Genomic DNA, 72,089 nt, shown 5'->3' on the forward strand with positions numbered 1-72,089 from the left:
TTTTTTTCATTCTGTGGATAGATTAGAGATGCTGAGGCTGTTCTCCTTGGATCTGAGGATGCTGTGAGATCTAATAGAGGATTTAAGGTCATGAAAGGCGACAGACAGAGTAGATTGAGTGAAGCTGTTCCCATTGACACAGAGGTCAAGGACCAGGGGAAATGTATGAAAGCAATTGTCAAAAGCACCATAAGTAACACGAGGGAAATCTTATGTCGTAAAGAGCTCAGCTTCAATTGAAAAGGAAATCAGATATCAATAGGACAGCAAAGGAATGGCAGTGCCTTGGGAAGAGGGTGGGGAAGTGGGACAATCAGAATTGGAGCCGGTAAGAAGCCAAATGTCTTCCCTCTAGGCTGTAATTGCTCTGTGAGACAGCAGCCTGAATTACCTCGTTGAAAATAAAATAATTAATTGGGTAGTTTATATGTCTGATGTACTATTAGCAGGGTACATTAAGGCGTATTGGACCCAGCAATGAACGTTACATTTGGAAACTTTTCATTCTTAAAATGATTAAACCCAGTGCTGCCTGGAACACTTTATAGTTTCAGTGGTAAATGCAAAGTGGATCAGATTAAACAATTAGTTAATGAGTTCAGCAACTTGTTTAAACTATGGATAGAGTTACATGAATCTTAAATTGCAACTTATGGAAGTCCTTTAACAGATGTGAAAGAAGCAGGCATGCAACATAAAAGCATAGTCCCTGCAGTTTGCTTATTCTGCTTGTGCTCCCTTAGAAATATTACCAGCATCCTGAATGTAGTGATGAGTGATAATTAATTTCCTGCAGCCTGTTTAGGGAGAAAAAAGGAGAAACATTTATCAATTGTCACATTGCTCCACTCAGGCAGCTCATGCTAAATATCTTGTGTTGTTTTACATGTGATTTTAAATTAAGGTCTCCATCTGTTCTCACAGCATTATTCAAAGAAGATCATGTGAGTTCCCTCAGTGTTCTGGCCAATATCCATCCCTCTTCCAAAATCTCCGGAAAGCTGATTACTTACGCAAGTTGAAAGCATTTTATCGCGATGCATCACAGCGTGGTTTGGGAACAGCTCCACCCAAAACCGAAATAACTTGCGGAGAATTATGGACGCAGGCAGCCCAGACCATCACACAAACCATCCTCCCTTCCATTGACTCCATTTACACCTCACGCAGCCTCGGCAAGGCCAGCAGCATAATCAAGGATGAGTTACACCCTGGGTACTCCCTCTTCTCATCTACTGCATCCTGTGCTCCTGATGAGACCTCCTTTACATCGGCAAGCATGGACTAGGTGATCATTTTGTCGAGCACTTGCGCTTGGTCCGCCATAGCCAGCTAGATCTCCCGGTTGCTAACAATTTTCATTCTCCCTCACATTCCCATATTGACATTTTATCCCGGGCCTTCTCCATTGCCAGAGTGAGGCCACGTGCAGACTGGAGGAACAGCATGTCATTTATTGCTTGGAGAGCTTACTGTACAATTGTACACACATTGAATTCTCCCCATTTCGCCCCCTATACCACCCTCCCCCTTATCCCCTTCACTCCGTTCCCTTCCACCTATATCCCTCTCCTTGGCTTCACCTATTATTCCCCTTCTTTCCTTGTCTTACATCTATTTGTCTCTTTACATCTCTAGCCTGTGTCCACCCATTTGCCAATCAGACTCCTCTCAGCTGTACCCACCTGTCACTTGGTACACAAAAATGCTGGAGAAACTCAGTGGGTGCAGCAGCATCTATGGAGCGAAGGAAATATGCAACGTTTCGGGAAAATGCAGGAAAAATGTTCCCAATGTTGAGAGAGTCCAGAATCAGGGGTCACAGTTTAAGAATAAGGGGTAGGCCATTTAGGGCTGTGATGCGGAAAAACCTTTTCACTCAGAGAGTTGTGAATCTGTGGAATTCTCTGCCACAGAAGGCAGTGGAGACCAATTCACTCGATGTTTTCAAGTGAGAGTTAGATTTAGCTCTTAGGGCTAATGGAATCAGGGGATATGCAGAAAAAGCAGGAACGGGGTACAGATTTTAGATGATCATCCATCTGGTGCTGGCTTGAAGGGCCGAATGGCCTACTCCTGCACCTATTTTCTATGTTTCTATGTCTATATTTCTATGTTACAAGGCATCAGTCAGATGTTTTGTTTGGTTTAGAGATACAGTGCGGAAACAGGCCCTTCGGCCCACCGAGTCCGCACCGGGCCAGCGATCCCCGCACATTATCCTACACACACTAGGGCCAATTTACATTTATACTAAGCCAATTAACCTACAAACATGAACATCTTTGTAGTGTGGGAGGAAACCGAAGATCGCAAAGATAACCCACGCAGGTCACGGGGAGAATGTACAAACTCCATACAGACAAGCACCCGTAGTCAGGTTCGAACCTGGGTCTCTGGCGCTGTAAGGCAGCGACTCTACTGCCGCGCTACTGTGCCGCCCCTAGTGTGCGATGAAATATTTTCCATTTGCCACCCAAAAGATTCATTCCCTCCTGCACTGGCACAGAGAGGCCAAAGTGTGTCCCATCTACAAAATTCATTGTATTTAGTCGCCCAGATTTATTTAAGATATCACCTCCCAAGCTTGTGATTTCCATTATTGAGAAGGAAAGTGACAGCAGGCATAGGGAAACAGCTCCACCTACGGATTCCCCTCCAAGTTACTTAGCATTCTAACCTGAAAACATATTGCCATTCCTCCTTCATCATTGTCTCAATCTGGACCACTCCCTGCCACAATGTGCAAGTACCTTCAGCAGAAGGCCCACAGCAGTTCAAGATTTATTGAAGGTTGTTTGGGTGGGCAATAAAAATTGACCCTTTTGTTCGTCTTTCCTGTCATCAATCTTCTCCTGCTTACACCCCCTCCAGACAGATCAGCTGTGACTAATGCACCTTCCCTGCCCTCTTTCACCAGGCACCACCTCCACTTGTATTTCTTGGTCTCCACACAATCGCAAACATTTCCTCAGTTCCTCTCAATCCCCCCACCTTCTCTGCAATTTAAAATGTGTTCCAATTTCTAACTTTTTTTCTCAGTTCTGATGGAAAACTGTGAACTGGAAATGATAACTGTATTTCTGTTTCCTCTATTATGCCAGACGTGCTAAGGGTTTCCAGCATTCTATGCCATGCTACAAGCTTTATCCATCAGATGAGGTCAGTTGGACACTTACAATTGAAAGGCTTGTCGATGATGTGGACAAATGTTCTTCACTTGTTTTATTTACTATGTGAAGTAAATTGCCTGGTAAATCTAACAGTACTTGAAGGAACAATGCAATCCTAAATATTATCTAAATAGCAACAAAAACTGTACACTGAAGCATGTAGAAAATCTTACAAATTAATGAACACTGTAGGGCATGGGTGTTTAAGCCCTCCCTCAAAATGGTAGTGTGTTGAATAGTTCTTGGTTGGAGCAGTGCAAGCAGTAAATGACCCCATGCAGAGTAATCTGACATTCCACTGCTCTCCCCAGCATGGCCGTTGGTTATCTTCAGTCACCTTGACCTTTACAAGCTTAGACATTTAGCAGCAAGAAACCTCGTAAGGAAATTCTTAAGTTACACTGGGGGGGAGGGGGGGGGGGGGGGGGAAACAAAAGCATTTCTCAGTGAGACATTCATCTGACTGTTTGCCAAAGATGCAAATCCCTCCACGCTGCTAATTATTGATAGTGAAAATAAACACGAAAAAACTGGAATAACTCAACGGGCACAGACAGCAACTCTGGACAAAAGGAATAGGTGATGTTTCGGGTCGAGACCCTTCTTCAGACTGAGAGTCAGGGGAACGCTGAATGCTGAAATAGTGAAATGCTGGCACTGTCTACACATACCTGCCAAACTTCAATTTTACAAACATTGGAAGGCTCCCGCTCCCATCGTTCACATGAGCCAAGTCATTCCATACTAATATTAAGTGTTTCTGGAAACTTGTTTCCTTAGTGATGACCTGAATTCACTCCTGAGGCAGATCAGCACTTGTGTTTTGGGATTGTAAATCTGGATCCTGCAGATCTGGAGAGGGTGAGTTACTTTTTTGTGATGGTTTGTTGTTCCTTAAATGCTCAACACCCTCAAAGCAGGTAGTAAAGGCCTGAGTGCATCGATTAAACCTGTAAAACTCGTTGTTAAATCAAAAAAAAGTTTAAAAGCAACTGTTTGAATGTGGTTACAGAGATGAAAGCCTGATTATTGTTGAGTCTGCGTGAAATTCTTCCAGTAACAAAAAGAAAATGGTAGCAGATGTATCCTGAATGTCTACCAAAGATAGACACAAAAAGCTGGAGTAACTCAGCAGGACAGGCAGCATCTCCAGAGAGAAGGAATGGGTGGCGTTTCGGGCCGAGGCCCTTCTTCAGACTGAATGTATGCTCTAGTAGGAATTTTTACTTAAGTTCGATGGTTCAACTTTGCCAATTGAGGCAATTCGCTGGTAATGTAAGGGCTCTGTTCTTGAGAACTGTCTGAAAACTGATTTTCCCTGCAGTCAGAAATCAATGAGGCTGATTAGCACGAAAATTGATTTATTGTCTTCCCCTATGTAGCGACATTGGTGTAGAATTAGAATATCCCACATTGAGTGGCCAGTCTGGATGGTCTTAAAGTATCATTGGACTTAAAGTATCATTTTAATTAAAATATTTTACAATTGCCAAGAGAATAAAATTGCCGTGTTAGTTTCCAAAGCAAATCTCTTTTCTCAAAGATGGTCTGCCTTTTAAATTAACTAGCTGATATCCCTACTTCATAGCTAATGAAGTTGATTGCATTTTGCAACCAACTTTCCTGTCTTAAAAACCGTTATTGGAAAATTTGCGTCAAGTTGGATTTCCATAAATTGTGTCTCCAGTACCACTGGAAGTCCCCTGAGTATCCACTTCTATAACTAAAATAGCAAAGGTCAGTGGAGTATGGAGCATTGATTCTAATCATAACTGTCACTAGCTTCGACTTTTTCCAATATCCTTCCTTCTGTCTATTTTCAACCCCATTGCCTGGCACTATTGGGAAGAAAATGACCAAAGTGGGATCAGTATCATTAACTTTGAACTTTATAAATTAATTCATGAGATACATGAGATACTGGTAAGGGCAGTATTTATTGCCCATTCCCAGCTTTGGTTAGACGGCCGGATAATGATGGAGCTTCACTTATCCAGGTAGGTGAATAGTATTCTGTCACACTTCTGGCTTGTGCTTTATGGAAGGGCTTTGGGGAGATAATACCATATAACCATATAACCATATAACAATTACAGCACGGAAACAGGCCATCTCGGCCCTACAAGTCCGCGCCGAACAATTTTTTTTCCCTTAGTCCCACCTGCCTGCACTCATACCATAACCCTCCATTCCCTTCTCATCCATATGCCTATCCAATTTATTCTTAAATGATACCAACGAACCTGCCGCCACCACTTCCACTGGAAGCTCATTCCACACCGCTACCACTCTCTGAGTAAAGAAGTTCCCCCTCATGTTACCCCTAAACTTCTGTCCCTTAATTCTGAAGTCACGTCCTCTTGTTTGAATCTTCCCTATTCTCAAAGGGAAAAGCTTGATCACATCAACTCTGTCTATCCCTCTCATCATTTTAAAGACCTCTATCAAGTCCCCCCTTAACCTTCTGCGCTCCAGAGAATAAAGACCTAACTTATTCAACCTATCTCTGTAACTTAGTTGTTGAAACCCAGGCAACATTCTAGTAAATCTCCTCTGTACTCTCTCTATTTTATTGACATCCTTCCTATAATTGGGCGACCAAAATTGTACACCATACTCCAGATTTGGTCTCACCAATGCCTTGTACAATTTTAACATTACATCCCAGCTTCTATACTCAATGCTCTGATTTATAAAGGCTAGCATACCAAAAGCTTTCTTTACCACCCTATCTATATGAGATTCCACCTTCAAGGAACTATGCACGGTTATTCCCAGATCCCTCTGTTCAACTGTATTCTTCAATTCCCTACCATTTATCATGTACGTCCTATTTTGATTTGTCCTGCCAAGGTGTAACACCTCACATTTATCAGCATTAAACTCCATCTGCCATCTTTCAGCCCATTTTTCCAAATGGCCTAAATCACTCTGTAGACTTTGGAAATCCTCTTCATTATCCACAACACCCCCTATCTTGGTATCATCTGCATACTTACTAATCCAATTTACCACCCCTTCATCCAGATCATTGATGTACATGACAAACAACAAAGGACCCAACACAGATCCCTGAGGCACCCCACTAGTCACCTGCCTCCAACCCGACAAACAGCCATCCACCATTACCCTCTGGCTTCTCCCATTCAGCCACTGCTGAATCCATCTTGCTATTCCTGCATTTATACCCAACAGTTTAACCTTCTTAACCAACCTTCCATGAGGAACCTTGTCAAAGGCCTTACTAAAGTCCATATAGACAACATCCACTGCTTTACCCTCGTCAATTTCCCTAGTAACCTCTTCAAAAAATTCAAGAAGATTAGTCAAACATGACCTTCCAGGCACAAATCCATGTTGACTGTTCCTAATCAGACCCTGTTTATCCAGATGCTTATATATATTATCTCTAAGTATCTTTTCCACTAATTTGCCCACCACTGAAGTCAAACTAACAGGTCTATAATTGCTAGGTTTACTCTTAGAACCCTTTTTAAACAATGGAACAACATGCGCAGTACGCCAATCCTTGGGGACTATTCCCGTTTCTAATGACATTTGAAATATTTCTGTCATAGCCCCGGCTATTTCTACACTAACTTCTCTCAATGTCCTAGGGAATATCCTGTCAGGACCTGGGGACTTATCCACTTTTATATTTTTCAAAAGTGTCAGTACTTCTTTTACTTTGAAACTCATAGTATCCATAACTACTCTACTCGTTTCCCTTACCTCACATAATTCAATATCCTTCTCCTTGGTGAATACCGAAGAAAATAAATTGTTCAATATCTCCCCCATCTCTTTTGGCTCTGCAGATAGCTGCCCACTCTGTTTCTCCAATGGACCAATTTTATCCCTCGTTATCCTTTTGCTATTAATATAGCTGTAGAAACCCTTTGGATTTACTTTCACCTTACTTGCCAAAGCAACCTCATATCTTCTTTTAGCTTTTCTAATTTCTTTCTTAAGATTCTTTTTACATTCCTTATACTCCACAAGCACCTCATTTACTTCATGCTGCCTATAATTATTGTAGATCTCCCTCTTTTTCCGAACAAGATGTCCAATTTCCCTTGAAAACCAGGGCTCTTTCCAGTTTTTACTGTTTCCTTTCAACCGAACAGGAACATAAAGATTCTGTACTCTTAAAATTTCCCCTTTAAATGTCCACCATTTCTCTTCTACATCTTTCCCATAAAACAGAATGTCCCAGTCCACTCCTTTTAAATCATCTCGCATCTCATCAAAGTTAGCCTTTCTCCAATCAAAAATCTCAACCCTAGGTCCAGTTCTGACCTTCTCCATAATTATATTGAAACTAATGGTATTGTGATCACTGGACCCGAAGTGCTCCCCAAAGCATACCTCCGCCACCTGTCCCGTCTCATTTCCTAACAGGAGGTCCAGCACTGCCCCTCCTCTAGTAGGTACCTCTATGTATTGCTGCAAAAAACTATCCTGCACACATTTTACAAACTCCAAACCATCCAGCCCATTTACAGAATGTGTTTCCCAGTCTATGTGTGGAAAGTTGAAATCTCCCACAATCACTACCTTGTGCTTACTACTAATATCTGCTATCTCCTTACATATTTGCTCTTCCAATTCTCGTTCCCCATTTGGCGGTCTATAATACACCCCTATAAGTGTTGCTACACCTTTCCCACTTCTCAGTTCCACCCAAATAGCCTCCCTAGATGAGCCCTCCAATCTATCCTGCCAAAGCACTGCTGTAATATCTTCCCTGACTAGCAATGCAACACCACCACCTCTTGCCCCTCCAATTCTATCACACCTGAAGCAACGAAATCCTGGAATATTTAGTTTCCAATCACAGCCCTCCTGCAACCATGTTTCACTGATCGCCACAACATCATACTTCCAGGTGTCTATCCAGACTCTAAGCTCATCCACCTTTCTTACAATGCTCCTAGCATTAAAATATGCACATTTAAGAAACCCCCCGTCTCTTCTTCTCTGTTTATTTCCTTTTTTTTCTTTCTCCTCTTGTGTCCGAGTGCTTCCCTTTTCTGCTTCCTGCCTCCCATTCTGTCTACTAGCTTTCTCTATTTGAGTCCCTCGCCCCAACCATTCTAGTTTAAAGTCTCCCCAGTGACCTTTGCAAATTTCCCCACCAGGATGTTGGTCCCCCTCGGGTTCAAGTGCAACCCATCCTATCTGTACAGGTCCCACCTTCGCCAAAAGAAGTCCCAATGATCCAGAAACTTGAATCCCTGCCCTCTGCACCAGTCTTTCAGCCACGCATTTATCCTCCACTTCGCTCCATTCCTACTCTCACTGTCGCGTGGTACAGGCAGTAATCCTGAGATTGTTACCTTTTTGGTCCTTTTCCTTAACTCTCCTCCCAACACCCTAAATCCTCCCTTCAAGACCTCTTCACTTTTTTTACCTATGTCATTTGTACCAATATGTACCACGACCTCAGGCTCCTCTCCCTCTGATTTCAGGATATCTTGGATGCGTTGAGACACGTCCGAGACCTTGGCACCAGGGAGGCAGACCACCATCCTGGTCTCCTGACTGCGTCCACAGAAACGCCTATCCGACCCCCTAACAATAGAGTCCCCAATTACTATTGCCCTCTTCTTTTTTTCCCTACCTTTCGGAGCAACAGGGCCGGTCTCTGTGCTGGAGGCCCGTCCGCTGTTGCTACCCCCGGGCAGGCTGTCATCCTCATCCGTACTCAAACAGGAGTACTTATTTGCAAGGTGTACCGACATTGGAGTACTCCCTCGTTCCTGCCTCTGCCCCTTGCCCTTCCTTAGCGTGACCCACATGTCTCTCTCCCATGGTTTTGGAGTGACCACCTCCCTATAACTCCCCTCTATGACCTCGTCACTCTCCCTGACCAGACAGAGGTCATCGAGCTGCTGCTCCAGGAACCTAATACGGTCCCTTAGGAGCCCCATCTCTCTGCACCTGGTGCAGATGTGGACGTCTGGAGGGCCATCCACCACCATGACCTCCCACATCTGACATCCAGAACAGTACACTGCTCTGACTGTCATTCTCTCGCCTTACCCTGGATCCGATACCAGTATAATACAATAGAAACTGCTGGGAGAAATCAGCAGGTATCTGACTCACAAACAGCTGCTCCCTCTTGCCCTTTAAACTGCACCTGAGGTTGCACCCAATCAGCTGCTTCCTCTAGTCTGCTTCCACCAATCAGCGGCTTCCACCAGAAACCCTCCCTATGGAGTGTGGAACGTTACGGGATTTGGTAAAAGCCCTGACCCTCCTCCGCTGCCTCCAACGGTCCCGGGCCTCTGTGAAAACAAGCCCCGTGCCCGATTTAAGTACTCACCGCCCTGACCCTCCTCCACTGTCTCCAGCGGTCCCGGGCCTCTGTGAAAATACAAACTGTGGGAAGCAAGAGCGGAGATTGACAATGGTTGAGATGTATGAGATCATTAAATGCTGGTGGGTGCTGAAGGGCTGGACGGTGGCAAATGTTGTGCCTCTATTTCAGAAGGGCTACAAGGAAAAGCCTGGGAACTATAGGTCAATGAGTATAACATATGTGGCCGCAAAGTTACTAGAGAGTATTCTGAAGGATAAGATATACATGCATTTAGATGGACAAGGGCTGATTAGGGATAGTCAGCTTGGTTTTGTATATGGGGAATTTTGTCTCATGCATTTTTTGAAGATGTAATCAAATAGGTGGATGAGGGCAGAGGTATAGATGTTACATATATGGGTTTCAACAAGGCATTTCTGTTGTACATGAGATGTTTTTGCATACTATCCCCCAACAAATGTAAATTGAAAATCCCTCCAAATATTAAAAAATATAGCAGATAATTTGTTAGGACCCATTTCCATTGCATCCTGATAGAGAGTCCAGGGAAGGATACACACTTCCTGAATAGAGAGACTGGTTACACTTCATGTGTAGTCCTTCATCTGGTCAATTGAATGGATTTGATGGTAGGCTGTTCTGGAAGGTTAGATCACAGCATCCAAGGAGGGCTAGCCGACTGGACAGAAAATTAGCTTCATGGAAGGAAACAGAGGGTGATGGTGGAAGGCTGTTTTTCGGACTGGTGGCATTGTAGATAGTGAGGATGATTGTCAAAAATTGCAGCAGGATCTTGACCGTTGGCAGGTGGGCTGAGGAATGGTTGAAGGAGTTTAATACAGTTTTCAGACAATAGCATGGAGCTGAGATACAAAAAGTCGTACGTTTCTTTGTTTAAAAAAGTAAGTACATGAACTTCTGACCTAACCACCATGATCTACTTAATTTTGGTGCTCAAGGGTTATGAGGCCAATGCTTTTTGTTTACAATTCATTTTCTGTAGGCAGTATTTCAGTAGGAGGACAATTTCACAAAGAGGTCAACAAAGCAACACTGCTCCTTGCTAAACACACTCTGATAGCTTGCTGATTTCACTGTTAATTTTTGTGTTACTTTTTTATTGGCTCACCATGTGGTGTATTCACATTTACCTCAGACTTGCTGGTGATTGTTTAATGATGCAGTATAAAGGTCAAAGGATTGTGATTTCCTTTAAGGTGGTAAAGTAGACTTCTCGAATGCTGTATCACTGTACTCATTTTGTGTTTCGGTAAAGTGAATCCTAAAATAATGTTTATTGGATAACGATCATTGAAAGAAGTTGTTTAATTAATTGACCAAAGTTAATGTTATTAATATAGATTGTTTTCACTTTCATGAAAATGCAGTTCAGTGTTTGACCAATGCCAAATGAAACGTTTTAAAAATTAAAGATAGACACAAAATGCCGGAGTAACTCAGTGGGACAGGCAGCATCTCTGGAGAGAAGGAATGGGTGATGTTTCGGGTCAAGACCCTTCTTTCAGACTGATGTCAGAGGAGAGGGAGATACATAGATAAGGAAGTCCATGGTGTGAAAACAGGACAAAGGGAATAGAGATCAAGGAAAATGTAGAAAAGATCATTGTTAGCTGGGAGAGGGTAACAACAAAGCAAACAGGGATAAAATGTATTCGGAGACAGTAAGACTGGTCGGAGAACTGGGAAGGGGAAGGGGAGGAGAGAGAGGGAAAGCAAGAGTTACTTGAAGTTAGAGAAGTCAATGTTCATACCGCTGGGGTGTAATCTGCCCAAGCGAAATATGAGGTGCTGTTCCTCCAATTTGTGTTGTGCCTCACTCTGACAATGGAGGGGGCCCAGGACAGAAAGGTCAGTGTGGGAATGGGAGGGGGAGTTAAAGTGTTTAGCAACCGGTCAGAGGTTGCTTTTGTGACCAGAATGCACTGGAGAGGGCGCAGAGGACATTTGAGAGGATGCTGCTCCAGATGTAATGCTTCAGTTCCAATGAGAGTCTAGATGGTTAGTTTCCCCTGGAGTGGGGGAGGCTGAGTGACCTGATGGAGGGGTACAAACATTCGATAGGGTGAATTTCGTTGTCTCTGTACTGTGCACTGCACAATGACAATTAAAGTTGAATCTGAATCTGAATCTGAACTTTTCTCCATCAGAGAGACATCAAAAAACAGAGATCATCACTATAAGATGAGGAGAAAGAGGGTTCAATGGTTCAAAAGGTCTGTTTATTGTCACGTGTACCAATTAAGGTACAGTGAAACCCGAATTAGAGATGATGGGAAGATTTTTAATTTTACTCAGAGAGTGGCTGCAATCTGGAACACCTTGCCTGAGAAAATGGTAAAGGCAGATGATCTCACAATGTCCCGAATGTTCACAATGAGCACCTGAATCACCAGGGCAAACAGAAGGCTACGCTCCATGTGCTGGTAAATTGATAAGAAGGAACTGCAGATGCTGGTTTAAACTGAAGACAGACACAAAAAGCTGGAGTAACTCAGCAGGACAGGCAGCATCTCTGGAGAGAAGGAATGGGTGACGTTTTGGGTCGAGACCCTTCTTCAGACTGGTTAGGAATAAGGGAAAGGAGAGATATAGACGGTGATGTGGAGAGATAAAGAACAATGAATTAAATAATAATGCTGGTATATGGGATTATTGTCGGTGAGTATTTTATGGTCAGCATGGACATGGTGATTTTACGGACTAATTCTGTATTGTATGATTCACTGACTCTAAATACGTAAGAAACTGATATAAAATTGAAAATAGGGTTCCATTTGCACTCAGCAAAGTCCTTCATGTGGGGTCTTCAAATGAGACCATATTGATAGAGTTTAAACAAAAAGGGACAATGACATTGCGAGGGATATTCTACAGGCCTACCATCTTTTTCTTCCTCGTGTCTGGCCATCTTAAATATCACGTCTTTCCGGTCGGTCAGTGACGGTTGACGGTCGGTGGTTGCAGAATTGGCTACTTCAGTCAGTCAGTCACTGTGGTACAGTTTCTGTCGTCAGCATTGCCCGGGATGCGCCACGTGGAGGCTTCTGTGTGCATCCCAGGCCTACCATTAGCCAGTGGGAGATGGATACACAGAAATGTTGGCCAATCACAGAAAGGTGCAAGAACAATAGGGTTACAATACATACTTGTATCAATATTTATTACTCCCGTTTTGCTCTCCTTGTCATTCTCTGATTGCTTCCTTGCCAGAAAGAAATAATTGAAAGAAGCAGTGAAGTAGTAAATCTTTGAATGAGAACTGTGGTGGATTCAAAGAGGGGTCAGGGGAAGAAGTTGAGTTTAGATCAATGTTCCCAATATTATGACTATGAAGTATCAGTCATTCGCAGTAATCTTGTTTGAGTGATAAATATTGTAAGGAACATCAGGAAGAACTTTTCATTGAGTGGCATTCTGAAATCTTTCATTGCAGCGGCAGAGTTGCTTTCGAGTGCTTACAGTGCCTTAGACCCGGGATCGATCCCGACTACGGGTGCTGCCTGTACGAAGTTTGTACGTTCTCCCCGTACTGCTGGGATTTTCTCCAAGATCTTCGGTTTGTTCCCACAATCCACAGGTTTGTGGATTAATTGGCTTGGGTTTGTATACTAGGTATAAGTATAAAATAAAATTGTCCCTAGTGTGCGTAGGCTTGTGTTAATGTGCGGGGATCGCTGGTCGGTGCTAGAAAAGCCAATCTGAGTAGCCGGCTGTAATTCTCAGCCTGATTTGTCTATAATGGAGTAAAACACAACATGCTGGAGTAACGGTGGGTCAGGCAGCATTTCTGGAGGACATGGATTGGTGAATCTCCAGGTCTGGAGCCTTCTTCAGACTCTATAATGGATTGAGTTGAAAACAAAACACACACACAAATTCACAAAGGCATAATCGAGTAAACCATAGAAATTGAGGAACACGATCAAAGCGAAATTGAGAAGGTGACTATTAAGGAACGTTGAAAATGGAAAGTATAGGCAGATTGCTTCAAAGAAAACATTGTTAGGAAAGTGCACATACTTTTGTATTGTGTTGACCAAAGAAGTCTAATCTAATCCATGGATTGCACAATTGTCTGGAAATGTCTTGGAGTGAGAAAGTGGCAACAAAATGTGTTGTTATCACATGCTATGTGCAATGCTTGTGTGCATTGAGGAGGTGCAACCTGTTTATATGTTTCTTTCAGATTGCACACATGGAAAAGGAGTTTGAAATGAAAAGGCTGATATCTTTAGATGATGGCGATTATCAGGTTTCATGATGTAATATAACCTGAAGTAGGTCAAGACCTTGAAAACCAAAAAGCTATAAATGTTAATGGTCATTAACTAACACCCTTCTAGTGTTCTCTTAATGAAAATATGTGCAACCTTTGAACACTGATTTGCAGCAAGAATTTATAATGATACAAATAGAATTCAGAGCAGGTCTGGAGAAAATAAGGACAAAAATTCAGGCTAGCTTTATTTTTGTTTTATCACTGTTATTTTATGATTTACCTGTTATCAGTGAAACCCAGAAACATAATTTCAATTTAAGAGAGGATTCATAATGCTTTGTGGATTAATATTAAATGAAACACTCAGAAAATTAAACTTCATGAATAGTACATATGAACATATGAATTAGAAAGCTACTTCATTCTTGAGCTGACTGGTATTTTAAAAAATCATGGCCGAACTTACTGTACTCTAAATATTCTGGTCTATCTGAGCAACCTTTTTCTCTGTTATTTATCAGGGATTTATCTACCTGGAACTTAATATGTAAAAACTTTGCTTCCACAAACTATTGAAAGAAAAATTTGGCCTCAACTCTGAATTCAAGTTCAAGTGAGTTTATTGTCATGTGTCCCTGATAGGACAATGAAATTCTTGCTTTGCTTCAGCACAACAGAACATAGTAGGCATGTGTTTACTACAAAACACATGAATAAATAAACTGATAAAGTGCAAATAACAGATAATGAGTTATTAATGTTCAGAGTTTGTCCGAGCCAGGTTTAATAGCCGGATGGCTGTGGGGAAGTAGCTATTCCTGAACCAGGTCGTTGCAGTCTTCAGGCTCCTGTATCTTCTACCTGAAGATAGCAGGGAGATGAGTGTGTGGCCAGGATGGTGTGGGTCTTTGATGATACTGCCAGCCTTTTTGAGGCAGCGACTGCGATAAATCCCCTCGATGGAAGGAAGGTCAGAGCCGATGATGGACTGGGCAGTGTTTACTACTTTTTGTAGTCTCTTCCTCTCCAGGGCGCTCAAGTTGCTGAACCAAGCCACGAATTAAATGGGTGCCCCCTTATTTTTCAACTGTGAAGTCCTAGTTCTGGAGTTACCTATAAAAGAAAACATCATCTATGCTCATTTGTCGAGACTCCTCAGGATAGGTATTGCTTTGATAATTGTTCCTCCCATTATATTATGCGGCAATATATCTAATGAATTCTATTTATTTACCCTTGCAATAAATTGTAATATTCTGTTAGCTTTCTTAATAGTTTACTGTCCCTGCATAACAGCCTTTTGCAAAACATGCACTTGGATGCCCTGATCCCCCTTCATCTCTGTGCTTTGCAGTCTCCCACCTATCACTGCAGATGATGCAAAAGATGGTAGTGTTCTGGGTTGAGAGGAAAAATGTCTCAGGCTACTACAGCATATAGATAGAAGGGAAAGTTGGGAGTAGAATTGACAGATGCAATTTAATTCCAATAAGATGCATTTGGAAAGTTGCACAGGAAGGGTGGTCAGGAATGTAGATGAACAAGAGACCTGGGGGTTGAAGTCCATAGTTCCCCAAAAGTGGCCGGTTTCTGTGTTGTACTTCATTGACGGGACGCTGGTGGAGGGAGTCAAAAGCCACAATTTCCTGGGCATGCATATCTCTGAAGATCTGTCCTGGAACCAGCACATTGATGCAATCATTAAAGAAAGCCCCCTATCAATGCTTTTACTTCGTTAGAAGCTTGAGGAGATTTGGTATGTTAATGAACATTCTCTTCAACTTCCACAGGCGTATAGTAGAGAGCATATTGATTGGTTGCATCATGCCTGGTTCGGCAACTCTAACATCCAGGAATGATGAAGATTGCAAAACGTGGTGAACTCTGTCCTGTCCATCACGGGCACTGACCTCCCCACCATCGAAGGGATCTACAAGAGTCGCTGCCTTGGAAAGAATTCCAGCAACATCAGAGACCCACACCAAACTGGCCAGGCTCTCATTTCACTCCTGCCATCAATGAGAAGATATAGGAGCCTGAAACTACAAACTGTTCAGGTTTTACGAACAGCTTCTTCCCTGCGCCCATCAGGCTATTAAAAACCACAATCCCCAAATAGGCTCCAAACTGTATCAACCTAAAGGCATTATACTTGACTTTCCACTATTATTATTTATTTGTCTCATTTTTTAAATATATATTGAACTTTTTAGTTGTTGTTTATTATGGGTTTTACAGGGTATTAGTTTACATATCTGTTCTGCTGCAAGTAAGAATATCATTGTTAAGTTTCGGGACATAAGCTAATATAGCACTCTTGACCCTTGAGGGTGGCAAAGGCATACAACTTGCATGCGTTCCTAGGTCAGGATATAGAATGTAAAGTTGGGACATTATGACGCAACTTTGTAAAACAGTTTGTAGATCTCACAGAGGTATTCTGTTACCACGTATGGGAAAGATGCTGTTGCACTGGTAGAGTGCAGAGGAGATGCAGCAGGATGCTGCCTGGATTAGTGGAAACTTAAATCCGTGGTGTGAAGGGTGAAAGAATGTTGCTGGCAGTATCGATCCAAGGGAAGTGAAGACCTGCAGTAACCTCCCAACGCACACAATCCTGATTATAGCAGCCAGAGTATTACAAACATGTAGAGACAGAGCGAGTTAAGCAGGACATTATTTCCTGTCTACATGGCATAGTTTGTGGTGGCAAGGATTGAATGTTGAAATGAAATATCTATTACCTGGATGTGTAGGAAGGAACTGCAGATGCTGGTTTACACGGAAGATAGACACAAAATGTTGGAATAACTCAGCGGGGCAGGCAGCATCTGTGGATAGAAGGAGTGGATGACGTTTCGGATCAAGGATCTTCTTCTAATGCCCGTTCAGCCATGTCAAGTTCCATCCAAAGTGCAGTTGATGGGAGATGTGTATGTCTTCCTCTGTTGTTTTTTTCTCATCTTGAGAACTGATGGACATTGCACACCTGTAAAATGCAATGACCGGGAACTGGCGCCCACTGAGGTATTGATTAGTTTCCCACTCCTCAGCAAAACCTGACCCAGGTGGTTCCTGAAAGTATAAAACATGGGGAAAATGCCACTTGGGAGTATCCCCACAAGGTCAGATGGAAGCAGGGGGTTCAATCTAAAATATTAGTTGCATGTCAGTTTCACTCAGTCAGTAATATTCTTGTCTCTGAGCCAGAAAGGTCGTGGGTTAAAATTGTGAACAAAATCCAACCTTCAGTTCACTTGCTAGGTTCTTAGCAAATCCGCGGGAGTCAGTTGGTCTCTAGTGAATGACATTTTGGTTATTTCTAATCCAAGGTACAAATTAAGAGCAGAACTCCAGACTCTTGGACAATAATTTAGATTTATTGGCCTTTCATAGAGCAGAACATGTTCCATTTATTCTGAATTTGTTTTTATTAACCCTGTTAAATTCACATCATCAGTGTGGAATCAACTGTGATGCCACACAGCAAATAAGACAATTAAATGCTTGATTTACTGTTTGTTGAAGGGAATATTCCTCAGGATACTGGAATAACCCTCTGCTTCTCAGAAGATTTCTTTTTCCATTCAAGCAGGCGCCTTGGACCTTGTTATAACACCTCGTATGCAAAGTGACACCTTTGACAATATAACAATCCTCAGGCACAGCACTGCAGGCTTTGGAATTCGGTGAGTATTACAGACTCTGAAATGCCTCTGCTTTGTCTGCAAGTTGTTTTCTGACCTGCCCTTATAGTACGTGCCTCGCTGATATTTTCTCTGACACCGTCACATTATTTCTATAGACTGAGTAACCTGCAGGTTACTACAGCTTGTGTCAATGTCCAAACAAAACACATTTGGATATAACCTTTCAGTCCATAGTCATTCCTCTTTTCTCAAGAGGAAGAACTGCTCTGAAGAAGGGCCTCGACCCAAAACGTCACCTGTCCATGTTCTCCAGAGATGCTGCTTCTGGTCAGCCGAACATGCTGAGTTACTCCAGCACTTTGTGTCCTTTTGTGTATTGACCAGCATCTGCAGCTTTTTTAATTCTACTGTTCTGGTTCTGTTGTTGTAGATTTCATTCCTAAAATCTGTCCTTAGTGGTTTCAGTGATATTGTTTAACTTGTGTGCTGTTTCTTGAAATAATAACAAGAGGATATCATGAGTAAATGTAACATGAACAGTACGTACCAGATGGAGTATGTTTCCTTTCCCATCATTTAAAAAAAAAAAAAATTTTTTATTAGAAGCAGTGTACAAAAGTATAAACCGCGGCACGACATAATACATTTATTGTACAGCTTCAATTTTAATTTTTAGCTAAGATGAAATAGAAAAAGAGAGAAAAAAGCAAGAAAGAGAGAAAATGAAAGAGAAAGTGAATGTGTAAGAATAGAACCCCTAGACTACCAAATAAGTGTAGTCGAAGAGTGAGTAAATAAAAACACAAATGTGAAAAACGTAAAGAAATAAAAAGACAAAAACCAGAGAGAAAAACAAAGAGTGATGATATACCTGCTTCATATCTCTCCCCACCCATCACCCAACCCGTAAATCGGTTTAATTCCGAAGTTGTGTTGCACCATACTATCCTTGTAATGAATCAATGAATGGAATCCATGTCTTCGAAAATTGCTCTGGTTTTCCTGCTAAGACAAGTCTCATATTTTCAAGATGTAGCGTCTCAGACATGTTTGTAATCCACATTTTAAGAGTAGGGGCAGATGTATTTTTCCAAAATTTAAGTATTTGTTTTTTCGCCGTTACTAGGCCTTGCCCATCAATTTGACCCCACTCACACACATCCCATTTCAGAGATACCATTTAATTTGTATGAATGCATGCTTGCAAGAGTATGTACCATTGATCACTATGAGTGAGAAAGCGAAAATATTGACGCTGTTATTAAAGTTAGTCGAATATTTCTGGCTAAATTCTTTTGCAGTGGGTAATATATGATTATTTGCTAGTTGTCAAGTCAAAGCAAGTCTATTGTCATATGCATTAGTATGATGAGGTACAATTTTCAATGAAAATCTTACTTGCATCACCGACACATAGACTCCGGCAATACCTAAAAACATAAATTATATATAAACTCTGCAAGACAGTTAAAGGAAAAAGACAGAAGATAGATACAAAAGGCTGGAGTAACTTAGTGGGACAGGCAGCATCCTTTACACAGTTGAAAGAAAAAAGTCTGTGCCAAAAGAAACAAGACAAACTGTGTGCAAAACACACTGAGAAGAAAAATCAAGTTGATGGTAATGTTCCATTGCTGAGGTAGGATTAGAGTTGTTCATGTCGGTCGGTTCAAGAACTTGATAGTTGTAGAAAGTAGTTGTTCCTGAACATGGTGGCATGGGACTTCAGGCTTCTTTACCTCCTATCCAGTTGTACACTACCTAGAAGACTACACTCTCTCTGCATGACCTCCAACGCCCCTTTGAGAGAGGCGCTAATCAATTAAGAGACATTTAAGAGACTTTTGAGTGGATATGGAGTGATTATACTCAGGCAGATGAGTTGGTCTTCTCATCATGTTTGGCACAGACCTTGTGGGCCAAAGGGCCTGTTCCTGTGCTGTACTGTTCAATGATCTATTTATCTCTTTGTAAATGGCTAATCTATCCTACTGACTATCTCTTCCCATTCAACAAGCTTGCAGCAGTTTACCTAGATATCCTTTTCCTGTCTAATATATCCTATTCGCTGATGCTGCTGTGGATATTGCCAATGGTCAGAGGCCCTGCCCATCTTCCCACCTTATGAAAGGGTACTGTTATCACCGTGCTGTGTGGATTATTCCACGGACATCACAGAAACCCATATATTGGATGGTAAACTTTCCCATTAAAAGTTGGCTAAATCCCACCAGCTCTCTCCCAAACTATCATGCTGGTAGTATAGTTCTTACCAAGTCACCTCTTGTTCCTTTCCCATTCCTTGGCATTTTCTCCTTTGAGTGTGCTGTTTGTACCACCTACCTGATCTCATTTTAAATCTCTCTTCACTGCTGTCCACAGATTTTGAGTAAAGGATTCCTCACTGAGATCTCATCATTTGTCTCCAACCTCAGCCTCTACATTGAGCAATTCTTTATTCTCAATGATTTCAGCTTCTAACTTATTTGTGTTTTCTCATGTACATTATCTTCCTTGAATGTTTATCTTGATGTAAACTCTTCACCCCACGTTCATACTTGGCACCCTTATTGTCTCAATTATGGATAAAAACACGCTTCTCTTCATTTCTTTATTTTACACTCTACCTATCTTCCTCTTCACATTACCCCACCACACGTCTTTAAAAAAATAATTCTCCCAAGTCTGCATCTTTGGCCCTTCATTTGCATATCATTTCTGCAACTGGTGATCTGTTCTTCAAAGCTTTGCCTCCAATTTCAACACACATCTATTACAAGTACCACTCATTTTATGCAGCCCACTTCTCTTGGCACAACACTCACTTCTGCTCTCTTTAGTCCTAAGGTGCAGACTTCAATGAACATCTCGAAGAAGTGATTTTGCTTTGTGATGTTAGATACTGTTGGATCGTGTAAAACACAGCTGTGCTCTGCTCTCATCGGACAAAACTGTTCACAATCCAGGATAATTTTAGCTTCCAAAGGTAACCCTATTCATTCTTGCCTGACTGCAAACTATGTTCTGCAAACCTTCTTCTATCCCTCGTCGCTACTCATCTCCAACTATGTTTAAGGAGATCACAGAGCTTGCATTGAGACAAATGGTTGATTGCAACAATTGATTCTTTTTCCAAAGACATGTGAATGAATGAATGAATGAATGAATGAATGAATGAATGAATGAATACTTTATTGTCACATGTGACAAATCGTAGTGAAATTCTTTGCTTGCATATCCAAGGTATGCAAATAGTCGCCACATAAGGGCGCTGACAAAGTTACAAGTATACACAGTATACACGGCAGATCGCCCTTTGGTTTCCCCCACGGCGGTCCCCCCCACACTGGGCCCCCATTTTCTTCCCCCTCCTTGATGGCGGTCCCTCCACGCTGGGTCCCCCTTTGTCCCTTCATCCTCACTTCCACAGGTCTATCTACTCTATCTAGGCCTTTCACTATTAGGTAAACTGCAATGAGGTACCCCCTCATCCTTCTAAACTCCAGCGAGTAAAGGCCCAGTGCAGTCAAACGCTCATCATATGTTAACCCACTCATTCCTGGGATTCTTCCCTCCTACTTCCATAGGAAGGAGAGAGTCACTCAGTGTCGGAGTGAGTACACAGGGAAGGGCACATGTCTATTCATTCGTCACGTCTATGCTTACGGGCCTACGGAGCTCAATTTCAAAATCTGGACCGTTTTTACATCCCTCTGTAATCTCCATCAGCTCTTGCTCACCTCTGAGTTTAATTGATGGCCATGCCTCCAGCTGCCAAAGTGCTAATGTGTGAAATTCTCTTGGTAAAACTTTATTGTCTCTACTCTCGTTAAGACACTCCTTAAAACCTTGTCTTTAATCATGCATGCGGACATCTGCTCTAACATCTTTTCATGTAGCTTGGGGTCGGTACTTTAATTATAATTTTCCTGTGAAGTGCCTTGAGAAGTTTTTGCTATCTGAACAGCAAGGTATATAAATGTAAATTATTCTTGTTTCCATTGATTCTAATGAAAGGGAGAATGGGGTGGGCAGTTACATTAGCACTGTAGATTTTATAATCCCACAATGTTAACGGTGACTATGTACATTCAGGGAAGGGTTGTTAAAAATTGTAATCCAATCCCACCTTGAAATTTGGTCCTGAGTTGTATCTTGGGAGAAGCAAAATTCCTTGAAGAGGCTGTTTCGCAATGGTTTTGCTTTGAGAGGCACAGACTCTGCTGAGTATTTTATAATGTCATTGTTTTAAGTATGTCAGGACTCTGGACATTCCAGCTCGAGCTATTTAAATATTTCAGTGCTAATATGCACCAGCAGACAAATGCAGAGTTGTCTTCAGTTCCTGGGAGATTCACTCATCGCAAGGAGAAACAAAAACTGACCAGAACTAATCCTCAATCTTCAAACTATAGTCACTGCATAAACAAAACCAAGAGGTCTTCACTATACATGTGATGAATTTGTTAATAGTGTTTGTAAAAGGCTATACAGCTTTGAAGGATGAGAGTTCAATGACCTCAGCGGTGTTACTGTGAGCCATTTCAATGTGGTCCAGAAACACAACTAGAATCTTAAAACCTTTCTTCTTAATTCTGTTTTATTTATTCCATGCCTGACCTTAGTTTTGTTTATGATTATGTTTATCTGGTTTTGATTATGTTTATCTGGACCTTAGTTTGTAGTTTTGATTATGTTTATCTGGACCTTAACGTTGTCAATTAAAATATTTATCTAAATTTTCACTTAAAAATGATGAGAGTGATTAGACTTCAATTTAAACATGGCATAATCTGGATAAAGATGGAAACTGCAATTTGTCTCAAATTGTCCAAAAACCTAAATATTGACAAATCTAAAACCCTAAATGCCTGCTATGTTCCAGTTAGAAATGTTCTGTTGAACAATGAGTTATCTGTAAAACAAAATGGGTCTTTTTTCATTGTATTTTTTCCATTTCATTATTTCTGCCTTTTTGTTTCTATTTTCACTTTCCATCTGCATTGCATTGAATGGCCTGCAGCTGAACTTGACCAGTGTGATATTTTCGAACACTCATGCTTTTAAAAACATAATTAATTTCCATAAATCATTCCAGGATTAGTTGGCTTTCACCTCCAGTTGCGAAAATGAACAGAGGTATGATCACCCATGCCACAGGAGGCAGTGGAAGTCAATTTGCTGGATGTTTTCAAGAGAGAGATAGATATAGCTCTTAGGGCTAACGGAATCCATTGATATGGGGAGAAAGTAGGAACGGGGTACTGATTTAGGATGATCAGCCATGTTCATATTGAATGGCGGTGCTGGTTCGAAGGACTGAATGGCCTACTCCTGCACCTATTTTCTATGTTTCTATGTTTCTACGCAAAGCCAGTGTAAATATTGATGAGCCTTATGATTCTGAGTGCATGCTGCAGTTTTTCAACCATTATTCTGTCATGTATTCTCAGTACTTATTACTTACTGAAAACAAGGGGTGTGGCGGTGTAACACATTTTACTCCATCTGTCTCCTCCTACAGTTAATTAAATGCTCTTAGAGTTTTTTTAAGTGATCACCAAGAGGATTGAGAGCAGGACAGTCACTATAGACTCTAGTAAGATCTTTGATAAGGCCTCATATATAGGCTAGTCTGGAAGGTTTGATCACATGGAATCCAACATGAGCTAGTTAATTGTATTTAACATTGACTTGGAGGAAGAAGACAAAGGGTAGTTACGGAGATTATCTTTCAGAGGGTGATGTGTTGGATGTGGTGATTCGTGGGGTGAAAGGTGAGGTCGAGGGGAACTCTATCCTCTATCCACCTTGGATGTCCTCAAATGGAAAACCTAACCTTAAGAGCCGATGCAGTGGAGACAGAGGAATTGGGAATAGGGGATAGGGTTGGAGGGAGAGTGGTCCAGATAACTATGGGAGTCGGTAGGTTTATAGTAGACGTCAGTCAATAGTCCGTCCCTTGTGATGGAGACAGAGATCAAGAAAGCTAAGAGATGCGTCAGAGATATTCTAGGTGAACTTGAGGGCAGGGTAAAAGTAGTCGTGAAGTTAATCAAATCAGGGAGTTCTGCTTGGGTGCAGGAGGCAGTCATCGATGTAGTGGAGAAAGAGTTAGGTGATGTGTACAGTGGGATCTTGGGCTCCTAGTCCATAGCCTCTGAAAATGGCACACCAGTAGAAATAGTGGTAAAGAAGGCGTGTGATTTGCTTGCTTTCATTGTTTGGGGCATTGAATATAAGACTCAATTAGTCATATTGCAACTTTAGAGGGCTTTAGTTAGTCTGTGTTTGCAGTATTGTTTGCAGTTCTGATGGCCCCATTACAGATTGGATGTGGAGGTAATAGCGATTGTGAGGAAGAGGTTTACCAGAATCCTGCCTGGAGTAGAAAATATTATCTATAAGGAGAGGTCGGACAAACTTGACTTGTTTTCTCTGGAACGTTGGAGGTTGAGGGGAAAGCTGATACTAGTATATAACATTATGAGGCATAAATAAGGTAGACAGCCAAAACCTTTTTCCCAGGATGGACAAATCAAAACTTAAAGGGCACAGCTTCAAGGTGAGCGAGGCAAAGTTTGAAAGAGATGTGCAGAGCATGTTTCTTTTACAGAGATTGCTGGGTGCCTGGAAGGTATTGCTAGGTGTGATGGTAAGGTAGATACTATAATGGCACCTAAGAGGCTTTAAGAAAAGACGTATGTATATGCAGGGAATGATGGGATATGGATCATGTGCAGACAGAGAAGATAAGTTTAACTTGGCATCATGTTCGGTGCAGACATTATGGGCCAAGGGACCTGTTCCTGTGCTGTACTATTTTATGTTCTATGTTCTAATTAATTCCCCTCAGGTGAGGCAGGGTTTGGAAGGTGTTCCAATTATTAGTTCTTTTTATATTCCTGAGGTGTGGGAATGGTAGATTCCCAATTATTATTATCCTCCCAGTGACTTATGTAGGAAACTGTGCCTGCTTGAATGGCCACTGAAGTATATCCATGATGGACAGGCGCTAATTCATGGTCAGAAATGCATCATAAATAATGCAGGTTCAGTTTATTATGTGTGCCAAAATTCATCAGCCACTCAGTGAGATGGATAATAGCTTTTGACTAAATATACATATATCTCTACTGTTTGCCAGAGGGATGAATAATCAGATCAAATACAAATGTGATTTGGTTACCAATGTTGCACGATGTTGAAAGCCACCTAAGTTATCATTAGCATGGAGAGTTGTCGAATATGACATCCATCAGCAGTTGTGAGCTGAGGAATAGAGAACAGTTCCATTGCATTCCTATTTCCTCCATTTAGCTTGAAAATATCCATGGTAAGTCAAGTCAAGTCAAGAGAGTTTATGGTCATGTGTCCCAGATAGGACAATGAAATTCTTGCTTGCTGCAGCACAACAGGATATGGTAGGCATAAACACAGATCAGATCAGTGTGTCCATATACCATAGAATAAATATATACACACACATAAATAAACAGATAAAGTGCAATAGGCTGTTATGGTTCAGAGTTTGTTTGAAGTTGTGTTTAATAGTCTGATGGCTGTGGGGAAGATGCTGTTCCTGAACCTGGATGTTGCAGATTTCAGGCTCCTGTACCTTCTACCTGATGGCAGCCGAGAGATGAGTGTGTGGCCAGGATGGTGTGGGTCCTTGATGATGCTGGCAGCCTTTTTGAGGCAGCGACTGCGGTAGATCCCCTCGATGGCAGGGAGGTCCGAGCCGATGATGGACTGGGAAGTATTGTTGGTACAATCCCTGTTTCAATTAGTCAGGTTTTTAATTAAAAGTGAGTTCTGAAAATATTTACTGCTGCAACTCTGTGGCATTATTGGAGCTATGGCAAAAAAGTTTGCTTAACTACATGGCAATTAATGCACCTGCAGCCCAGAGGAATTTCTTCCCCCCAAATGGATGAATTGTGACTGTGGTAAATTAATTTCTGTTTAAGAATATAAGAAATATTGGTCAAAATTATTCTTTTTGATCATCCTAGCTTGCTCCACTATTCATCAAAATCATTGTTAATCTTCTACCTCAGCACCATTTCTTGCAGCATCCACACATTCCCTTAATGTATTGTCTTTCCGCTGACAGGATAGCACGCAACAGAAGCTTTTCACTGTACCTCGGTACACGTGACAATAAACCAAACAAATGTCCATAAGTGGATATCTATTTTGAATGAACACGGTGACCAAACCTGCACAGTCCTCTATCGTAGGCGCCATCACCAGAACAAGTCTGTGAATCCTAGACGCACACACTTTGTGGCAAGTATATTTTTTAGGAAAGTTGACCTCAACTATACACAATTCTGTACAGTCTCACCGCTACCCAATACAATTGCTGTAATACTTCCTTACTCTTGTATTCAAATTCTCTCTCAATAAAGGCAAACATTTGTGTTTTCTGGTCACCGTGGTGCAGCTGTTAGAGCTGCCGCCTCATAGACCCAGTTTTGATCCTGACCTCGGGTGTTGTCTATGTGGAGTTTCCATGTTCTCCCTGTGACTGCCTGGGTTTTATCCGGGTGCTCCAGTTTTTTCCCACATCCCAAAGACTTGTGCGTTTGTTGATGAATTGGCTTCAGTAAATTGCCCCTAGTATCTCAGGAGCCCTCCTATCACCATCTCTCCTCAGATAGATCAATTGGGGCACTCTCACCGCATGCTGATATATGCAGCCTCTACTAATACATCACATGCGTCAATTTACAAGATTATGGTAAACATAACATGCCACTGGTGAACAGAAATACAGGAACAGATAGTCAAGGGGAATAAGTGCCACTGGGTGGCACCTGTAATGGCCGCCTCGCCACCAGTCTGTCTCGTCCCTTCTCTGGTTTTATTATTTTAAGTATGTCTTGAATGTTTGTTTTAATGTCTCTTGGTATTTTTTATGAGGGGATGCGGGGGGTGGGTGGGAATCGGGGGAATTTTTTTCCAGTCACTTATCTCGACAGAGAAGCGATTTTTCTCCGTGTCGCATCTCCGTCCCCCCCTGAGGCCTACAACGTGGAGGGGTGCGGCCTTTCCTGGAGCCCGGCCCGGAGCTTCAAGCCGCGGGCGTGGCGTGGACTTACCATCGCAGAGCCTGGGATCTTTTGCCAAGGATCGCCAGTGTAGGAGCTCCGACCGCAGGGCCTGTGGACTATAACACCGTGAAGCAGCGGTCTCCGGTTAGAAGCAGCCAACTCGGGAGCTCCAGGCTGTGGAGTGTTCCGATCCGTCCCGATGCCGGAGTTTCAATCATCCCGACGAGAAGGCTTGAACAGCGGACCATCGGCAACGGCAAGTGCGGAGGCTTTAGCCCCGACCACGGGTGTACAAAGGAGGAAGATGACTGAACTTTATTGCCTTCCATCACAGTGAGGAATGTGGATTCCGCTGTGGTGGATGTTTATGTTAAATTTTATTTTATGTGGCTGTGTGTATTGTTGCTTTTCATTTAGTATGGCTGTATGGTAACTCAAATTTCACTGTACCTTAATTGGTACATGTGACAATTAAATTGAATCTTGAATTTATTAATTATTAACCATATGCAACAACGTCCTTGACATTGATGCCCAAGGGCGTAGATAAAATTCAGTTTGACTGAGCCAGTAGAACATAGAACATAGAATGGCAAAGAACAGGTCCTTCAGCCCACAATGTCTTTGTCTTTGTCAAACATGATGCCAAGATAAACTCTTATCTGTCTGCACATGCTCCATTCACAGCAGATCCATGTATCTATCTACAATGCATCTTAAATGCCAGTATCACAACTGCTTCCACCACCACCCCTGACAGTGCGTTCCAACCATTCACCACTCTCTGTGTGTAAAATAAAACTGGACATATCCACACTGGGTAAGAGGTTCTGACTATCTACCCTGTCTATCCTTCACATTATTGTATATATTTCTATCGTATCTACCCTCAATCTCTGGCATTTTAGAGAAAACAATCCAGGTTTGTCCAAAGATAGACACAAAATGCTGGAGTAACTCAGCGGGACAAGCAGCATCTCTGGATAGAAGGAATGGGTGACGTTTCTGGTCAAGACCCTTCTTCAGAATGAGAGAAAGGGGAGAGTGAGCCCCTGATTCCAGCATTTTGTCTATCTTCGGTGTAAGCCAACATCCGCAGTTCCTTCCTACACACCAGGTTTGTCCAATCTCTCCTTACAGGTGATACCCTCTAATTCAGGTAACCATTTGGTAAACCTTGCCTGCACCATCTCCAAACCTCCACATCCTTCCTGTAATGGGGCTACCAGTACAGCATACAATACTCCAAATGCGGTCTATCCAACTAGGTGCCCCATTTGATGACTGCAGGCATGCCTTATGCATGCTGCACCACCTTCTAATCAATCCTATCAAACACAAATTGCTGATATTTGTTTGAAGGCTCCAAACTTTTCCAGAGTCTATATAGATAGAAGAAATCTCTGCTAAACCATGCTCCAGAGAACAAAGTAATTGCAAGATTGAGTGTTTATTTGAAGTTGACGGCATGTACTTAAAGCTCACTGCTTTATAATGGTCTGTTTCCTGAGTCCCAGGAACCTTGTACTGAACATGAATCTCAGTTGCTGGCTACTTGCCAACTTAACAATGGCAAGAAACTTAAGTTCATCACAAAATGCCCTCATTTTAATGCATTTTTGTCTGAATGACAATTCTATGCCATAATTTCTTGCCCATCTCTTATAGTCCTCGTGAAGGTCCTGCAACTACAGCAGTCCTTCTGGTGCGGACTTTCACTTAGTCTTGTTAGGTTGTTATTGCCATGATTTCGACCCAGCCATAATGAATGAATGGTGATATATTTCCAAACCAGTTTAGAAGCAGAATTTTTAGAAGCAGAGGTAAGCAAAAATCACCTCAATGCATTCTTGCAGTAATATTTTCAACAAAAAGGTGATGGCTGATTGGAGAAATAATAAGACTGAGAAAAAGCAAGATGGAGACAATAAACAGAAAGTCCAGACACTAACAATGCAGAGATTGAAAGACAAATAAGCTGTTAGATAAAAGAGCTGGTCCTGTACGAAAAATCAAAGTCACAAAAAGCTAAAAACAAACTGCTGGAGGACATCAGCAGGTCAGGCAGCATCTGTGGTGGGAAATAGACAGACAATGCTTCAGGTCCCTATTGAGTTTCTCCAACAGTTTGTATTTGGCTCAGGATTCCAGCATGTGCAGTCTCTTGTGTTTCAAGTGACAGGGAGCATTGCCAAGTATTATAACAACTTAGAATTCACTTTCCCTCTATAATCTGATATTTGCTGTACTTGTGTACCTCTTCAGACCTTTTACAATTTGCCAGTGGCCATCTGTTTTTGTAAGCTTCACACTTAGATCCAGCTCGTCCTCATTTTCCGTACAAATTAGAGACATGGAGCGTCATTGTCAAATTGTGTGAAAACAGGCCTTTCGGCCCAACTTGCCCATGTCTACCAAGATGACCGATCTACACTAGTCCCACCTGCTCATACTTGACCCATAAACCTATCCTACCCATGTATCTGTCTAAATGTCGCTAAAATGTTAAGATAGTACCTGCTAAATGTTATGATAGTACCTGCCCAAATTCTTACTTCTAAATTTCTATTTCAAGATTCTTCCTAAAATAAATTGATCATAATTATCCAGAGCCTCTGATCGGGATTTGGCACAGAGCAGCAATGTTATTGTTTGGCCCAAAGCACACAACACCAACAGTACAATACATGTTGTATTTAGGAAGTCGGTTTACTAATGGCAACATTGCACTCATGGGAGATATTTACTTAAATCTTTAAATGTACTCATGCACCCTAAAGCCCCTGTCCCACTTAGAAAACCTGAACGAAAACCTCTGGAGACTTTGCGCCCCACCCAAGGTTTCCGTACGGTTCCCGGAGGTTGCAGGCGGTTCCCGGAGGTTGCAGGTAGTGGAAGCAGGTAGTGAGACTGACATAAAACCTCCGGGAACCGCACGGAAACCTTGGGTGGGGCGCAAAGTCTCCAGAGGTTTCCGTTCAGGTTTCCTAAGTGGGACAGGGGCATTATGCTCACTGGACTTGATTAGATATTAAATATAAAACACAATTACACATTATTGCGCATTCCTTTGCCCCATGCTTGTTCCATTGAACACCACCTTTAAGTTAAACCAAAAATGATACCATATTATACATTTACTATAGTTATATATAAATAATTTGCAAATGGTGTATCTATCGCAATATTTTCAAGAGGCTTCGAAGTATCCTTGACTAAGGTCAGAGATATGCTAATTGCATTTAGCCCTCGAGTAATTAATCAACAAACTTGACAACGCTACAGATTTTATAAATTGGTTCCTTTCTAAAACTGGCTTCCCCCTCCCCCACCCATTACTGTTACCTGGATAGAGGTTTAAGACTTAACAGCGCAATGGCAATGTCTGGGTTCGAGAAGTATAAATCATTAACAGCTAATTAAAAAGATGGATTAGAATTAGCACATGCGGCTAATTAATTATCAATAATGTGCCGCTGATGATTTTAGTCATACTCTTTTGACTCTATTCTTGCACTGCCAAAATCTACCATCTGTAGGAATGAATAAAACATCCGACACAAAGCTCTCACACAATTTGTTCTCTAATGGATAATGCTCCAGGGAGGCACTAAACGGTTGAAGTCCATTATTTCCATGTTATCCTGCAACTAATTAGATTCTTCAACTGAACTCCTTGCTAAGGTTTTGCTCACCGTAAGTTACTTTGCTTCTGGGAATTTGTAGTTTCAGAATATCATTGCAATCCAAGAAAAGGCATCTCCTCATTCTTTCTGATTTAATTGAAGCACTATCAAGAACTGAATGCTTGGCTTCGTGAGTACCTATGACTGTGTAGGATTTTTCTCATCATTTCATTAATTTGTTTGGGTTTTGAGGCGAAATTCAGTATCTTTGAAAAGTGGATTCTTCGCATGATTAACCAACTACAATGATTTGTAATACCGGCAGCTAGAGAAGTTCATGTTCCATACTCATGGTAATACTGTAACTTCAGTGCTCAGGTTGCACTAACCATGCTGGATACATTAGTAGGAGGTAGTGTATCAGAAGTGACTAGCACTCATTAACGCTAACCCGTACCAAATAAAGTGAAACTCCATCTTTTAATGGTGGTTGGAACACATGTAGCAGTCCAAGTGAATCAGTTCTGAGAAAATAGTGTGAAATGGCACCATGTTGCAGAGAACAGGTTCCAACTTTTGGGATAGTGCAAGTGAGGAAGATGGGATAGATGCAGGCACAAGAGATTGCAGATGCTGTAATTGAGCGCAAAACAAAACTACCTACTGGAGGAACTTAGCAGGTCAGACAGCATCCGTAGAGGGTTAATGGACAGATGACATCTTGGATTAGGGTAAGATAGTTGCTAAGGACATTTCTAAGGAGGATAATAGACCAACTAATGCGTGAACATTGTGGGTCTCTTTCCTCTGCTGTAATGTTTTATGTACGTTAACTATTCAAATCCTATTAGCTTAACGAAGGTTTTGTCAGGGAGAGCATGGTTCTTGAAGTTTATTTCAATTGTTAAGAAAGTTGGAGTTTGAGTCAAATTAGGTTATACAAAGTCACTCGGTCATTCTGGAGTCAAGCTCAAGCAATCAATTCATTAAAACTTTGTTCCCTTTTCCATTATATTTGGGTGCTGTCAGACCACAGGCTGATGTTAAGTGAATGGTTTTAGTTGAAGCAAGAAGTTCCATTTGTTTTTTCTTTAATTCCCTACAGCTGGGCAATGCTCAACATTTAATATGCACACTCCCATTGCCTTTTGTCACAGAACTATGACAATGGGGAATCGTATCAGGGTTAATAGACACACATAAAATCTGAATGGAACTGTTTAGTATTAAGTCTGGGCATTTGGCTGGAGTTGTATTGCATTGTAGATAAGAATTCATCCAAAGTGGTTATTTATACCGTTTTTTCAACTACTTTCTTGCAGAATTGAGTAGTTTGTTTGTTCCTTGCTTCAAAATAAAAGAAATTCCCAAGGTTTCTAAAGTCTGCAAAAAAACTTCCCTCGAAAGGGGCCCCTTTAGAAGAGCATGTCACTTGAGATAGAGGGAGAGCAACAAAGGTTCACTAACTTCATTCCTGGGACTGGTGAGGGGGGAGGGGTGTGTGGAAGTGGGGTGGGTGGGTGGATGTGGTGGTGAGGTGTGAGTGGTGTGGGGGGGGGGGGGTTGGTCTGGGCTGTGGGGGGCTGCGTCTGGGGGTGAGGGGGTGGGTGTGGGTGAGGGGACTGGGATAGGGGGAGAAGGGGACTGGGGTGGGGGGAGGAGGGTGGGGACTGGTTGTGGGAGGGTGGGGGTGGGTGGGTAGTGGGTGTGGGGGGATGGGGAGGGTAGGGAGTGGGTGGGCGGTGGATGGGCTTGGGTAGTAGGTGGGGGGGGGTGGTGAAGGGGTGGTGGGGGGGCATGGATTGGTGGTCGGTGATAAGTGGTTCAGAAGGATGAGAAATCATCTCTATTGAACCAGTCACCATTCTTACGGTGCTTGATAGTGTAGATGCAGGATTGCTGTCTTCCCTGGCTGGACTGTCTCCAGCTAAGGGCTCACAGTCCACAATATTCAGAGTCAAAAATTCAGGACCAAGGTGGATAGAAATTTCTTCACAGAGCACAGTAAATCTTTGGAATTCCTTACAAGAAGACCGAGGCACAGGTAGCCCGGATACTGACTTCATTTAAAACCGAGTGATGGGTCTTCAACCAGAAACGTTAACTCTGTTTCTCTTCCCACAGATGCTGCCCAACCTGCAAAGTAGGTCCAGAATTGTCTGTTTTATTTTCTTTCAAAATGCAGATGTATAAACTTCTGGATATTGAAAGAGCCAGAACTATAAATGATAAATAAAATATATTATAAGAAAGCAACGCAAAACATCCGCCATTAACTTATTAAATCGCAGAGCAGGGCCAGAAAGGCCCAGTTTTGCTTCTGCTTATGTTTTTATGTTGTTATATTGGGAGATGGACGTGTACAAAAAATTATGTAAATGGCCAGGGCTGGGTTGCTTAATGTAACCTACTTAAGATGACTTTTGATTTCCCAGGATGGAAAAATCAAATACTAGAGGGCACAGCTTTAAGGTGAGAGTGGCTAAGTTAAAAGATGATGTGTAGGACAGTTGTTTACACAGAGGGTGGTGAGTAACACACTGCTGGGGGCAGTGGGTGAAGCAAATACGATAGCAGCATGTGGGAGGCTTTTGGAGAGGCATATGGATATGGAGGAAATGGAGGGATATGGAATATGTGCAGGTAGATAAGAGTTAGTGTTGGTATTATGTTCTTATGTTTCCCTTGGGATGTTTCTAGACAGCTTCTGTCTTTCTAGCTGCTGTTAAGTATTTTTGTTGGCTGCATATTGATGGTTGTGTGCTGGTCACATTTTACATTTTGTGCAAAATGCAAAAGCCATTTGGTACAGTCATATAAACACACAGCTGCGTACAGCTGCAAGGCCACGGGAGGATAAGAATCGCAGGAATCTCCATTGCTTACTGTACGTGTTCAAATTGCAGGTTGAAGAGACCAGGTGTTCCAAATAATGTGGGAAGTTGCAATCAGGATTCTCCAAAGACCCTGAAAGGTCGCAGTTGAGAAGTAAGATGTGTTTTGACATTCAGCAATGCCTCTGATGAGAATATTGCTGACAATTATCGACCGACTTCAGTAAATATATCCAGTGCATTTCCCATTTCGGAAGGTAAAACGGAAAAGAACCTTCAGTGATTTGATGGATTACACACCGTGACTGTTAAAGTTTGACCTCTAGCGCTCAAATATAATACACTTTACACCTGGAGTGTGCCTATCCAGACTGACTGCAACTCCTGAAGGCATGACTGAGAAAAGATGATTCAAAACTGTTCCCTGTCACGTTGCTGTTCTGTAAAGTTCACCGTCAGTCAGCAGAAACTATTAATCATTTGCTTTATCTCTGCTCATCTGGTCAGCAAATGGATATCTGTGGAACACAAAACCTGCTAACATTTCACAACTTTAATCACCAAATGCTCCGTAATATGAACCCTTTGAAAGGGCAATAATGTTCAAAGATGAATTTAGGAATGACAATCATGCTTACCATTTAAACAAACAAAACCCTCAACTATTTTGAATTTCTTTTCCCATTTTACTTCAGTACTACATCTTTGGGAGTTTAATGATTAAGAAAATAATTATATTTGAAATATATTCTAGGACTTTTCCCCGAGGGGAGCTGATGCAATGGCTCACAGTTAAGTAAGCAAAGTCCTGAACATCATCTAATTGTCTCAATTGTTGCTTGTCTGTAAAGGATTTGTAATGTCAGATTGTTATTTATCTAGGGCAGGAGGTCAAGTGTCACAAGCTGTATTAGTTGCCTGATTAGATATGACTTATATTGGTCAGTTTTGGAAAGACAAAGTTGAATGCTGAGCAATGTAAACATTATTCAGTAGTTTGGTACCTGGACTCTGGCCATCAGTCCATGGCACAGGGGAATGCAGGAAGCACTGTAGTTCCAATAATTGAAAGATATGGCAGTAGAAAGCGAGAAGCAGCTCCCATTACTGGAAGGATAAATAATTAGGGAAGATTATATGGTGATTGGCAAAAGAACCAACAGAGACCTGGGGAAAAGTTTTTCAACACTGCAAGTAGTTAGGATCTGGATTGCTTTGGTAGTGAGGTTACTGGGAGCAGATTCAGGGAACAGATTCAACAGCAGTGTTTCAAAGGGAGACACAATAGATAATCGATGCTGGAATCTTGAGCAAGAGCAAATTGTTGGAAGAACTCAATGGGTCAGGTAGTATCTGCGGAAGGAAAAGGGTTGGCCGATTTATTGGGTTGAGACTCGGGATCAGGAATGGTCGCAATCAAGTATCACAAGAGAAATAGAGATGTATTGTTGCAATTATACAGGGAGATGGTGAGGCTGGTGGTGAATTATACAGGGAGATGGTGCAAATAAGAGTTTCAATCCTCTTATTTAAGAAAGAATAGAGCAGCAAAGGAGGCAGTATAGAAGAGAATTTAGTTTAGTTTAGAGATACTGCGTGAAAACAGGCCCTTCGGCCCATCGAGTCTGCGCTGACCAACGATCCTTGCACATTAACACTATCCCATCCCATTAACTCTACACACACTATGGACAATTTACACATGTACCAAGCCAATTAACGTACATACCTGTACGTCTTTGGAGTGTGGGAGGAAACCAAAGACCTCGGAGAAAACCCACACGATCACGGGGAGAACGTACAAACTCCGCACAGATAGCACTTGCAGTCGGGATTGAACCCTGGTCTCTGGCGCTGCAAGCACTGTAAGGCAGCAACTCTACCACTGTGCCACCGTGCCGCCCAATTTATGATGCTTTTTTTCCAGGAATGAGAAGATTGGTCCACCATAAATGGTTAAATATATTGGATTTGTAATCATTTGCACACAGACAAATAAGGACAAAGGAAAACGATAGAGCAGCAGTTGGGGTCTGGGCAGATCTACTGTGACCATATTGAGTGGTGGGCAAGGCCTGAGGGGCCAGGAGACCTACTCCTGCTATTTTTATTGCACAAGAGATGAATTTGAAGTGTAGTGGGTGTGGGGCTAGCTCGAGTTGGATTACTCCTGCATAAATCTGGGATGGACTCAACAATCAGAATGATCTCATTCTATGTAGCAACCATTCTGTGATTACAGTGTCAGCAAATGTGTCAACCCTACAGATTATGAGCAATTTTCCAACCCCAGGGCACATAGAACTATACAACGCAGCAACAGACCTTAGAGCCACAATGTCCATGCCAGGTTAAACTAACCTCCTCTGCCTGCATGTGATCCATATCCCTCCATTACCTGCGTATCTATGGGCCTATCTAAAACCTCCTTAAATGTTACAGATGCATCTACCCCAACCACCCCCTCCCCTGGCAGCACATTCCAAGCACCCACCACTCACTGTGTTAAAAAACCTTGCCCTGCACATCTTCTTTCAATGTTGTCCCTCTTATCTTAAGGCTAAGTCCTCTGGTCTTTGACATTTCCACCCTGGGAGGAAGGTTCTGCCTGTCTACCCTATCTATGCCTCCTATAACTATCAGATTTCGCCTCAGTCACTGAAATACAGTACCAGAGAAAATAGTCTACCTTCATTCAACCTCTCCTCTAAGGTAATACCCTCCAATCCCGGCATCATTTTGACAACCTCCTCTGCGAACCTTTCCTTCCTTCGACTCGAACTGCACACAGTTCTGGTGATACCTATATTTGCACTGGTTGTTGTGAGTTATTTAATATTAAATTTTAATAAATTTAATATTAAATATTAAATTTAATATTTAGCCATTTCAGGGATCTTTGGAATATGCATGTTGTTGGGGAGTATGATAATTACGGTCATTTAAACAGAACACATTGGAAAGGACTCATTGCAAGAATTGAAATTATCTTTCCATGAACTCCAGAGCTGAAATCTAGAGGTCTCACTCAAGAACCAGAAACATTTATTGGAGCAATTCAAGAATCTGGTCATTCTGGAGCTGCCTGAGGTGTTGGCTATGTGATAATTTAATCATTCTGAGATGCTCTATGTATACAACACTGCCTAATATTCTACAGAAAATCCATTGAAAAATCAAGAATACAAAGGAATTTTTAAAAATATGTCCAAACCAATCTCTGAGGTTAGTGGCAGGTAGGCACCATAGAATATTTACAAAAAAATTAATTGTGTGGGTGGCACGTTGCAATGGTAAAGCTGCTGCCTTACAGCGGCAGAGATCCAAATTCAATCCTGACTGTGGGTGCTGTCTATACGGAGTCTGCACGTTCTCCCCGGGACCTGCGAGGGTTTCTCCTGGAATCTACGGTTTTCCCCCACAGTTCAAAGACGTACAGGTTTGTAGGTTAATTGGCTTGGTAAAATTGTAAATTATCCCCAGTGTGTATAGGAATATGTTAATGTGTGGGGATCACTGGTCGGCGCGGACTCGGTGGGCCGAGTGGCCTGTTTCCACGCTGTCTCTCTAAACTAAAATACTAAATTACACCTTTATTGTGTGTGCAACTGTACAGAAGGATTTTTAATGGAGTTAACAGGAAGAGATCATTTTGAGGTTACAGTCTCCTCAAGCCTTTTCTCAAGTTCCCAGAATCCTATGCAGCAGAGTTCTACTCTCCCATGTTCCCGGAATCCCTGCTGCAGAGTCCTGCGCTCAATATCCACCCTCAAGTCTCCCAGGGTTCTCCCTCCTCACCTCTGCAGAGGCATTAGTCTCCAGTCAGTTTGCTTGATGCCTGCTCCACTGATTCTGATCCTGTCTCATATGACATTTTCATAGACTGGGCCATAGAGAGATGCAGAAATAGGCCGTGAATCACCCATATAAATTAATCCTACACCACAGTAAATCCCATTTAAAAAAAATTCTCCCCTAGATTGTACCATTTATATACACACGGTGGCCAATTTACAATGACCAACTAACCTACCACCCCACACACCTTTGGATGGGGTTGCTTCACGGCCTGGTTTGGCAATTCAACTGCCGAGGAACAAAGGAATTGCAGAAAGTGGTGGAGGCTGCATCACAGGTACTGACCACCCACCATCAAAGGGATCTATAGGAGGCGCTGCCTTGAAAAGGCCTATATCATCAAGTGACCACCTGACCCTGGCCATGCTCTCATTTCACTCCTACCATCGGAAAGAAAAGAGTCTGAAAACCATGACCAACAGAGTGAAGAATAGCATCTTCCCCTCAACCATCAGGCTCTTGAACACTACAGGACATTAACATCAACTATGAACTATGGCCAGCCTTTGATTGCACTGGGGACTTTAGTTTTCTTCACTACTATTGGAGTTATCTATTTATTGAATTTCGTTTATTATATATGTTCTATGTTCATTGTGCATACAGGCCTGTTATGCTGCTGCAGTAAGAATTTCATTGTTCCATTGTTGGTACGTACGACAAACATTTCTGACTTGATTCTTGACTCTTTTTTTAATTATTAGAAGTTAGTGCAATACAAAACAATACAGTGGGACCTAATTTTAGGTGCCAACTATGTCATAACGTAATACATTCTATGTAACAACCTCTAGTTTTATGTTTTTGAAAAGGAAATAAGAAAGACAAAGAAGAAGGGGAAATTTTTTTTTTTTTAAATTGGAGAAGAGAAAAAGAGGAAAAATAGATAGTAGAAAATAGAAAAACGTGAAGTGTGTGTATAAGAAAAGAAAAAGTGGAAAATAGAAATAGGAGAAAAAGACCCTTAAAAGAGAAATTTTCAAATCTTTATTCGGAGATGTAATCTAGTCCACGGCATGACCTGAAATCAGTAATCTTTATGGTACCGCTGAATCACATGATTCCAAAAAGTCGATGAAAGGGGACCAACTCCTTAAGAATTGGTCATATTTATCTATTAGTCGGAGTCTCATTTCTTCAAGGCGTGCTATGTCCATCATATTCCTAATCCACATTTTAACAGTTGGAATAGCTGTATTTTTCCAAAATGTAAGTATCAATTTCTTTCCAATTATTAACCCATAATTAAAAAAAACTTTTTGGTCCTTATTTAAATTGATATCTTCTACTATTATTCCAAAGATAATCCATTTCCGTATTAGGTTCTATTCTTGACTTGAAAAGCTTTGTAAATATATCAAATATATCGCTCCAAAATTTATTCAACTTTATACATCCTACAAATGAATGTGTTATGAATTTCCCAGAATTAAGGCAAATGGAAATTTATTCTCTGTCCTTAGAAAGAGAGGTCAGAGAAAATGGCGCGAGTGCTTGCAATACCAAATATAACATCATTAAATAAAGGAATTAGAATAAGATGAATAGGAATATCCCAGCTAATACTGTATCTAACCCCCACCCAAGTCACTGCAGCAGATTATCAAATTAATGCTCACGGGACTTCAGTGAGCACAACATTTGCAGTATCATCCCAATTCCAATTCTAGTTACCATTCCCCATCAACCATATCCAGGTCAGTTGCCTTTACTATTCCATGTTAGCCCTCTGTGCAACTTGTCACTCTATGGCCTGCAACATCACTTGACTACTTCTTGCTTACTTGGCGGCACGGTGGCACAGCGGTAGAGTTGCTGCGTTACAGCGCTTGCAGTGCCACAGATCCGGGTTCGATCCTGACTACAGGTGCTGTCTGTACGGAGTTTGTAACGTTCTCCCCGTGACCTGCGTGGGTTTTCTCTGAAATCTTCAGGTTTCCTCCCACACTCCAAAGACATACAGGTATGTGGGTAAATTGGCTTGATAAATGTAAAAATTGTCTCTAGTGTGAGTAGGATAATGTTGATGCACTGGTCGGCATGGACTCGGTGGGCCGAAGGGCCTGTTCTGCGCTGTATCTCTAAACTAAACTAAACTTTTCTTTCTCCCTCAGCGTGAGAACAGGGCACAGGTGTCTACTATGATTTTGATATAAGTATGAAACAGGAATATATACTGACAGGTTATTCCATTGCAGTTCAGTGCACAAGTTGGCCATGCTGCACACTCCAGCTGCAGTATCCACTAAATGGATTCAGAAATTAAATCTCAAAAGGAATGAAGTAATCAGAGCTGCAAGTATTATTTTATAAGATAATTTAATTTCCTATTACAATGTTGAATAATTGAACTAATTACATTTAACATTCATGAAACCTGTGGCACAGAAACCAGTCAAGATGATCATTAGATTTTGTCATGCTTAATATCTGTCCGTTAAGCTGGAATTGAATTAGTTTCCTCATTAGCCTTGAGTTACTCACTTCAGTTGTCAGGGATCTTTCCCTCAAAAATTTAACGGAATTTGGTTGCATTTCCAAACCTTTGCGTAAAGCTTGTATGCTCAAATCTAGCTTTGAGGGGAAATAGTGTGTTTAAACTTGTGGGTGTTGAGAATGGGCAAATTGCATCTAATCCAAACTTCTGTGCACACATGTACAGAGGGGGAACCTGAGCCTTTTCTGCAAACTAGTTAACACTTGTTTTATGTGCAACTATAGCACTTAATGGCTATTTCTTATCTCCTTGTAAAGATGGTGGGAGCCATATTATTGGATTCCTGTAAATCTTGCTTTGAGCAACCGAGTTGACCGCACTCACCCATCTCTGGGCCTCCTGATGTGTATTGTTAGCTCATAGAAACATAGAAACTAGGTGCAGGAGGAGGCCATTCGGCCCTTCGAGCCAGCACCGCCATTCATTGTGATCATGGCTGATCGTCGCCTATCAATAACCCGTGCCTGCCTTCTCCCCATATCCCTTGACTCCACTATCCCCAAGAGCTCTATCTAACTCTCTCTTAAATCCATCCAGTGATTTGGCCTCCACTGCCCTCTGTGGCAGGCACAACTCTCTGGGTGAAAAAGTTTTTTCTGACCTCAGTCTTAAATGACCTCCCCTTTATTCTAAGACTGTGGCCCCTGGTTCTGGACTTGCCCAACATTGGGAACATTTTTCCTGCATCTAGCTTGTCCAGTCCTTTTATAAGCTCCTAGCCTCTCTCCCATGGTTTCCCAATCAAACCATTCCGTTAGGAATCTATTCTTGTCTCTGGGCAGAACTTGTTTATGTGGTTGTGACTGGGGCTGATATCCTTCCTTGGAATTATCTGCCTCTTCTAGTCTTTAATGCAGTCAGCCATACTCTACATTGTACTACTCAGAAAGGTTCTCCTAGCCTGGTTCTGCTGCTTACTCAGAGATTATAGAGCATTGTTAGTAATGCCTTCTCTTTTTACACTTGCACAATAACCATCAAGACCATTCAATGAATCTGTGACTCCTTCTTTCTCCACATCTACGCACTGCCATTCAGTGATGACATACAAACATGGGATAACTAGCCCTATATGCTGGGAGCACCAGCTTCAGCTCTCTCACTCTCTTCATTTAGGACTGAGATGAGGAAAAACTTTTTCAGACAGAGTTGTGAATCTGGGGAATTCTCTGCCACAGAAGGCAGCGGAGGCTAATTCTTTGGGTATTTTCAAGAGAGAGTTAGATATAGTTCTTAGGGCTAACGGAATCAAGGGATATGGGGAGAAAGCAGGAACAGGGTACTGATTCTGGATAATCAGCCATGATCATATTGAATGTCAGTGCTGGCTCGAAGGGTTGAATGGTCTACTCCTGCACCTATTTTCTATGCTTCTATGTTTCTATGTTTCACAAGTGTTCTGGTGGGTTGCAGGATTTGTGCTGTGTTGTAAGGCAGCTTGGCATTTGATTCCCTGAGATACAGAGGGCTTCAAGCTAGTCCAGCTTTCCAATTTGTATAATCAGTTCTTTGCCATGCTCCACCTCAAGCTCTCATCTCCAAGTAAATAATCCAATTCTACACAATAGTCATACCTCAAGTTCCTGGGTCTGCTTTTACGGTGTGAGTAGGAACATATCTAATTTTGATTATGATTCAGATACTGCTAACTTTGTATTCATTCTGAACTCTTGAACATTGTGGCATCACAGAGAAAGGACACTTCAAGACTTCCTGGTAAACTGGTGAGATATGCACATTGTTCAAATAGTGCACCGACTGTCCCAAAGGAACAATTGTCCTTGTAAACCATTTCTGAGAGACAACACTTATTGTATTGGGTAGTATTCCACAAACAATGTGTCAACTAATTTGTTAGCAGACGAAGCTCTCATTAAAGACTATTTGTCTGTCAGAAAATATAACCCCAGCGTTTCTTAAAGGAGGGAGAGGAACCGCTAGTCAGAGAAACACCTCTCCACTGCTACACTCTGTCTTCCATGACCAAGCTAATTATGAACCCAAACTACTGTCATCATGGGTCCCATGAGAGGATCACTGGTCGGCGTGGACTCGGTGGGCTGGAGGGGCCTGTTTCCGTGATGTAGGTCTAAACTAAAGGATAGTTACATGAGGAAGACAAATAGCATATCCCAGTGTAGTTGGTATGGTGTGTACAGTGGAATAGTCCACAAGCCATAAATCAGAGTTCACTCGTGTCTTTAATTAATCCCAACTGGATTAAAATTACAAGTGTTTCATTTTCCATTTATCACCTATGATTATTTGTGTGTGAGCCCTCAACCATAAATGCTCACAGGCTTCTCAACTGTGGCTTGCTTCATACCTGAGCCCACTGCCTTTAGCTCGATGTTAATCCACTTTGAAGTGCACCACCTTGCTGCCGACTATCAAGTGTTGCTTGTGATGGGGGTGAAGTGGTTTGCAACTGTGTGCGGAGGAGGAAGCACCACCATTCACAAACTTCAAACATCAGTCTGCCCATCAAGCTCAAAAGACACAATTGTTTGGTGTATGTCACTCACACCATTTCAGACTTCGTGGGTTTTGATTACAGAGCTGACTGAATGTGGTCCAATAACACAAAACCTGAAAGAAAGGATTCTGCATTGTGCGGGAGGGTTCCAGCACTGAGGGTGTAATTTCACAGTGAAATGTTGGCATTAGCAGCAACTGATCTGGGAGCTCCTCTCGGCAAGATCACCTTTCACAATAACACAGGATATCGTATCGATTGACACTGGAACCCCTTGTGCTTCTGCCCTTGTCTAATGCTGTTTGATATTTACGCTGTGAAAGTATTTGTCTCAGGAGGAGAGGGGGGGGGGGGGGGGGGGGGGGGGGGGCGTTGAATAAGTGCTGTGACTTTCTCTCTACAGATTGCAAGAGAGGGCCAGTTGCAAGGTAATTTTCCGACCTCACTGAATTCACAGCCTGGATCCATTCTTCACATCCCCGTGGAGAGGCTGCCAGTTCACATGGCCTTGATTTGGAGCCTCTTGTATCAAGAATGTTGTTTCCTTTCCACCGTACGCCGCTGAGGTAAATGAATTTCAAGAATGTTGGCACTGCCCCGTTGCAATGAGAATGCAAGTAGCATTTTCCTTCCCAAGGCCCCCGAAAGCCTCCTAATTATTGTCATCGAAAGAATTAAGATATTGAGATTGATTCATGACTTAAAGGAAAACAAACAGAAAAACAATGCTGGAGCCAAAATATCAGCACGGAGCTGGATTGAATTTCATGCTGGCACCAAGACCACAGGCCTTCCTTGTCGAGGTAACAAAGCTGGAATTGTGCTTGCAGTCTGGTGACCAGGAGCAGCTTTTACGTGCTGCAGCGTACAATCTCCATTAATTGCTCCAACCTTTAATTCATGGGCACAGAACAAGAACATGGCTATGCTTTCCTTTCCAAAAAAAAAAAAGTGGAGCTCACCAGTTATTTGAATGAAATCTGAGAATTAATGGCATTTACAAAATGAAAAAGAAAATACACTGAAAAGGTGTTTGAAAAATATGCTATTTCTTTCTCTTTAGAAAGCTTAACCACATGGGTATTCATAGGATATTTGGCATGCGTGCAGCTTGGCAGTGTTGATGGAAAAGTGATAGCACTCTGTAGTACTTCTTGCCAGTATTAATCTTTGTGGAAGCATATTGGAATAATAGTAGGCAGCTACTCTGGTTAATATACACCATGAATACACTGGCCGTGACTTTGCAATGCCAATTAACAACAATGTCAGTGCTGGCTGGGGCTTTAGCCTCAAGGTGACGTGTGGGGTCGGAGTGGGCGATCGTGGTGTTGAGGAAGGTGTATTTATCCTGTTACTTTACCTCCTGCCTGCAGACAGCCTGCTTTACTGCTGGAAGCCCCACCGACAGGCAGTCCGCTACCCAAGACCAACGCTTTAAAGAGGAGATTGGTTTATTGAGTGAGAGGTCTGCAGAGTCCACATTGGTGTAGAAGGCCTGCTTGTGTGGTTGAGGGCCCAAGTATAGTCAGGTATAGATAATTGGATGAAAAGGCAAGCAATCTAGTGATCTACAGCTAACCTCGGTTAAAAATCCATGTCTAGAACGCAAATTGGCAGCACTGGATTTTTTCTGCACTGGGCAACATAAAATTGATTTTACCCAGAATGAATTGGAGTACTAATTAACACAGGGTGAAAGCACATTGTTTGTCAATTTGGGCTGGTCAGAACCCACACTTGTAACTGATGCTTTACACAATGTCAGACACAGAGGTGTTGGTGTAGCAAGATTGCATCACACCTTTCATAACATTTCTGACTTACAGTGCACCTCCGTCACAAAGGTAATGACTGAAATGGTAGTTCCCAAACATCAAAAAGCACAACCACACAGATAACCAAGGAGACAGGAAAGCACTGACATTAGTGTGCTCCACACACAGAAACTACAGAGAGATGTTGACGAAGCCCAGTCCATCATGGCCCTTCGACCTCATCCATACTTCAGGCTGCCTTGGGAAAGCAGACAACACAAACAGGGCTGTCTTAACGCATGGGCACGCTGGGCAGTGGCCCCCGGGCCCCACGAGCATAGGGGCCCCATGCTAATCTATGTATTGTAGAATGTTATTGTAGAACATGAAAAACATCGCAAGTGCATGACGGCATATTTGATTCGGCATAGAGAAACTGGAAGTGCAGGGGCCCCAGTGCACTGCTTTGCCCGGGGGCCTATAATGCTGTTAAGATGGCCCTTAATCAGACAGAAGATTTAAAAAGCTTGAAAGCACATACCATCAGATTCAGGAGCAGCTTCTACTCTGCTGTTATCTGAAGTTTGAATGGACCGCTCATCCTCTAAGTATCAACTCCCGATCTTCGAACCTCACTATGGCCCTTGCGCTTCTTTTGATTTGAAATTTCTCTACAGTTGTAACATTTTGCACTGCATTGTGTTTACTTTCTCTCTTTGCAATACCTGTTGTACTGACAGATAGAATCACAGTCATAGGGTAATTCAGTCTGAAGAAGGGTCTCAACCCGAAACGTCACCCATTCCTTCACTCCATAGTTGCTGCCTCGCCCACTCAGTTTCTCCAGCTTATTGAATAGTGGTGCTGGCTCAAAGGGCCGAATGGCCTACTCCTGCACCTATGTTCTATGTTTCTATGTTTCTAATAACTTCACATTTGATTTACAGTTCCAACTTATCATTTCTTATACTAAATTGCAAGACTCATGGCTTGGACCCACATACTACCCGTGTGAATTAATTGACCAGATTCACTCTGTTGGTAGGGGGGTAGTCTTCTCTGAGCTTCAACCTCAGGGCCCTCCTTCTTGTGAAGGTTGTTCCTGGGTTGTTACAAGATACAAAATACCCTTTTCCCCTCATTCGTTAGAAGTCATATGGATGAAGAAAAACCTCTTGAAAACTTTTCTTCGACTTGTCAAAGAGAGTTTGAGCTGTCCAGTTTACATGTGGGCTAAAATCTTCCATGATTATGGTATTATCCCTGGTACAGACACCTTTAATAGTAAGATTAAACGAGAACTTACCAGTTTGAAGTTTGATCTGTATTTTATGAGGAGTTACGATGAGGGATTACGTGAAGAACCCGCTCAGTGCGCAGGCGCGGCATACTTCCAAGCAGCGGTGTGGAATCACAGATAGACACAGTTATTTTGAAGTAAACATAGTAAAGATAAGGAGACATCAATTTATTAGTTTGATCCATATAATGAGGGTGGGAGCGGAGGGCACGTAATCCCTCATCGTAACTCCTCATAAAATACAGATCAAACTTCAAACTGGTAAGTTCTCGTTTAATCTTACTATTTTACTTCGGAGTAACGTGAGTGACTACGTGAAGATTTCAAAGCTCTGTGATTTCAAACCGTGTAACAGTTTCATTTCACTCACTGCCGAAGTTCTTGAGGGAGGAAGTGTTATCGTAATGAACCAATGAGTCTATTTGTAGAAAAACACAATGGTATTTTTTAAACAATAACAACAAAGAATTAAGTTGCTCCCCTGGGCTTAAATTAAATATTTGCAGTTCGTAAATCTTTACTGCAAATAAACCAGGTTTTGCCAACGGCTTATTATAAAATTTCTGAACGGTCTTTTCCCTTCACACCATCCTGCTGTAGCCAGGATGTGGTGTATAGGCATGTCCATTCTTTAGCCGTCGACATGGATGCTGCCCTGGTGGAATAAAATTTGTACATGTTAGTGTTTATCCCAGCAGTTTCTAGCACCTGCTTGAGCCATCTCGCAATGGTTTGGCTCGTACCCCACCATAAGGTTTTTGTGACTGACCCACAAGGCTTTTCATCTCCCTCGAATATTCTGGTTGTGTCTATGTAGGATAGTAGGTAGGTCATGGCACATAACCGTGGTTCTGGTGGGTAAGCCACGACTGGATTAGGTGTTCCTGGTCTGCTCTGTTTGACCAGTCGCTGCATAACGACAGATCTGGTCTGGAGCTGTGATCATGTTGTCCAGTCGCAATAGGTGTAGTGACTGGACCCTCTGAGCGGATACAAGTGCCATCAACCTAAGCGTCTTTAGTGTAGCTTGCTCGAGGCCGGGGGATCTGGCTGGTGGCCATTCCCTGAGATATGTCAGGACCACACTGATATCCCAAATATGAGTATACCTGGGCTTAGGGCTTGATATTGTAAATGTCCTTCATCAGTTTTACCACCAGTGGATGGGATCCCATCGCCTGTTGTCCTGCCGCTGGTTTGAGATAAGCAGAAAGAGCACTCTGCGCTGTGTTGATGGCACTGTAACTGATCCCTACATCGTGGTGTAGATAGCCAGGAACTCCAGTATGTTGGTGGCTGTAGCTGTTGCGTATGTTGTCCATGTTTCCTGGCAGTACTTCTCCCTTTTTTGATGCTGGTTAAGTACTGCCTCTTGGTGGATGTTCGAAGGGATGCCGACATGGTGGTGATGGTTTGTTTGGACAATCCCAGTTCCAGGTAAGGTCTGTTCAAACTTGCAACCCTGGCGTTTTATTTTCTCATGGCATGGGTGTTTAGCTTACCTGGTAGGTAAGTAGCTGATAGCCAAATATGTCTTTCGACATACCATTGCCAAATCATGTTGACCAATCTGTCGCATGACAATGATTTTATGCCACCCATATGGTTAATATAAGCCATCACCGTAGTATTTATCAATTTGTAACCGAACATGCAAGTGCTGCATATTAGATACATATGCTTTTAAACCATAAAAGGCGCCCAACATCTCTAGATAGTTAATGCCCAGTGTAAGTAGTAATGATGACTCTAGTTTAGTCCATCTACCACTTGTGCTGGATATGGAGTTAGTCGCTCCCCAGCCTTGAGCACTGGCATCTGTTTGAATAACTAAAGTAGGGTTAGTGATAAAGATAGGGCTGAAACTATGCCAAACGTTTTCTGCCCACCACTGTAGCTCTGATATTGCTTCAGTGGGTAAGTTCATGACACGATCATAGTGACCTGTATGTCGTTTTATTGCCCGTACCTTTGCTCTCTGTAAAATATTTTGATAGTGCAAAGGTCCGAATTGTGTAGCCGGAAATGCTGCTACCATTTCCCCAATTACTCTTGCTACTTGTCGAATAGTTGGTCGCTCGTTGACCATTAATTTGTTGCATGATTGTGCTAATTCAACCATTTTTGCCTTTGGCAAGGTAACAGTCATATGGACTGAGTTAATTGTGAAGCCCAGGTAGTCCATGATAGTGGATGGCTTCAACTTAGATTTATCTGGATGTAGGACGAACCCCAGAGTTTCGAGGAGCTGTTTTGTAGCTGATACTGCTGCCACAGCCAATTCCATCGTTTTCACTACTATGAGAATATCCTCCAGATATGCCATGACAATATGTTTTCTTAGTATTGCCATGGCTGGGTTCAATATTTTGGTGAATAATCTTGGGCTGAAGTTCGCCCATAGGGCAATGCTTTGTACCATCCAGATAAATTTTAGGTATCTGCGATGATCCTTGTATATGGGTACTAGATAGTAAGCATCTTTAAGATAAATGCTTGCCATGAAGTGTCCTTTGGAATTCAGTTGTTTGGCAGTAACATATGTCTCCATTTTGAAATGTATATACTTAACAAATTTGTTTAGTGATGTTAAGTCAATGATGATGCGACAGACACCATCTTTTTTGGTTTTAGTGAATATATTCGATACAATTTCCAAAGGTTCATGTTTGGTCTTTTCAATGACCCCCTTTGTGATAAGTCTCACCAGTTCAGCTTGTCCCTCACGTTTCTCTTTGACGGAGGGAGAAATACCCTTTGGGGCCATTGTTGAACTGGCGGCGTTTTTTCTGACATGAATTGTATTTTATATCCTGTAATGTTGTTGAGTATATACTTGTCACTCGTGACCATACCTCATGCTTCTTTAAACAAGTGTAATCTCCCCCCTGTTAATAAAGCACCCTTATTCTCTATATGCTGGTAGGGACCAGACCCACCTACCTCCATGGTTATTGGCGATTCTGTTTCTTCATTTTCCTGAAGATTTGTTCTGACGTGCTGGCGATGTTGGGGGGAGGCGCATTTTCCAGAGGGTCCGCTGCGGGCCCTGATCTGAAAGATCTTTGGGGATAATGTGCGGACCCCAAGCGTTCACCAGTCCCATATTGCGGACATCGACTGGTGGATGCCGTGGGGTGCTGCCACTTGGGTATCGGAGGTCTTGGTTTGCTCGTCCTGGGGCCTGCCCTCATTAGGCCGAAGGTTTTTGATGCTTCCTGCATCTCCTTCAGTTTTTATTGAAATCTTTCCCAAATGGCAGCTCGTCTGTCTCCGCAGCTGGGGCTTTACACAAGCCAGCAAATTTGGGATTGAGGGCAGGTCTTATGTTTCCCTCCGGAGATTGTTGATCTCAAATTGTGTGGTACACATTAATGCCAGCACATCCTGCTGGCAGGTATCCATCTCCGTGGTCTCCACGGAACGAGCAAAGGCTGTGATGGCTGACGTCAGGAGCCTTAGGATCCGCTGTAGCTTGAGTTCTTGGGTCTGGATGTGACCCACATGCCCCCAGATTTGGCTGTTGACACTTTTTACTTTGAGGGCCTCACCGTTTTCTGGTGCTGTGTTGTTTCAGCACCTCAGCGAGCACCTTTTCCAGTAATGGTTGATGCTGGCCGCCATTCTTGGTTCCAGCGGTGCTCCAGCCCGTGGGGTTGCTACAAGCGGTCCATCACACCCAACAGCTCTTCATGTTCCTGCACCCCTGGCATACTCCCGAATTCGTCCGCCTGCCCCTGTTCCAGACCAGCCCAGTCCTGGTCACCAATGCTAGCCTCCAGTAATGAGGGAGCAGAGGGCAGTGCATGAGGCACTGTGGAGGGGGTGCCTGACCTCCCTCCGCGAGAGCGCTCTTTCTGCGCATCTCGCTGGAGCTGCTCCAATTGCTGTTGGATGCAGCTCAGGCGGCTGTCTCTCCTCCATTTAGGTGGAGACATGTCCCCGTCCGACGAATCGGACGCCACCGGCCGGATGCCTGTTCGGATGGCTAGACATCCAGCCCGCAGTTCAGGCACTAGCGGGACTGGGCTCGGCGCGGTGATGGGGATAGCGGGGCGACCGGTAATTGTTCCTACCGCCTGTTGCTGCCCCCCTTGCAATGGAACGCTCCTCCGCTGGAGTCGAGCGGGGGACAGGTTCTTCTGGAGCTTTTGCCTTGTAGATGCGAGAGCGCCCCTCAAGCAGCGCGTCTCGCAGGCATCTGCTCCGTGAGCCGCTCCAGCGGCTCAGGCGGCTCTCTCTCCCCCCGTGCGGGTGGAGAGACGTCCCGTCCGACATCGGGAAACACCTGCCGGATGCCTCTCGAGTGGCTATGCGTCCAGCCCGCTGCTTCAGGTATTAGCGGGCTGGCCTCGGCACGGTGTCGGGGAATTACGGAACACCGGGTCGCTCCTACCGCCTGTTGCTGCCCCCCTCCCCCAACGGGAAAACGGGGGACAGTTTTGTTCCAGAGCCTTTTTCTCTGCCTGCAGAGAACAAGCAGAAAAAGGCTCATTTGGCCGTGTATCTTTGGAGGTTATTATTCGTAATAACCTGCTTCCATTTAGACTGAATGGCTTTTTTACAGGAATAGAATATCATTGTACTTTGTTGCAGCTTACCCTTTGTCTGTATCCATGCACTGCATATCTGCTCACGCAATTGATATTCTGTCCTGTGTCTTTTCCATCATAATTAGTGGCATCAAGTACAGGTACTCCTGATGTCTAGAGTGTTTTATTGTCATATGACCTGAAACGTCACAATGGAATTCTTCCAATCTCTATCAAATCCGGGAGGCGCTACAGGTCTCTCCGTTGCCGGACCAGCAGGTTCAGGAACAGCTTCTTCCCTGCGGCTGTTACACAACTTAACTCTACACCTTGGTGATTGCCAGTCACCCACCCCCCCCGACACTCCTTCCCCCAGAAAAATTGCACTACTGCTACTATATGCACATATATATATTTTACTGTTCCATTATTCTATGTTCGCTCTTCTGGGCGAGATGCTAACTGCATTTCGTTGTCTCTGTACTGTACACTGCATAATGACAATAAAGATTGAATCTGAATATGAATATGAACCTGAATTAGAGACCTGAAACTGTTCAAACACAGGAGTATCATAGCTCCCATTCACAATTGTTTTTGTGATGAAGACATTCATAAAACTCTCGAGTGCAGTGCTGTTGTGAGGGAATATCTTGACACATCCTCAATGAGAGAGTAGGGCAACAGTGAAGTTTGCTAAAGTTTTGTTTGTTCACCACTTTTACATATATACCTCCAATGTTTCACTGCAACCCATGGGTGCATGTTCTGAGAACATGGATAGTTGATGTTTTGGGTTTGGACCCTGTACAGGAAGGAGTGTATCAGTTTGTGCAATAAGAGAAAGGACACAGGGTGCAGAATATAGTGTTGCAGCTACAGAGAGAGTGCTGATAACAAAATACGTAAGCACCACAACAAAGTGAGATATAGGTAATACGTCCCATACCTTACAGGAGGACCATTCAAGAGTCTGGTGACAACAGTGAAGAAGCTGTTCTTGAATCTTGATTCAGAATCATACTATACATACTGCATGGAAACAGGCCTTTCAGCCCAATTTCACCCATGCCGACTAAAATGCTCCATCTACCCTAGTTTCATTTGACCCATACTCCTTTAAACCTCTCCTATACACCTATCTGTCCAAACAACTTTGAAATGTTAAAGACAGACCCAAAATGCAGGAATCATGAGCTGTAATGTTACCTGTCCATTTTCTATCAGAAATGCAGCCTGACACCTGAATTACTCTAGCATTTTGTGTCCATCTTTGGTAAACTAACAGCTACAGTCCCTTTTTATTACAATTTAACTTTTAAATGTTATTATAGTTTCTGCTCAACTACTTCATTTGACAGTACGATCTATATACCTACCATCTTCTACTAAATCTTTCCCCTCCAGCTTAAATCTATGCCTTCTATTTTTTGATTCCTCTATGCTGGCAAAAAGATTATTTGCGTTCATCCTATCTATGTCTCTCTGCTTCTGGCCATGAAGATAATTCTGCATCCTCTAATCTTCTAATCTTCTCTAACTAACTCTAATCTTCCAGAGCAACATACCATGTGGAACCTTATCAAAGACCTTTCCAAAATACATACAGACTATGTCTACGATCCTGTCCTCAACAACCTTCTTGATTACTACATCAAAAAACTCAATTGAATTTGTGAGACACAATCTCCCATTCACAAAACAATGTTGACTATCCCCAATCAACCCATCTTTCCAAGGTCTGAAGAAGGGTTCCGACCCGAAATGTCACCTGTTCCTTTACTCCAAAGATGATGTCTGACCCGCTGTGTTGCTCCAGTACTTTACGTCTGTTTCCAAATACATGTATCTCTGATCCCTCAGAATTCTCTCCAGGAACGTTTCTACTACAAATGTTCACTTTCTGGTCTATAGTTCCCAAGTTTTTCTTTACAACCCTTCTTAAATAGAGGCATAACAATACCCACTCTCCAATCTTCTAGCACCTCACCCATGCCTAATGATGATTCTTATATCTCTGCCAAGGTTCCTGCAATTTCACTCCTCACTTGCTACTCTGTCCTTGAATATACCTTAATACAGAGAAATATTCATTGAGTGTCTTGCAGAACCATACATAGATGACTACTGTGGTTTCTGATGGGTTCTCTTCTCTCTCTTTAGTTAACCTTTCCCCCTTAACATACTTAGAAAATCTCTTTGGGTTCTCCTTAATCTTAACTCCCAGAGTAATTTCCTGCCCCTTTTTTTGCATTCCTGATTTCTTTCTTACGTATTCTCATGTATCTGTACACTGTGAGTGGCTCGAATGTAATCATGTATTGCCTTTTTGCTGACTGATTAGCATGCAACAAAAGCTTTTTACTGTACCTCGGTACACATGACAGTAAACTAAACTGAACTGAGGTGCTCCTCAATCCCCTATACTCTTCCATGGATGCACTTAAGCGCCTGTCCCACTTTCACGAACCAATTCACAACCTTTGTGTCTCATGGATATTTTTCATCATGTTGAAAAAACGCCCCGACCTACTTGATGCCACGAGTACCTACGACTAGTATCACAACCTACTACGACCTACCTAAGACCTTCTACGACCTATCTACGACCTCGTGACGACCATGCTGTGAGTATGAGTCAAGGCAAACGCGGCAGAGGTCGTGAATTAGGTCATGAAAGTGGGACATGCCCTCAAATCCTAGCCTCTTATATCTGGCCCATGATTCCCTCTTTGCCTGACCAGGGCCTCATTTTTTTTCATCATCTAGGGGAATTCTATTCCTATCTGCCTTCTAACCTACCAACAGGAACTTGCATACCTTAATTTCTCATTATCACACTTTTAAAAGAATCCCACTTTGGGATATTCTTCTGCCTACAAACAACATACTCCAATCAACTTTTCAATGTTCCTGTCTATTGCCATTAAAGTTGGCATTGCTCCAAATTAGAACTTTAACTCGTGGACCAACACTGTCCCTTTTTTGTAGCTATTTTAAAGCTAATGGAACTGTAGTTGCTGGTCCCAAAAGGCTGACACTTCAGTCACTTGCCCTGTCCTATTACCTAAGAGTACGTCAAGCTTTTCCTTCTCCCTTGTAAGGCCTTCTATATATTACCTGAATAAACTTTCCTGAACATATTTGACAAATCCCATGCCATCTAAGCCTTTGGCACTATAGCAGCCCCAGTCTATATTAGGAAAGTTGAAATGACAACTTTTATTGTTGCAGCTGTCTACAATCTCCCAACATATTTATTTGTCTAATTCCTATTGATATTTGCAGGTCTATTGTATATTCCTAACAAGGTGATCATCCCCTTTTTATATCTCAGCTACACCCATTTAGCCCCACCGTCTCATTCTTCAGTAATGTCATCACTGACTACTGCTGTGATGTTCTCTTTAATCAATAAAATAACTCCACCCTCCTCTCTTACCCACTCCTAGCTTGCCTGTAGCACCTCTATCCTGATCCATCTATGCTTGTCCATATCTACCTTTCCTTTCCCTTTCCAAACTTTCCATTTCTATATATGACAATATGTAGACAGGATAATGACCACAATCAAAGAAAAACAATTAAAATAACGCCACTACCATTATTTATTATTTTAATATGTATTAATATATTTATGTATATACAATATATATTCCATTGCTTATTGTGTTAGTAATCTAAAGCATTCTCATCAGAATCCCAATTTGATGCATTTGATTTACCTTGGATCAGTTTGCTTGAATGTCACCAGAATAATGCTTTCCACGTGCCCACTGGATTGAAAAGACACAAAGTGCTAGAGTAACTCAGCAGCCTGGAGAACTTGAATAGGTGACGTTTCGGGCTGGGACCCTTCTTCAGACGCTGACTAGAAGCTGGAGGCAGAGCAGACTGCAGATGGAATCTGGCTGGAAACCGGCGTAGGAATAAAAGCTTACGGCAAAGCACAGACCACCAAGTTAGAAGTAACATATAATGCATATAATTGACTGCTCCTAACGTGTATGGACACTTCAGCCTCTTGTATTTTCTGACTTACCACAATGTAATTTTGTGAGATAAATTAATCCTTTTGTACCCTCTTTCGTGTGCTTATCTTCATGTTTGACGATAAAGGTTGCATACAGGTTCCCAATGTGGGAGAGTGGTGACAAAGTCATCACAGTTGAGCCCAATCTGATCTTCACTTCATGTCTGAGAAACCTGACAAAATTCAATGGAAGAGCCAAAATTAATTGTATTTTTCTCACTAGTTTAGTAATCAGAGACTAACGGTGGACTCCTGATGGTTGCTCTTGTGGAATTCCGCAGTGTTAATGGAGAAACAAACCTGGAATGCATCAATCTGCTTGGTTTCTAATTACATCAGGCACTACCTTTAACCATAATGCCATCACAGAGAACAAAAGATCTGATTTTGGCACTCTCAAAACACACAAAGCCAGCCAAGAAGGAAATTGTGCACTTATCCTGCAGTCTTTCATCCATTAAAATTAATGAGTGGAAAATCATGTAATTTCCTGATCTCCACTTCCAGCCTGTGTTCTGGGAGCACTGAAGGGAAATTTTCCTCATCTATACTTGGTTTTAACATTTGCATTGACTCCCAGAAGTTTGAAAAAACTTCAATTTGGATTGCATGACTGCCACAAAGTGGAACGTATAAGTATGATGAATGTGCAAAGTTCTGACACCAATGAGCATTTTCGCAAAATCCATTTAGTATTTGAGAATAGCGTTTCAGGAAACTGGAAAATATATATACTGGGGATATTTCTTAAGGACCCCGTGGAGAAGGATTATTTGCACTGCAAACATTAATCTTTAAATCTTATGAATTGTTTGAATTTGAAAGTAAACTATTCCATCAAACGCACAGGTAATGTTAATTGTGGAAAACAAAAGTAAGGAAGTAATGTTGAATCAGCACAAGGAGATATGTTAGACTAAGTATTGTGTACAGTTTTTTGTCAATTAGTTATGATGCAAGTATTTCAGTATAATGGACAAAAATACAAGATTCAAAAATGAAGTTACAGCCTTAATAGAGAACCTTCATGTACTCAAAACCTCTAAAGATTATCAAAGTCTGTTTATTCATTTTGAAGTCATTACTATTATACATGACAAAAGACATGAAGGATTTCAGATACAAAGCGATTCCTAGAGTATTATTTTGAAGAGTTGATTTCTTCAAGTAGGCAGAGATTTAGGAAAAAATAAATGATGACACACTGCTTTCACTGGTTGCCTAGGTGTTTACAACTTGTAGTTGTGGCAGATGGAATATGGTAGAAGAATGTGAGGTCATGCAAAACTCTGCAGTTGTTGGAAATCTGAAATAAAAGTCAAAAATATTGGAAATGTTCAGCAGGTTATTGAGAGAGGTAAGAGAAACATAGAAACATAGAAAGTAGGTGCAGGAGTAGGCCATTTGTCTCTTCGAGGCAGCACCGCCATTCAATATGATCATGGCTGATCATCCAGAATCAGTTCCCAGTTCCTGCTTTCTCCCCATATCCCTTGATTCCATTAGTCCTAAGAGCTATATCTAACTCTCTCTTGAATACGTCGATGAGATGAGACTGTTGGAGCCTTGATGAAGATCTTTGCATCTTCTCCAACCACAGGTGAAGTCCTGGAGTTCTGGAGAGTAGCCTTATTTAAGAAGGGAATTAGAGAGGATCCAAGGAATTATAGGCCAGTGAGCCTCATGTCAGTGGTTGGGAAGCTATTGGAAAGGATTTTTCGGGATAGGGTTTACTCCAATTTGGAAGACAATTAGTTAATTAGGGACACGGGTTATGGACATCAGCATGGGTTTGCACATAGCATTTCATGTCTCACTATCTTGATTGAGTTTTTTGAGGAGGTGAAGCTGATCAATGAATTTCGGGTGGTGGAAGGTGTCTACATATATTTTAGTAAGGCATTTGATAAAATCCACCATGGTAGGCTAAACTGGAAAATGAGGATGCATGGGATTATCAGTGATTTGGTCGTATGGTCATTATCCTGTCTACATATTGTCATATATAGAAATGGAAAGTTTGGAAAGGGAAAGGAAAGGTAGATATGGACATACGACCTACTGATAGAAGACAGGGAGGGGGTTGTAGTGGAAGAACAATATTCAGGTTTGAAGCCTGTGACCAGTTGAGTTCCACAGAGATCTGTTCTGGGACCTCTGTTGTTTGTAGTATACATAAGTGATTTGGATCAGAACATAGACAGGTTGGTTAGTAGGTTTGCAGATGACATCACGATTATGGAGTGGCGGACTGTGAAGATGACTGTCAAAATATACAGCAGGATGTAGATTCACTACAGAAATGGGCGGAGAATTGGCAGATGGAGTTTATTCCAAGCAGGTGTGAGGTGTTGCACCTTGCGAGGCCGAATGTAAGGGGGAAATATACAATTAATAACCTTTAACAGCGTCGATGGATGGAGGAATCTTGGGGTCCAAGTCCAAAACTCCCTGGAAGTGGCAATTTGAGTGAATAGAATAGTGAAGAAAGTATATGGTATGCTTGCTTTCATATGTTGGGGTGTTGACTATAATAGTCAGGACGTCAGGATGCAACTTTATACTAGTTTGGTTAGGCCACAATTGGAGTATTGTATTATACAGTCCTGGTCGCCCTATTATAAGAAGGATGTGGAGGCTTTGGATAGGGTGCAGAGGAGGTTGACCAGAATGATGCCTGGATTAGGAGGGGTATTAGCTACAGGGAGAGGTTGGACAGACTTGGATTGTTTTCTCTGGAATGCCGGAGGATGCAGGAAACCGGAGAGAAGCATATAAAATAGTAAGATTAAACGAGAACTTACCAGTTTGAAGTTTGATCTGTATTTTATGAGGAGTTACGATGAGGGATTACGTGAAGAACCCGCTCAGTGCGCAGGCGCGGCATACTTCCAAGCAGCGGTGTGGAATCACAGATAGACACAGTTATTTGAAGTAAACATAGTAAAGATAAGGAGACATCAATTTATTAGTTTGATCCATATAATGAGGGTGGGAGCGGAGGGCACGTAATCCCTCATCGTAACTCCTCATAAAATACAGATCAAACTTCAAACTGGTAAGTTCTCGTTTAATCTTACTATTTTACTTCGGAGTCACGTGAGTGACTACGTGAAGACTTCAAAGCTCTGTGATTTCAAACCGTGTAACAGTTCATACTTCACTCGCTGCCGAAGTCATTCGAGGGAGGAAGTATGTTATCGTAATCAACCATGAATCTGTTTGTAAAAACAATAATGGTGTTATTAACAACAACAAGACCAATTGCTCCCCCGGGCTTAAATTATATATTTTTTGCAGATTCTTTTTCTGCAAACGATACAGGTTCTGTCAGTGGTTTGTTATAAAAGTTTGGAACGTATACTCCCTAGACCACCCTGCAGTAGCCAGGATGTGGTCCATAGGCTCGTCCATCCTCTTAGTTACTGACGTGGAAGCTGTCCTGGTGGAATAAGATTTTATACACGTTAGTATTTACTCCAGCAACTCCCAGTACCTGCTTGAGCCACTAGAGATAGTTTAGCTCGTCACCCGACCATGAGGTTTCCTGTGGCTGACCCATAAGGCTTTTTCCTCTCCCTCGGTATTCCTTATTGTGTCGATCTCTAAGTGGGTCATGACACATAAAACGTGGTTCAGGTGGGTATGCCCGGAATTTCATGACTGGACCTGATGTTCCTGGTCTGTTCTGTTTGGCCAACCCTTGAATGGGCATGTGACACTATCTGGTGTTATAACCATGTTGTCCCATTGCAGTAGATGGGAGAGCTGGCTCTTTGTGTTGATGTAAGGCCACCAGCATGTCCATCTTCAGGGTAGGCTGTTCCAGGGTGAGTGACCTGGCTGGTGATCATCCCCTAAGGTATGTCAGGATTTCACTGACATCCCAATTTGGGTGTACCTATTTCTGGGGAATGGATTGATATACCTCTCCTGTATCTGATCACCAGTGAGCGGTACCCAAGTTGAGTAGGCTAACAGAACATGTCCTTCATTGTGGTGAAGACCTGCCAGGAGCTCCTTTTTTTTTTTTTTTTTTTTTTTTTTTTTTTTTTTTTATAGTTTAATGTTTAATTCATGTTTTGGAAAACAGTGTACCATTTCTTGATGCTCCTCAGGTATGTTCCCTAGGATATGCGACGGAATACTGTCATCAGGTTGATAGTGCTGCTGATCCAAGCACAGCAATGGTCTTCCCAATTCTGCAATTCTTTTAATGACCATGTCGAGGATCACTGGGAACCATGCTTGTGGACTTGGTCCACTGTAATTTGCGTAGTACCCGACTGATGAAGCCGTAGTACCTATTGAAGAGGTAGAAGGAAAGGAAAACATAGAGATTAGGTTCCCCCCACCCCTCAATACGCGGGAATGTCTCCATTGCCGCTGCCTTGAGATTGGTTTCATGTGACGTAAGTTAGTACGTGGTGATTTAATTGGATATAAGGAATCGATATCTGGTGTCCATATTGCTTAGTGATTTCAGCAAATATTTTTGGTTTAAATGTATGTTTACAGTATTTAGCTCACCTGATAGGTGAGTTACTGATGGTCAAACATGTTTGACGACATACGGTTTCCAATTGTTAATAAATTGTCACCTAATATCGATGTTCTCCGCCCAAGTGGTTTGGTATATGCCACCACTGATGTTGTTATCTTATAAACGAACATGCAAATTTGGTGGATTACTGAGCAAATGCTTCACTAGAATTAAGTAAGTTAATATATAACATGTTTAAGTCAATTCATATTGGCATTAAGTATTACAAGCTCAGTAACACATCGGGCCACATAAGATGTTACTCAAAACAGGTGGAAGTGTACAACCATAATCCTTCCTGCCGATAAATTCCATGATAACACTACAGATTAATCCATTTGCCCCCATATTACAGGTATGGAGATAGTTTTGAACACTAGTATCTCAGCTCATAGGAAAGGTACAAAGTTCAGTAGCTGGTAATGCTGCTATATCCCAATTACTTTGCCACGTAGTTGATTGGTGGTTAATGCACCATGACTGATAGTCTTAATGAATACCAGATAACAACGTTGTGGATGGTCAACGTAAATATCTGGATATATATTTTGTGCACCGTTCCCAGAGGCACTGCAATACTGGGTCGATGCGTGGAGTGGACGGAGCAAGCCCCTATTCCATCTCCCTGTTCCAAAAATTCAATTTAATATATGGTCCCTAGATAAGGGCCGTATCAGATTATTAAACTGATAAGAACAGATACTACACTTGATCTTAGCCAAAAGGCCGAGAAGCGATGCAGCTAAAGCTGTATCCAAGGATAGTTTGTCGTTAATATATAGACATGCCATGACGGAATGTTTCTAAGTGTCAGGGCTAGTTGATTCTGGATAACTTTGACTTAAATGCCGCAACGCTCATCATGGTTACTCCATCCAGGTAATTGCGGTATATCCGAAACTTATATGAGAAGGTACTGAATAGTGTGCATCTTCAAGGTCGATGTCTACCATAAAGTATCCTTGGATCATGGTAGTAGTTATAAATCCCATGAATGGGTATACCTGGTGAAATACTCAAGTGGTTTATCAACGATGGTGCGACATTCACCATCGTGGGAGGGTAGACCACTTGGGGTGCTTGCTGAATTGGTGGCAAGATATTAATTCTATTCCCCTTGTATTTATTTTTTGGTATATAACTACCAAGAGTGATAGCTTCCTAACCAGGCGTGATTCATCCACCCCTTGTTAGTACAACCCTTAACCTTTATGTGATGGTAGGAACCATACTTATCTGTCTTCATTGTTGTTTTCTTTGGTTTCTGGTTCCTTGTTCTTGTAGGGACGATGTTTGTTGGGGGGTGGCGCATTTTCCCCTGGGGCCTGCTCTGGGCCGTGGCCTAAAATGCTACGGGTTTGGCATGCAGGCCCCGAGCTTTCACCAGTACCATGAGGTAGACGCCCCTGGTGGACACGTAGAGGTACTGCTGTCTGGTTTAGTGTGGTGCTCATTCCAGACTCTGCCCTCTTGTGCCGAATAGTTTGAACACTTCGTCCAGTTTTTTAGGACTGGTTTGGTAAGTGCCAGGTAGCAGGATCTGTGCTTGTGAGGTCGGCGTTCTCATAGTCCTGTTAATTTCATAGATTGAGGGCAGGTTTGTGAGTTCATTTCAGAAGTTATGAGGTATACCGTTGAACAGTAGGGTCAGGTGTTTTGCCATACTACCCTGCCCTCTGGAATGAGCAGGTGAACATGATAGCCGACGTCAGGGTACCAAATGCATTTTTAAAATATTTAGGTTAAATGCGCTGCTCAATGTATCCCCCAATAATGGCGGGCACTTTGAGTAAATGCAATTTAGGGGAGGCGTGATAAAACCAACGCCTCATGGCTACCTGTCTTGGAGAGGTTTTTTGGAAAAGACAGGTAGTAAGCTGGCCATCAGTTGAGACTGAAAAGCCATCTCGCTAGTGGTGGAGCCACATAGCGGCCACACCCAGCAGCTCTTCCTGATCCTGTACCTCAAGCATACTCCAGATATTGTTCAGCCAGTGACCCCTCTTCATGACCAGCCCAGCCACTGGTCACCCCAAAGCTAACCACACTAAGGAGGAAGCGATGGGCAGTGCCTAGGCACTGTGGAGGGTATGCCTGAACCCTCCAGCGAGACTGCCCCTCACGTAGCGTGTCTCGCAGGAGCTCCTGCTCCAGGAGCCGCTCCAGCGGCTCAGGCGGCTGTCTCTCTCCCATACGGGTGGAGAGACGTCCCCTCCGACAAGTCGGAAGCCACCGGCCGGATGCCTCTTCGGATGGCTGAACATCCAGCCCGCAGCTCAGGCACTAGCGGGACTGGCTTCGGCGCGGTGTGGGGATAGCGAAGCGCCCGGTAAATGTTCCTACCGCCTTCTTCTGGAGCTTTTGTGCCTTGTAGAAGCGAGAGCGCCCCTCAAGCAGCGCGTCTCGCAGGCACCTGCTCCGTGAACCGCTCCAGCGGCTCAGGCGGCTCTCTCTCCCCCCGTGCGGGTGGAGAGACGTCCCGTCCCAAATTGGGAACACCTGCCGGATGCCTCTTCGGGTGGCTATACATCCAGCCCGCTATCGGGCTGGGCTCGGCACGGTGTCGGGGAATAGAGGAACACCGGGTCGCTCCACCGCCTGTTGCTGTCCCCTTCCCCCCGACGGGAAACGTTCTTCCTTGAACGGGGGGACAGTTTTGTTCCAGAGCCTTTTTCTCTGCCTGTAAAACACAAGCAGAAAAAGGGGCTCCCCTGTAAAAGAAACCCGACCTCAGGATACTCACCTGACGGTCCGTTTCTCTGTTGCGGGAGTGCCTAGCTCCCGCTGCCGCTGTTGCACTGCTGGCGTAAATGTCGCGCCTGCGCACTGAGCGGGTTCTTCACGTAGTCACTCACGTGACTCCGAAGTAAAATTATGAGAGGCATAGATAGGATAGGCAGTCAGAACCTTTCACCCAGGATGGAGAAACCAAATACTAAATAGCCTTAAGGTAGAAGTGACAAAGTCTAAAGGAGATGTGAGTGGCAAGTTTTTTTTACACAGAGAGTGGTAAGTACCTGGAATGTGCTGTTGGGGTGGGGGAATGTGGGCAGGGATGGTTGAGGCAGATATGATAGTGGCATTTAAGAGACTTTTGGAGAGGCCTATGGGTATGCAAGGAATGGGGAAATATCGACTATGTGCAGGCAGATAAGAGATGGTCTTGGGATCATGTTTGCCACGGACATTGTGCGCGAAAGGGCCTGTTCTTGTGCTGCGTGGTTCTATGTTATGTACATGGATAGGAAAGGTTTAGAGTGATTATGGGTCTTGTGTGGAAAAATGGGACTACTTAGATGGTCCGCATGGATAAGTTAGAACGAGAGGGGTTGTTTCTGTGCTGAATGTACTGGATGTAGTGGTGCTAACGTATTGCATTAATGCTAATCATTGGATATCTATCAACATCCTTAGCAAGAGCTGTCATCCGAGTGGGAACTTAAGGAAACCACCGTGGGGTATCCTGGTCCTCGACCCACAAGGGATATAACATCAACGATGGCAAATACATGCCGGCCCAACACGTTGGAGGCAAACCAACAGCCTCCCACACAGCTGTCAAATATTTAGACACTATATAGAAACGTAGAAAATAGGTGCAGGAGTAGGCCATTCAGCCCTTCGAGCCAGTACTGCCATTCAATATGATCATGACTGATCATCCAAAATCAGTACCCCATTCCTGTTTTCTCCCCATATCCATTGATTCCGTTAGCCCTAAGACCTATGTCTAAAGGGCCTGTCCCACTATACGAGTTTACCCAAGAGCTCTCCCGAGTTTAAAAAAAAAATCAAACTCGTGGTAAGTACGTAAAATGTATGTAGCGGGTACGTCGGAGCTCAGGGCGTCCTTTAGCGGCTCGAAACGCTGACGGCAGGTACTCGGGAAACGCGGTAAGCTCGTGAAGTTTTTTCAACATGTTGAAAAATGTCCACGAGAGACCCGAGTACCTACAAGCGGCTATTACCATAATTCTCCGAGTTCGAATCAGGGGAAACTCGAGAGAACTCTTGAATTACCTCGTACAGTGGGACAGGCCCTTAACTCTCTCTTGGATACATATTTGTAAGGAGAAAAAAAGGACTAATGGAATCAGCGGATTAGGCAGCATCTATGGAAGGAAATGGATAGACAACGTTTTGGGTTGGAATCCTTCTTCTGACAGATGCTGCCTGACCCATCGACTTCCTCCACCAGTTTGTTTTTAGCTCAACAGTCCAGCATCCGCAATCTCTTTTGTCACAATGTTTTTGATGTTTCCGAGGTATTCAGAAGCATTCAAACACATTTACCACTTCAAAAAAAAAATCCCAATGAACTGAAATATGATGCATATTGCAGTTAATGTAATATTGGGCATGAATAATAATGATTTGTTTAAATCCCTTGAAGGATTGTTTCTCTCCTGATACAGAAACATGTGCAGGAAATCCCTGAAGCAGGAGGCAACGAACCTTTGAATAAACTACATACTCCTCTTGTCTCACAAATATCTAACTGCACATTCTGCACTGATCTTCATGAGAGGCGAAGAACCCACTGAGTTCACATAGTTTACTGACATGAACTTAAAGAAACTTGAAGTGGCTAAGGCACACACACAATTGACAAGATTTCTTTACATGTTTAAACACTAAGAAATCTTGATGAATAATCCATGATATAAAAATACGTTTGAGAGTCATTAGGCGCATGAATCGATTTAAAGCATTTTTACACCCGGCTGTTCAAACCAGGGAGAAGGTTCAGCGACACCTCAATGCAGCTGCCGCCGATTTTCATGGTTAAATTGCCTGAGTTGCCCTTCCCCAGCTGAACTCTTTGAGGTGTTCAGTGTCAGGGTGACAGCAGCTTTGGGGGGTTGTAAATGTGTGGAAAGTCCAGACCCGGTGACATTCACGTGGAGTAACTTCAGGCGTGCTGCCGTTCTCATATTTCCTTACGACACAGAAAGAGGTTGTGTCGTAATCGAGTCTGTGCCGGCTCTCAGGTGTAGGTATAGCTTCATTATTGTCACATGTTCCGAGGTACAGTGAAAAGCTTTGTTCTGCATGATATCATAACAGATCAGATATACCATATACAAATATAATCGTCAAACTGAAGTACAATTGATAGAGCAAAGGGGAAGATACACAATATAGAATATACAGTAGTTCCAGGCAATGTTGCACATTGTTATGCCCCTGTCCCACTTAGGAAACCTGAACGGAAACCTCTGGAGACTTTGCGCCCCACCCAAGGTTTCCGTGTGGTTCCCGGAGGTTGCAGGTGGTTGCCGGAGGTTGCAGGTAGTGGAAGCAGGTAGGGAGACAGACAAAAACCTCCGGGAACCGCACGGAAACCTTGGGTGGGGCGCAAAGTCTCCAGAGGTTTCCGTTCAGGTTTCCTAAGTGGGACAGGGGCATAAGGCATCAGTTCAATGTCCTCCATGAGATAGAGGTAAATCGGACTGTACCATAACTTAAGTCCACAGATGATATGTTTGTAAAATCCCAGTAAAGATGGAACCACTTTCTTTCTAGTACAAGGAAGTGAACCTTTTCGACTGTTGCAAAGCCAGCTAATGCCAAATTGGATTGTAACACTACCACTGTTGGACAAATGTAGACACAAAATACTGGAGTAACTCAGCATCCCTGGAGAGAAGGAATGGGTGGCGTTCTGGGTCAAGACCCTTCTTCAGACACTACCTTTGATTTAAACAGCTTCCTACACATTTTGTCACCCATTCCTTCTCTCCCGAGATGCTGCCTGTCCCGCTGAGATACTCCAGCATTTTGTGTCTACCTTCGATTTAAACCAGCATCTGCAGTTCTTTCCCACACATTGTTGGACGAATTACAGATAATGATGAGTCAGAGTATAGGAGAGTGTCTGATTGAATGGTGCCAGAACAACAACCACGCTCTCAACGTTAGCAAGATCAAGGAGCAGATTGTTAACTTTAGACGAGAGATGCCGAAGATCCACAGACCTTGTTTATTCCCAACAACCATCAGGGTCTTGAACATTATAAACACTAACTAAACCATGAACTATGAACTCTCTTGGTTGCACTAAGGACTTTGGTTTAAAAAAAATGATAATATTGGGGTGTTTAGTTTATTGAATTGTTTTGCTTATTATGTTATTTATGATTACTGCGCTTGCAGACCAGTTTAGTTGCTGCAAGTATGAATTTTAGTGTTCTATTTTTTTGAAACTTGACTATGTTGCCACCTCTCCTGCATTCTCCCATTGAAGAATAATTGTCCCAGATATCCCCATTTCCTTTTTATTTAATGTTAATGAGTCGCCACAGCTCTCTGCTGCCCTGTTGAAGAATCCAACTTGGTATTGGCCGACTATGCAACAATGGAAAGGTTCACATCCATGCGCTTGAAAGAAAGTGGGTCAATTTTTACTGGGATTTTCCATAAGATTCAACAGTCACCCACTTATGCCCCTGTCCCACTTAGGAAACCTGAACGGAAACCTCTGGAGACTTTGCGCCCCACCCAAGGTTTCCATGTGGTTCCCGGAGGTTTTTGTCAGTCTCCCTACCTGCTTCCATTACCTGCAACCTCCGGCAACCACCTGCAACCTCCGGGAACCGCACGGAAACCTTGGGTGGGGCGCAAAGTCTCCAGAGGTTTCCGTTCAGGTTTCCTAAGTGGGACAGGGGCATTAGCGGGATCTTTCCAAAGGCACTTACTCAGCAATTAAAAATCACAAAAATATAATCGCAAAGGAAAGGATGTGTCCAAGGATATCCAAACCAATCGGAGAAATAATTGGCTCCTGCTCCAAGTTTGGAAATCTCTGACATTTTCTGAATTTCTGGAGTGTTAAGCCAAAGCTAACATTTATCCTTTCCAGGGAGCTCCCGTCCATCTGTTGACGTTAAGTTTCTGTGGGACCCTTCCGTTGTTATTTTGACTGTACTCTGATACGTTCTTCAGCAAGTGTGCACCTGCTTGTTTTATTATAACAGTTTAAGCAGCCTCTTGCCTTTCCTGCGCTCAAGTAATTCATCATGATCAACAGGATATCATAAACTGTGTATGTCCTGGATAAATTAGCTGTATCGATTTCTACCGCGAGTCCTGTATTCGTAACTTCTACTAACACTGCATTTTAAGTCTTAACATAACCCTCTGCTGACTCCCACAGATCTCCTCCCAAAAGGTTGTTTCAAAGCCTAAACAAGCCTTTGATGTCTAATGTGGTAACCTCATCATCAGGGGGCCTGGATTGTCCTGGATCACACCAAGGTGCCCAGATTTGTTACCTGCAGTAACTGTTGGCTCACTTCAGCCTGATCCGGATCAGGGTGTGGATCTGGAAGGCTGAGTTGACCCACCAGACCCGAAAGCTTTTCTGCAAGAAAGAGTGATGCACAACAGCTAGGAGGGAGCTGGGGTACAGAGCCCCTGCCCTGATAACCTGTGAGAGCTCTGAGAGACATTAACAAGTAGTTTAAAGAAGTTAATACAGGCTAAGAATATAAATTACTGATAGGGCTAAAAATTAAAAAAACCCTTAAAGTCTTCAAACTTAAACACAAAAATAAACAGAATGCATGCCTTGGTACTGAAGGACGGTGACCCCCACCTGTGAACAGTGCCATCGGGCCACACAAGGTAAAGCTGAGGGTGTCAGATGGAAAGTAAGATCAGGGTTGCAAGGGGTGCAATGTTGTGCAGCAGGGGCAGATTGATCAAGGGCCTTTTACCTCCTGCATGCTTAGCTTTAGGCCCACTTTCTCAGCAGTTTCTGTGAATGAGTCACACGATCATGCAAAGGTATATTGTAATAGGACATATATCAGAAAAACCTTTCCCTAACAGAGGTGGCTAAAACTGGAGGGTATAGGTTTAGAATAAGGGCTAGGAGGCTGAGAGGGGATTTGAGAGGATTTATTTTTCACAAGGTGAGTGATTAAAATCTGGAATGCACTTCCTGAGGGAATAATGGAGCAGAGACTCTATCAATATTGAACAAATATCAAGATGAGCACATAAATCACCAATGCCAGGGGTTGACATGGTCGTAAAGGCAACCCATGGGGAGAGAGTAGGGGAGGATAAGGCACAAGCTAGAAAGTGTCACCAGCTACCATGGAAAGGCTTTACGTGAACAGAATTTCATGGAGGCATTTCACTCCAATCCAATTTAATTGAACGTGAGTTGACGGTGCCTGGGGAAACTTCCCATGGGCAAGATTGATTCTGGTCTCATAACTTCTCTGTGACATGGTGAACAGCACAGACATTAGATTTAGCAGTAGCTGTGTATTGTGCCAGATTAACAATGCATGTCAATAACAAATACCCTTAAACAAGAAAAACTAAATGCTCATTTCTTCTTTATTCAAGACAATCTCTAATAAATGTAAATAAGAAAATCAGGAGATATTTCCTGCTCCACTGAGTAATTAAAATGGTCCAAGTGGTAACGAGGCATTGATTAAAAGTGAGAAGGTGAAAGTTTAAAGGAGATGCGCAGGGCAAGATTTTACATGGAGAATGGTGGGAGCCTGGAACATATTGCCAGGGGTGGTGGTGGAGACAGATACATTAGTGGCATTTATAAGCATTTCTGTGCAATGCTGTTCATTGTTCTGTATTTGCATTCCAGAGGAAGTGTCTTGACCCAAAACATCGACTGTTCATTGCTCTCCACAGATGCTGCCTGACCTGCTGAGTTCCTCCAGCAGTTTGTTTTTTGCTCCAGGTAAACAATAGCCTGGTCTGCAATTTTCAGATCATCTCAATCTGTTGCACAGAACAAAATACTTTACAACACAAGGCTTTCCGTCTGTCTTGTCGAGGCACACACATCCTTAAAGTGAAGACAACAGCTGTAAGCACTTGCAGATGGAGCAGCTCTGATCTAGTCAACTATTTCCACTTGTTTCACAACACAGAGTTAGAATTTGGGGAAATGGTCAAAATGGTAGAGACGTGTCTTAAGCAGAACTCTAGACATGGGGAAAAAATACTAGAATGCATGAAACTTTGACACTGGGGAGAATAAAAGTTTAGCTTACAGATGGCAGGTTAGAATTCTCAAATTAAATTAATTTCGGACATGCTCACAGAATTTCCCACTTCAAAAGGGGCTTATTTCTATTCTTTAGACTGTAGCGTTAAGAGATACAGGGCAGAAAAAGGCTCTTCGGCCTACCGAGTCCGCGCCGACTAACACTAACCTTACACTAACCGACACACCCCTTACACTAACCGACACACTAGGGACTATATACTAAAGCCAAATAACTTACAAACCTGTATGTCTTTGGAGTGTGGGAGAAAACAGGAACACCCGGAGATAACTCATGCAGTCACAGGGAGAATATACAAACATCGTACAGATTGCACCTGTGGTCAGGATTGAACCCGGGTCTCTGGCGCAGAAAGACAGCAACTGCACCACTGCGTGACAGTGCTGCCCCAATTTAATTAATCAAATTAAATGTGTTTCATCAAACATTGGAGAATCTCCAATATCACAGGTACATGGAAATGTAATCTAGTAAACCCTCATTATAACAGACCATCTTGGGGGGGGGGGGGGGGGGGGGGGGGAGTGCGGAGAGTGGGGAGGTTTCTATTATACACAGCAATAAGGGCCTGTCCCACTAACACCACTTTTCAGCGACTGTCCTCGACCTTCAAGCCCGAGGGCACTCGCCTGAAAAATCGCGAGCCGCATCGACCGTCAGCGATGAAACCGCGAGCCGCATCGACCGTCAACACACACACACACAGACACACACACACACACACACACACACACACACACACACACACACACACACACACACACACACACACACACACACACACACACACACACACACACACACACACACACACACAAACACATTGCAAAGGTCGGGGCCAGGGAAAGCGGGGGAACGCTGTCTGAAATTCACACCCGCGATGAACAGGTAAGTAAAAGACGACTGGCACAGTTACGGTAAGTCCTTTAGAGGGCGCGGTAAGGGGATGGGGGGGGGGAGGAGAGAGGGGGAGAGAAGGGGGGAGAAGGGGGGGGGGGAGAAGGAGTGGAGACACTTTTAAGAAGCCAAACAACTTATAATAAAGTTTAGCGGGCATTTAACATTACCGGTCGGTTTTCCTTGGTTCTGAAAACTCCAATGAGCTAATTAAAATGCCCGGTCAGCAAAGGAGATTGCCTATGGCTACCTCGACTGCCTAGTGACCCCGCTCCTCTGCACTACGAATTCAAAAGAACCATGCCAACCAATTTTTACTCGCGGAATATCTTTCAGCATGCTGAACAATTTTCCTCGACCAAACTGAGGCCGCAAGTATGCGGGAACTGCCCTCGAGCGCATCAAGGAGAGTTCCACTAACCTCATAGGACCTCCTAGGACCACGTGTCGACCATGCTGCGAGTTTGAGTCGAACGCAAACTCTTCTAAACTCGCAAATTAGGTCGCCGCAGTGGGACAGGCCCTTAACTAACATTACATCAGTAGTAGTGGTTACTATCTTTGAGGGTTAGCATTAAGATGATTTACAAATGCCATCTTCTTTTTAATTAGTCAGATGTTTACAAATTTTTACTAAGAATCCATGTAAGGGCCAGCACATTCACATTGGAGGAATGGGACCACAAAATGCATTCCAGTCCTCTAAAGAAGTAAACTGTTAGAATCCAGAACAATTGACTGTAAATTACGCAATACATGCATCGCTGACTTTAGGAACTGTTGCTGTCACTCATCGTCACTCTCTGATCTGAGAAGCGTTATGCGAAATCCATAGTTTATGGTGCTTCATGCCACTGACAACTTTGCACGACGGATATATAATGAATCCCCTGAGGATTATTGCTTTGTCTTGGACTGTTGTCTTGTTTTACCCATTCGTTGTTTAGATAATCCTCAGCCCGTATCTACATTCCATCTGTAAAATGGAGGAATTTTAAATGGGTCGAGAAAGAGATTAAAACAAACTGTTCTGTGAGAAGGCCCAGCCTTTATTTCATTTTAACCTATAACATGCTTCCAGCTTTGGCACTGACTTAAATGATAAATTATTCATCCAGGGGAAAAAAAGGGTTTCTATAATTATTGCCATCTGACGAAGAAGCACTAAGGAATGATACAATACAAGAAACCAGAGACCTGCGTTTACAAACACTGCAACACATACCTCCAAAGCCGATTACTTAAAAGCAGTGTGAATTTCTGTGACGACAAATACCCTCGTCTGTCCCACTGACCTGCACAAACCCGTGACATTTTTGCAGTCTAGGTGCAACATGATTAAAGGTCGCATTGGATTACAGAGAAGCTGATCTCAACATTGCCACAGACTTAAAGCATTATTTTAGGAATGTCTCGGAGCCCTTCTGACATTTCTTGGGATGATCCTTGGAAATTTTCTTGAAGACTGTGCTGATATGTGTTGCAATTAGTTCAAGGCCCTGCTCCATTCCCATTGCATGGAAGCATGGAAAATAGGAGCGGGTAAAGATATTCGGCCCTTCAAGACTGCCCCACTATTCAGCATTATTACAGCCAAACATTCAAATTCAATACCCTTGCTTGCTCCCAATTGTCCTTGTTCCCTCTAACCCCAAGAAACGTATGCAGTTTCCGTTTGAAAATATTTATTGATTTGGCTTCAACTGCTTAATGTGGGAGAGAATTCCATAGGTTCACCATCTTATACAAGAAGACATTTCTCCTCATCTAATTTTTTAATGGCATACCTTCGATCTTTGGATCATGATGTCACAATCACGAAGTGCTTCAAGAGGCTGGTGATGGCACACATTAACTCCAGCCTCTCAGAAAGCCTTGATTACATAGAACATAAAACATAGAACAGTACAGTACAAGAACATGCCTTTCGGCCCACTATGCCTGTGTCAAACATGATGCCAAGACTATCACTTATCTACCTGCACATAACCCATATCCCTCCATGCCATGCATATCCATATGCCATTTCAAAAGTCTTTCAAATGGCACTAATGTATCATCTTCAACCACCACCTTCGACAGTACGTCCAGGCTCTCACCACCCTCTGTGTAAAAATCTTCCCATACGCATCTCCTTTAAACTTTAGCCCTCTCATCTTAAAGCTATGCACTCTAGTAGTTGAATTTTCCACAGCCTCAGAATAAAATGACGTACGTTTAGAATGGAGATAAGGAGGATTTTCTTGAGCCAGAGGGTGGTGAATCTGTGGAATTCATTGCCATGGATGGGTGGAGACCAAGTCATTACCTATTTTTAAAGTGGAAATCGATAGGTTCTTTATTAGTAAAGGTGTCAATGGTTATGGAGAGAAAGCAGGAGAATGGAGTTGAGACAGAAAAACAGATCCGCCATGATCGAATGGATCCCTCCGAAGATCATTGCTGTTAAAGGTCTGGCCATTAATTGTACATTCGACCTCTCAAAATGCAACACATCACACTTGATGCCATTTCTCAGCTCATTTCTGTAGTTGATCTATTTATTGAATGGATATTTGCAATTTGATATGATTGCTTCATTTAGAAAATGGCTAACAATGAGATTGACATTGGCATGATAACTAATGTCAAAACTAATGATATAGATAGAAAATAGAGATCCTGCAACATGCATTTATGATATTTGCTAACAGTTTAAAGAGAACGATATAAGGATCTAATCTCTGGGTTCAAACACAATGTGCTGGAATAATTTAATAGGTCAGGCAGCAATTGTGGAGGGAATGGATAGACGATATATGGTGTCTGGACCCTTCTTGCCATAGAGGGAGTACAGAGAAGGTTCACCAGACTGATTCCTGGGATGTCAGGACTTTCATATGAAGAAAGACTGGATAGACTCGGCTTGTACACGCTAGAATTTAGAAGATTGAGGGGGGATCTTATAGAAACTTACAAAATTCTTAAGGGGTTGGACAGGCTAGATGCAGGAAGATTATTCCCGATGTTGGGGAAGTCCAGAACTAGGGTTCACAGTTTAAGGATAAGAGGGAAGTCTTTTAGGACCGAGATGAGAAAATCATTTTTTACACAGAGAGTGGTGAATCTGTGGAATTCTCTGCCACAGAAGGTAGTTGAGGCCAGTTCATTGGCTATATTTAAGAGGGAGTTAGATGTGGCCCTTGTGGCTAAAGGGATCAGGGGGTATGGAGAGAAGGCAGGGATGGGATACTGAGTTGGATGATCAGCCATGATCATATCGAATGGCGGTGCAGGCTCGAAGGGCCTACTCCTGCACCTATTTTCTATGTTTCTATGTTTCTATGTTCTTCAGACTATCCAAAAAGTCATCAAGCCATTCCCTCCACAGTTGCTGTCTGACCTGCTTAGTTACTCCCGCACTTTGTGTTTTGTTCAAGATTCTAGTATCTGCAGTTCCTTGTGTCTCTAATCTCTGGATTACTTCCAGTGCCTGAAGGTAGGAATAGGAAACTGAATAAAGGGATGGTGGTAGACGGTTTAGCAGGAAGGGTGATAGATTTTTGGGGGACATTTTCTAGGATAGATGAGGCCTAATGAAGCAAAATGAGTTGTATCTGAATCAGAACTAGCCTGATAATTCTGCTGGGGAAGTTCAAAACTAATTTGCGGCAGGGGAAGTTTAAAACTAATTTGGCTGGGAGATGGGGCACAGATTACATGTACAGCTGGAATTGAGTAAGAGGTTTTGTCACAAACAGAGGAATAACTAGGTTAGTTCTGCAGGCAGAGCAGGCACGGGTTTGATGGGGCACATATGAGGACTGCAAGGCTAACCTGGATATACTTTGATGCATGGAGTACGACTAGTAGGGCAATCGGACACAGTAATGATCAGTACACAGGAATGAGAAATGTTGCAATCACATAGATTTTAGGTACCAGAAGAGCAGGGCTGGCAATTCAATGTTCCTGGGTAATGAAGTTTCATGATTAATAAATGGGGAGAGAAAAGGGGAAGGGTCATTGTTTATTAAGGAGACCATCACTCCAGTTATGATTGGAGCTACCAGAAAACACCTATTGTGTACTACTCACAATGAAACAAAGAACATATTACATTCCTCATTCAGGCATCACAGATGCTACCGTGTATGTTGGCGATCTGAGGTATCAAAATGCTCACCAAGATCTAGACTGTCATTGAGTTATGTGTACAACAGCTTCCCTCAAATAGGAAGGGTTCCAACTCCCTCT

The 72,089-nt window shown here is 42.7% G+C and overlaps 1 long non-coding RNA gene and 1 other non-coding gene across 2 annotated transcripts; one reads left to right on the forward strand and one right to left on the reverse strand.

The window, feature by feature from the left end:
- The first annotated feature begins 3,901 nt into the window (after positions 1-3,901).
- Positions 3,902-42,585, forward strand: LOC116983911. Its single transcript, XR_004414844.1, has 3 exons — positions 3,902-4,034; positions 17,337-17,430; positions 42,145-42,585. It is a non-coding gene; the product is annotated as an uncharacterized LOC116983911 (long non-coding RNA).
- A 15,866-nt stretch (positions 42,586-58,451) lies between these two features.
- Positions 58,452-58,644, reverse strand: LOC116984292. The gene has a single exon (XR_004414958.1). It is a non-coding gene; the product is annotated as a U2 spliceosomal RNA (small nuclear RNA).
- Positions 58,645-72,089: the final 13,445 nt, after the last annotated feature.

The sequence above is a fragment of the Amblyraja radiata genome, chromosome 19 (assembly GCF_010909765.2).
Source record: "Amblyraja radiata isolate CabotCenter1 chromosome 19, sAmbRad1.1.pri, whole genome shotgun sequence".
Classification (NCBI taxonomy): domain Eukaryota; kingdom Metazoa; phylum Chordata; class Chondrichthyes; order Rajiformes; family Rajidae; genus Amblyraja; species Amblyraja radiata.